This window comes from Perna viridis, chromosome 4 (genome assembly GCF_037379345.1).
Source record: "Perna viridis isolate PV_CMFRI_1.1 ecotype Kerala chromosome 4, ASM3737934v1, whole genome shotgun sequence".
NCBI classification, from domain to species: Eukaryota; Metazoa; Mollusca; class Bivalvia; order Mytilida; family Mytilidae; genus Perna; species Perna viridis.
In genome coordinates, this window is record NC_142448.1 from 16,780,900 (window position 1) to 16,852,988 (window position 72,089).

General features: G+C 32.3%; 1 protein-coding gene and 1 pseudogene across 1 annotated transcript; one reads left to right on the plus strand and one right to left on the minus strand.

The window, feature by feature from the left end:
* Window positions 1-12,448: 12,448 nt before the first annotated feature.
* On the plus strand, window positions 12,449-37,692 carry LOC148619092 (neuropeptide SIFamide receptor-like). Its single transcript, XM_088576918.1, has 3 exons — window positions 12,449-13,085; window positions 33,762-33,861; window positions 36,744-37,692. The coding sequence occupies exons 1-3, from the start codon at window positions 12,749-12,751 to the stop codon at window positions 37,543-37,545; spliced, it is 1,239 nt and encodes a 412-aa protein (XP_088433044.1). The 5' UTR covers window positions 12,449-12,748; the 3' UTR covers window positions 37,546-37,692.
* A 33,979-nt stretch (window positions 37,693-71,671) lies between these two features.
* Window positions 71,672-72,089, minus strand: part of LOC148619093 (complement C1q tumor necrosis factor-related protein 3-like) — a 10,496-nt pseudogene continuing 10,078 nt past the window's right edge.

The following is a 72,089-nucleotide window of genomic DNA, read 5'->3' on the forward strand; positions in this document are numbered from 1 at the left end:
TTCTTTCATAAATCATTTGTGTGATAGTTGGTTTCATGCATGTACCAGAGGTAAATGTATAAAACACACCCTTTCGATTGCAGGAAAAAGTGAATGTTTTTATCGATACTTTATTTCCAAATTCAAATTTCTAACAGTACTAGGGAATATATCTTTTTTCCTTCTAAGAGGATATAGGATATGACTTACATTCTAGTAAACATTTTAGATTTTACGAATCCGGATATAACTGTTTTAAGCAACAGTGATGAAAAGACAATCCAAAGCCATAGACCCTTTAAACTGTTTTGAAACATTCAGATAAAGCAGTCGTAGATGACACAAGCTTTTACCCCAGCTGCTCCAAAACGTAGGAAAACTTTGGATGCTTGCAAAAGCACGGGTCCGTCAGCGATTTCGCAGAAATTAAGTAGATCCAAGCACATCAAATGCCAGATACAAAATATTTCGACCGTGAGTACATCGAGAGATGTTGCACCTGGAGCCATATCCACCTTGCATTCGTCCAACATGTAAATTCAACACACACCACGGCCCATGTACATAAACATCAGCCCAGTCCGGAATTTTGGTAAATCCTGCTTGATCATCCTTAGTACAAGGGGTTCAGGGTAAGGGTAAGTATTTTATTATTAACAGTTCTGATTACGGAAAGCTAGTTATCCAGAGTCATCTCGGGCTATTATTGACATGGAACTTTGTCTTCTATATGTTGCTTTACCTCAGTAGAGTTTAAGTCCCATCAATGTATCTGAAGAAAACAATGAGCAAAGTTATAATTCCGTTAATCATCCGTCAACTTCCTTAAAGAGGTTCACAAATTCTTTGGGGCCTTACTTTGGGATTTTTTGATAGAAAATGTGATGCTGCAAGATAATGCAAATATATACACAAGTGCAAAAATGATTTGGTAAACACCCTGCAGAATTGTGCAGACAAAAATCAATCAAAGCGTCTCTATTCCCTTCGACTCACCCCCATTCGTATCGACTCACCCCCATTCGTATCGAAAATGTTTTAGAATCTTTGAAAAGAAATCAAGCTATTATTGCAATTACAAATATCTGGTCTTTAACTCGATTTTTAAAAACTGAAATAATGCTGAAATAAGTCGAAGTCAAAGTTAATGTTTAGGTTTTTCATTCAGTCTGGATAAGCATATAAATAAGCTTTTTTGAAGTAAGGACAATCGTCGGTAAAAGATGTGCAGCGCAAAACCTGATGTTTGTCTTACAACATCACTTTATCGATCGGCTCACGTTAAGTTTATATTTTAAATTTCGTATTTTCTTTATTTCGCCACATTCAATTCAGCCTTCTGTGGATATGAAATAGCGAACTCCGACAAAGTAGTTCATTTGGAATTAAATTATTTAGGAAGAAGTTTCATGAAAATTATAAAATCTGGAAAAGAAGGGAGCTCTGTCTATGTGACGGTGATAAGATTTGCTAATCGGGTTATGACAACGTTTGTTACGGTCTTCTCTTCTCAGTTCGGATCCTTAGTATTTGAACTTCTTATCGTTTAAAGCAAATATTTCTGTTGAGTATCCGCCGGCGTACTGGGATTTCATATATCCGTTTTTCTCTTGCTTGCGTGTAATATTGAGATGTTTTGAATGAAAAAGAGCACTGACTTCCCATATATACTAAATTGGTGGTTCGCAAGAACATTTTGCTATATCATGTCCACGCAAAATTACTTTTTTGTTGCTGGGGCCATTTACGCCATTTTCGAATTTCAAATTGCTTATATTTCCATTTGCAGCAAATTTGTCGAGGTATTCAGTAGAACGAGGCTTGCTTCATATTGCGTTTCTTTTATAAGAGGAATCTCATTACAACAGAAAAACACCAAAGTTTTGATTAACTTACCAAATGTTATATCGACACAAAGACATCGTTCCTAAATATATATCTGCTTGAAACCATCTTAAATTTTCAGAAATTTTCCATCAGATCTTTTATGTTAATATCCAAGATAAAAATGTAAATGTTAAGACCTATTTTATACAATAAATACACATTTAAAAAAAATAGATTTATTTACAAGAATTGTAGGTGTCATATGCAAACAGTTATCAAGTCATTACTAATTTCATTTTATTTGGTTGGAGATTGATTCTCTCCTTTTGTATCAAAATTAAGCACGATATTTTGAACCTAATTATTTTTATTCAGCTCGAACTGTATATTTCGTAATATCCGTATTTAATTGTGCAGTGAGTGCTAATTAAAACTAGAATAAACACAATGATAATCCCTTTGATATCAGACTTCGATGATCAGACTGACGAAGCCAACACCACGACATTCTGTTGGGTTCTTTAATTGTAGTGCATTGTTGTGACGTGCGACTAGTTATCTTTGGATGGTTCCATTCATCATGAAGTACGATGTCATATTCTAGGTCTGCGCAGGTCACTTCACGCAACAATGCAACGGTCGTACTGAATTTATACAGAGTGTATGCTATTCTTCCACAATGACAATACTTGAATGGGGTAAGCTTTCCATTATGTGGGGAATGGGGATGGTGTATAGGGGATTTTGAATGGGAAGGATGGTGACATTAGTTTTGAATTTTTTAATGATAAGATGTTTGTTTGTTTGTTGGGGTTTAACGTCCGAGCAGCAATATTTCAGCTATATTCAGACAATGAACATGAAATGGATGATAAAATGAACATGAAATGAAAAAAAAGGATGGGTCACAAGGATAATAAGGTCGACAAATTTTGATTGCCACTGGAAAAAGGGGGTGGGTAAGGTCGGGCAATTTAGCCTCCTCTGACGTAGCGCAAAGGTTCCTACTCCTATCGAATACCACAGCAGGGTTCTTTAACGTGCGAGGAACGTGGCATCTTTCCCAACACGTGCACCACTATGGTTTGCGGTCAGGTTTTCCGTATTATAGCCTGACAACCCCAGCATGTAACACACCAGGGGTACCCCATTCCACCACCTGGGGCACACATCCCAGTTGCTCTGTGGGCAGAGCGCCTAGCCCCGGCTAGGTTTCTGAGCACTATTTAGTCGCCTTTTACGACAAGCTTAGCGCTGCTGCAGGCCTATTCTTTTGACACTTAGACACTTAGAGATCGATGGTAAAGAAAATCTATTGACCAAACTTCACGACAAACGTAATGACTTTTCATTTTAAATTGTCAACTTTCCTGTCATCTGTGGCAATATCCCTTCAGCACCTGCGGGTGGAGTGTTCATATCGCAACTCACACATTATGCTAGAGCTTGCTGTAACTACGCAGACATTTTGTATCGCGCTAGATATCTTAAAGTTAGACTTCTGAAACAGGGTTATGCTGCTACAATATAGAAGTCAACACTACAGAACTTTTATTGTCGCCATCCTGAACTCGTGGATCGTTTCGGTATATCCATTTGCACCATGAAAACTGATTTGTTCGATGTGTCATAGTTTTCCTTTCCTCTTTCGTATTGAGTAACTCAGCGGGTGTTTTTAGAAAAGCCGAGGCATTTACCCTACCGGTACACCTGGTCCATGCTCCAAGTTTTTAGTTGAGTCCGAGTTGTTCATTTACTTTGTTACTTTGTATGTATTATTTTATTTACTTTATGTTCTTTGTTGTCTTTGTCGCTGGATTATATTATTTTGATCTCCAGATTACTCGAGATTACTCCCTTGATTACTCATTATAAATCATATAAAAATCTGAAAATGTGAAAATTGAACGATATCATTAAAATTACATTATACAAACGTTCCTATTATAATGTAGCTATCATTGAAAAGTGAAGCAAAAACATATGTGTTAACCAGACGTAAAAGAATGTTTTATGTCCCTTTTGTTGTTTTAATGATCGCATAATATCCGTTTAACTACATCGTATTTTACGAGAACAATGTCAAATGTGCATTAGTTATCTAAATTATTGCTTCTTCCTGGTTGTTTTCTGTAAAAAACATTTGAACAAACTTTTCTATTCAATCGCCAAAACATTTTGTGACTCGAATTACAATTGTAAATTTATTACATCGGTGTCAAATCACTTCTTCTTACAGACTTTACTATTTAGAACAGCCATATTGCTAAATACTGGATACAGTGAAGTATTCAATACTGATGACAATACGATTCTAAATTCGATTCACAGGAACAATTAAAAGGAAAATATACCTCATTTTTCACATACACAATATATTCTGAAAGTAAAACCAACAATATGATGATTTTCTGGTACATATCTTAAAAATAACCTGTCAAATATGCAGTTTTTTTTAATTTGAATAAACAATATTACTGTAGAGGCATATTCGAGAAAAAAATTATACCAAAATTGTTTTTCTTCCTGAACGTCATTTTTTCAGTTTGATTATAATGTTGAGTCCTTCATTCCGTGCTCGCGTATGTAATCAACTGTCTTAATAAATTTCTTGTTTCAACAGCTTTGCTGAGGACTAACTTTCTTGAAATTTAAAATTTATAATATTTGATCTAGAACAACCAGTTTTATTCAACGGTTTTTTTTGTGTTTGGTCAGGACACGTGTCTCACTTATTACTCAGATATTCATTTCTGTTTCTTTTTTTTTTTTGTTTTTTTTTTTTGTTTTTTTTATTTGCATGTTTTTGGGGGGATGTTTTGTTTTGTTTTTGTCGTAAACTTCTACTAATCTTTTGATACGAAATTAATATCGTAGAAGCAAGTTGCAAATTGGTTCACGTAGATGATGCAAAATTTAATTTAATTGCCCAAACAGATGTTTTTGATCTCATCCAAGTCTATATATGACTAAGTTTAAAAAAAAAGAAATGTATATGTATTCTGAAAAAAAAGGAAAATATTTCACATCAAAAACATGCTATAAGTAACGGTGAATTTAATAGTACACTAACATTTGTCTTTTTGTAAATATTTGAAATGTAATTTTCTTTTTTGTGTATTTCTATCTTCCATGTCATATTGTTATTCTTGGATAATGTTCGTTTTAATTACCGTTTGAATCAAGGTATCTTTTATTTTCCTTTCAGTAGATACAGGAGTCGTTATGACATTTAACTTCAAATTTATTGACCAGAAGCATGTTCATTTAAACAACAGTAAATGATAATGGTTTATTGGTTAAGCATCATGTGCGCAGTCATTTAACAGGTGTATGATAGAGGGGGATATATCGTGCGTTCTAGATTTTATTTTAAACTCGTCAATTTTAGAATCTAATTATCCCAAAGGAAATGATTGAGTTCCATGTTTGCAAAACATTGGTGTATTGTTGCGTAATTATTGTATTTTAGATGATAAAAGAGGTCTGCAATGAACAAGCTATCACCTATATTTGTTATATATTGTTCGTCACGCCAGATAAATTAGAAAAGGTAATTGTGATATTTCTTGGTAATAACAGTTAAAAAGAACAAGGCATATAAACCAAATCTGGGGTGAAACCAAAATGGATTTCTCTAAAAGTGCATTTACAATTCTTTAAATTTATGTCTTCGTAGTTTCTGTGAATGTAAAAACTATAAATCGTCGTAACATTTTTTTACTTTAATATATAAAACATTTTTTATCTAGTTTTAATCAGACATATAAACAATACTTATTATTGCATCGTAAAAATAACAATTAAATATGTCCCTTAACAGTCATTTCTACATAGTATAAAATCATAATCATCATTCAACTATCTTCTATTTCGCCCAAAAATTTAATGAAAAAACATTTACGTCACTAGACAGACCATCAGATTAAAACAATCTTCCTTTTCAGTCCGGGAAAGACTGAATAATTATATTAATGTCCTCAAATATTAACTGCTAGCCTCTTTGCAAAAATGGATGAAATCTTTACAATATCCAAAAACAAAAATAAAATACAAATTTGTAAAGACACTCAGTCATTATTTAATAAAACTATACATCAAATTTGAAACAAAACAGTGATAACGATTTCCACATACCCGATATCTCGAATGAAATCTGAAACAACGAATTCTACTATTCATGATTGCGATTTAAATTCCCTATATTGCATTAAACAGCTTGATTGTGTCAGTCCTTACATATGTAAGTAAAACCTGGAAAACAACAGAAGAGAAGAAGCTTTAAGCATTTCAGAACAGACGCCTGACACAGATAGTAAGGATCAGATGGCCAGAAATGATAACAAATGAAGAACTACACCGGCGAACAAGAACATCAAAATATGTGATACAATAGCATACAATAACAATAGCAGATGTTTACAACGCATGATTTTGATTTCAAGTTACACTGACTGCTGGACGAAGTCTAAGTCACACGAGTTACATAAGTAACATCAAAACACAAAAGTTGAAAAATGAATACAAAAACAATCATCCAATAATTTGTTGCTACATCATGAACTCGTGGATCGTTACGGTTATGTTGCTGCCAGATTGAAGTCATCACTACATATGTCTTACTCTCCATCATGAACTCGTCGATCGTTACGGTGTATCCATCTGCACCGTAAAAACTGATTTATTCAACGTGTCATAGTTTTCCTTTCCTCTTTCGTCTACCTCCTACTTGACTATTTATGAAAAACTCGGCGGGTGTTTCTAGAAAAGCAGAGGACGCCAACCCTACCGTGCACCTGGTCCATGCTCCCAGTTTATAGTGGAGTCTGAGTTGCACATTTAGTTTTGTGACTTTGTATGTATTATTTTAGTAACTTTATGTTCTTTGTTGTGCATGTCTGTTTTCTATGTCTGGTTTTTGTCGCTGGATAACATTCTTTCGATTTCTGCTAGAACCTTTGTTCCCTTGATTACTCTCTCATGAATTTGAAACATTTTGGTAACCTCTCATCCTCAGCACAGTATTTAAATATATTGGAAAATAATACATATTCAAAAAAACGTACAAAAACATTAAAAGGAAGCTTATTCCAACACAAAGACATGTTGCCATATGCAATACAAGGAACAAAGCCTTGACGTTTCAAATGTTTCTAAATAAAAAAGGACTTCGTAAAGATTTAAATATTCTTTATTTTTATAATCATTTATCTATCCACTTATAATGTATAATTGTTTATTTCTTGCTCTTGATGTGATAACAACAAAAATATGCCAGTGTAACAAACAAACCAACAAAAAGTAGATCTACTCTGCAGTATTACAAAAATGTCATGTTAGCCTTTTTAAATGTATCAGTTATTTTTAGTTAAAGCCTGAAGAGTATTAAAATGAAGAAAATTCAATTTATCTCTTATATCGTGGGATGAAATGTCTAAGGGAATAACTGTCAGTGTGTGTGTTCTGACACACATTAGCTACAAAATTGTAGACAGAGCAATTTTGTTAAAATGTACTACTAAACAGTAAATGAATAATATATGCACGTGGTTTATTTGAAAGATAAGTTTTCCTGCAGATATAAGTAAAACAATAATGATTTATCGTTCCTGCAATTAAAAGGGTAAGTTATAACGGGGTTTATGCTTTGAAATTAAGACTGATATTTATAACTGTTCAGATTTATAAAACGACCTCACAGTCTATACTCTGTCAGTTCCTGTTTTAGTGACATTGTTATTTATCATTTATATGTAGCTGCACAGCCAAAAGTGTCACATAATAATCACACGACTTGCAACACATGATTATGAGTCGAATGTGATAATTGACATAATGAACACATAATAATCACATGTTTTTTACAAACATATGATAATTACATGTTCGCAAGTAAATCTTTACATACGATAATCATATCGTTACCTTATGGATCCAGGAACATAAGGTCATCATAACTATGTTGTGCAGCATCTTTGGAAAAGTAAATGTATTTTGCAATTGTTTAAAAGGTTTGGAAGGAGGCATTTATAGAAAAACGGTTAAAATATTTTGAACAAAAGATTTTTTAGAAAAGCAATAATTTTTTTTCTTTAGAATTAAGCTGTCAGTCATTTTTAATTGAAAATGGATTACTTCAGCCTTCAACCTTAAATTTCAATAAAGAATCACTGTACGTCGGAACAATTTATAAATTGGTCTGGGCCAGTGAAGTTGGAATAAAATTTTAGATGATTTGTAGTAAACACAATTCGATATACTGTTGAAGTTATTGTTAGAATCTTGATAAATTAAAAAATATCCATAGCAAAAAAATGACTAATATTTATTTCATACTGGTCTTCACCACTAAAAATAAAAATTACTCAATCCTACACTATTGGTTAACATAAAGTGGACGTCATATGTGTTGTAATTTATTTTCTAGTTGATTAATTGTGCATTAATTGTCATCTTTGACTTCTTAGCCATGAAAATATCACTGATTAAGAGTATTGCTTTGACATTGCTGATTGAATATTCGATGTATGTATCTCGGAGAAAAAAAATAAAAATAATAGTGTTTCAGTTAGAAAAAATATTTTATATCTCAGTAGTATCTACTTTCACTCGAATACTTTATTTCAGAATTAATGTGACAATTGTGTGCTTTTTCCGTAATAATTATAAAGAAAAACGATTACAGGTGGCATTCAAAGCAAATTATATTTTTACAGAAAACAGGAGATTGCTCTCTATATAAACTAACAATCCAGTGTTTAAGGGTTAACACAAAGGTTCTTGTAGTCGGTAACGTCAATATCATATTCATTCATTTACGACTTCACGATTTATCTAATAAACTAATCCTTGGATAGTTGACTGGTGCCAACTAGAAATATATGTACTTGCAGTTCTTTATTTGACCGGTCTTGTTCAAAAAAAGTTTTTAGCGAGTTGATAAGATTCCTTTTAGAATTTATCTCATGCCTCTCATAACATCGCGACTTATTCATTCACTGCTATAAAACTGGTTTTATAGATGATCTGATCCAAAAGAAGGAATATTGATTAGTCAGATCCTTTGATCTCTGTTTTTGTTACATAGATAATGTATTGTCTTTAAACCATCTTTGTGTTGGGAATTTATACATTACTTTTAGGATATAAGTATAAATACATCTTTCCTTCATTTATTACAAGTAATTAAAAATATATGATGGATTACATTTCAATTTACCTTTTGACAGTCTGAAAGTCAGACAAAATAAACTGTATTTATGTACCAGAAACATATTTGCTACTTCATTTTTTTGTATTATTATTATTATTATTATTATTATTATTATTATTATTATAAGTCAGAGTTAAAATCTTTATTTTGTCCTCCATCTTGTATTACATGTATAAAAAACTGGTAAGGATAAATAAGATGAAAGTGGTACTTGATATATGCTTCTATATTGTCCCGAGACATTTATCAATTTAAAGAATTCGACCCTGAAATATGATAAATCGTAGTAAAACATGAATAAATCTTAACTTCTCTTAAAAAACATTTGATACAACATTCCATAAACTGTGATACATCTTAAAGAGTTTCCACAATTCTATTAAATTATTTACTATTCTTGGCTTTCATCCTTCATTTTCAAACTTGTACAAATACAAAATCTTTCATTAATGTTATGTACTATTTAAATAACAATTTGAAATAGAAGGAATTTTGTCTTTTGAATAAATGATCAGCATGTATTTCTTCTGGGTGTAATTACTTTCAGTACATAAATTGGGTTCATGTCACAACTGCACGGTACTTTATTTTTTACTTCTTTTATTGGGGTTTATTTCAGACTTTTAATTTTTACGTTTTCATCATGCTGGTTTCAAAGAGTAATCAAGGGAACCAATGTTATAGCGGTAATCAAATGAATGTAATCGAGGGACAAAGACCAGACATGGAAAATAGACATACACAGCAAAGAACATAAATCAACTAAAATCATACATATAAACTAACAAAGCAAATGAGCAACTCGGACTCCACTGGGAGCATGGACCAGGTGCACCGGTAGGGTAAGCGTCCTCTGCTTTTCTAAAAACCATAACGATCCACGAGTTCATGATGACGACCATAAAATGTCTGTAGCGATGACCACAATCTTGTAACAATATAACCCTGTTCCAGAAGCCATACATATTTGAGTAATTGATTTTAGTGGAAGGAAAATTCTTAACAAATATTGTTCTATTCATTCATCTTTTGTAATTATTAAACTTTATTTAGAAGTTGTATTCATGTGTTAGTCATATACATATTCTCAACAGAGACTTGAGACAAACATTTCTAGACAAAACGTTAAAAATTAATTATAATTAAACAAATAATACATTTATAAAGGAAGGTAATCAACCATTAAAAAGTTAAATCAACATTAACGTTTATCAGTACATGTCAATTAAAGTTGTATTAGTGGTTTCCTTTCTATGCAAAGATTTCTACAACTGATCGACCTAAATTAGAAAAGCGGTTAGACCTTTGGGCTGTTCTATTCTTTACAATGTTTGACTTGTTTTTATAATATCCATTAAGTGAAATATTGCGTTTACTGGATATTGTGTCAAAGTTCCAAGTACCTGTATATATATTGCGCCTGACATAGGAAGAAGTGTTTGCAAAGTCTTGGATACTATTATTAGAAAAAAAACATCGTAACACCAAATGGTAAAAGTGGCTACATTAACCCTGGTTTGGCTGATGCAATAGTAAGGAAATATGTAAAATGCATATCATTATACAAAAATATAACCTCTAGAATTAAAAAAGAAAGAATAAGTCAGAACAAAAAATCATAGCTTGTGATGTACAAAAGATACACAACTTTCACAGCATCTCAACAGAAAGATCAGTTTAAGTTTCTAGTCTTGTATTTCTATATAAAGGTGAAATATTGTAAAGTGGGTTTGTTGGTTTATGTGTTTAATTATATTTTCTACCTAGTCCTTCATTTATTCATCGGACAAGTACTAGAAATTCTATGTCATTCCCATCTCTGTCATGTTCACCTCCATGATCCGCCTCAAGATTGTCTTTGGACAACCCTGCTTTCGTTTTCTTTCTTGAGTCAAGCTTAAAGATCTTCTGGTGATGTTGATCGTTGATTTCCAGGGATATGATTTTAGTTTGATACACAATGTTTTAAGAGTTTCTACCATGCATATTGTTTCGAGTAAAGATGAACTGCATGTAGTAATTTTAAATGAGAAAGAGTAGTCAAGGGAACCAAGATTCTAGCGGAATTCAAAAGAGTGTAATCCAGGGACAAAACCCAGACATGGAAAACAGACAAACACAACAAAGAACATAAGGAAACTAAAACAATACATTCAAAGTAACAAAAGTAAATTAGCAACTCAAACTTCATTAAAACTGGAAGCAAGGACCAGGTGTATCGGTAGGGTAGGCGTCCTCTGCTTTTCTATAAACATCCGCCGAGGTGCTCATAAAATGTCAAGTCCGGGGTAGACGAAAGAGGAAAGGAAAACTATGACACGTTGAACAAATTAGTTTTAATTGCGCAGACGGATAAATCGTAACGATCCATGAATTCATGATGACCACCATAAAACATCTGTAGTGTTGACTGTTCCAGAATATAATTGTAAGAAGTCAAGCGCGATGCAAAAGGTCTACGTAGTTACGGTAAGCTCTTGCATAACGTATTAGTTGTGATATAAAAAAAAACTCCATACACAAGTGCTGAAGCGATGTTGCCACAGATGAAAGGAAAGTTGACAATTTTGAATGAAAAATCATCACGTTTGTCGTAATGTTTGGTCAATAGTTTCCTTTGCCATCGATCTCTAAGTGTAGGTCAAGATATGAGGCTGTCTTCACAGTGTCTGTAGTGTCCTTTATCTCAAGTTATTTGGGGTAGATTCGATGTATCAAACCCCGAAACTAGGATTGTTTAACGATAATACATCATCTATAGAGCGGAAGCTGAGATTAAAGAATCTGGGTAAACGATGTGCTTTCTTTCGGATCAGATCGAATATCTCTTTTTCAGACTTTTTTTTATTAAAGTGTTCATTAATGTGCCATAATCCTGTCAATTTTCTTTTGTTATATCTTTTTATTATCATATTTCATTTTGCACAACTTAATTGGTTAACACAAATCCCTGAAGTCAATAATTTAATTTAAATGAAGGAAAACACAAATCATACTTTGTAACCTTACGAGCATGTTTTGCATGCTTGTGAATAACCATCCACGTTAAATATTGGGTGGTCATTCTAGACGTTCTAATGCTTCTAGTTTGTTTTCCTCACATTAATATTCAGTATCAATCAAATGACGTAAACATTTACTTACATACAGAGAAAAAATACATTTTTTTTTAAATTGAATTTGAATCTTTAAAAATGACTTTTAGTCTAAAATAAATAGACATCGAAGAAGTCGTCGATGTGCATACAAAAAAGATATCTCATATACATTTTCCTTTTACGATAAGTTCACGTAAAAAAAGCAATAAAGCTTAGCCACGCATTTCTATCTTATGCTTAATTAAATCGTAAAAAATCATATTTTGTTTTATTATTAGGTCAAACTACATAGGACATTAGTAATGATTATTATCATCAAGCAATAACATCGTAGAAAAGACGTGATTTTCTGCCACAGCAAAGAGAAGACATCCTATTTAAACGACAATCCTTTTGATTGGTTGATGTACGATGATCTTCAGCGATGTAGTTAAGTTATCTGTACTTGTGTGTTAATGACAAGTTTCGTTACGGGCTACGATGCAGTGAAAATGAAACCTTGTTAACGGCTAAATATTGAAATTTATTAATGGTGTTGATTAGGTTCTGGTAACATATCAAGCAACGTAATTGATGGGTCCAACTAATTGACTTACAGAATTACAGAATTTGCATTATCTGAAAACTTGAGATGACGAACTATACTGTATTTAACATTTTGGAGAACATTACTTTACAGACGATAATCATGGCTCTCAATGAATCTATTGGTACTAGTACTAACAACTATGAATCGGAAACATATCCGTTGATGAAACACCAAGAGTTTACCATCGTCTTACTCTGTTTTGTGTTTGGATTTATTTTCATAACAGCATTAATTGGAAACATTCTCGTAATATGTGTTGTACTCCGAAACCCGGGTATGAGAAATGTAACTAACGTTTTCATTGTTAATTTGGCAGTGGCAGATATTTTAGTAACAATATTTTGTATGCCAATGACCCTACTGGACAATATATTTAGTGGTAAGTTTACTTTTAAATAATTGTTATTTGATATAGTTACATAATACCATTTGTCAAATAAGTAAAATAACTCATGATTTGATTTGACTGTCTAGTTTGATATTTTGGTTGCCGTTGCGATTTCGTATACTTATATGAGAGCACAATAAAAACAAACCAGTACATCTGGTTACTCTGCCATCAAACTTATCAGGTTTATTTGTAAAAAAAACTTTTGAGACTCATTTGAACATTCCGAGTTTCTATTGATATAGCCATTCGTTTTACGAACTTTCTTGTTAAAGTATCCTTTTTGACTAAAGTTTAGTAATTGTGGTATTTCAAAAATAGGCATGTAAAAGTTAAGAATGTACGTTATTTCAAAGTTGTAGACATACCCTAACGTGAGGGTCTATAGACAAATCGGCATACCTTCTGTGAATGATTAACTGACAATAAAATCGCAACAGGACTGAACAGAGACACTAACCATCAAAGTGTGGTCGACTACGGAATTACTGGACGAATAAACGATATCGGATTGTTCTTAAGCACTTTTTCGCTTCACTGGTGGCAAATTAATAGTAGCGTCTATCCAATCGTGATTTAAGAAGATTCAAATATCAAGATCGCCATCACAAACCACATGTAACTACCTTCCGTATTTTATGTAGTAAAAGTCATGAACTGGTACCATGGAAGTTAAAATCAAGCAGCTTCCAGTGTAAATGACCCATAACAAATAAACTAATTCCCATTTTTAAGTTGCAAGATATTTCCTGATATATGAATGAAGGTTAACTGATGCAAACTATGACCCATTTCTTCTGACGAAATGCCGATGCCAAATATTGTGACAAAAGTACCGTAAGTATTTATCTGCTGAAAAAAACCAAATAAGTTGTTCAGTAAATTCGTGCACATACGATAAAATGGCTAATTATAATTTTCTGCAAATATCGGCAAAACAGCGACGAATCGACACAGTCATAAATATTCAGGACCTAAAAGACATGAAACAAAGACTATTCACATACACAATATGTAGATAACAAAATAAAACAAAATTATTTTTTTATTATGTGAAACTGAAAAGTAAGAAAAAAGGACAAAATACCCAAAAAAATCAAAGCACTTGCAATATTTACTCCCAGAGAATACCCGGGGAATCAAGTGCTGCTCCAGAGGGGAAAGTATATCATACTCCGACAGCGGTTTCCATTACATTGCTTTTACAGTAAGCATTTTGTCAATGCCAACTTCATTTGAAATATGAAGGGATGGGCTAGTTTGATAAATTGGACTGCCGTACAAATGCCGAAGCAATTTAGTCTGTTCCTTGTCGGCAGATACTTGTACTTTCAAATTTTTGAGAACTAAGAGATCGTCTACCTGGTAAAATCGCAAAAAAGGAAAAAAAAACACTAACTTTGGATTTTTTAATCAAACTTCAAAAACAAATGCTTTCCTTTTTTCAAAAGGATATATAAGTTCTATGTGATGATAACAAAATTAATCAAAACACCGGTTGCTAGTATTGGGGGCGTAATAGGTCCGAACACCACTTGACATGCATCTCTAGCTGGATTTGGTGGTATGAATTTGTTTCCAGGCATCGCTTAGCATATATATATTAATCTAGGGCTGTATAGATAGATAGATAGATAGATAGATAGATAGATAGATAGATAGATAGATAGATAGATAGATAATGCAATTGTTTATAAGGAAACTGTAATTAACTTTTTGGAGTTATGGGTGAGATTTTAGAAATAATATTCTTGTGATGATGTTATACATCATATCTTTACATGTAAATAATGAACTATTACTTATAAGAATGGTGTTAACAGTCATAATAAGTGATTATCTCTAGGTGACTTACACACCTATATGAATGGAAAATGTATATAGATAGTAACTTGTCATACAATATTTAGGCGGAATTCACTAAGATGGAAACATGATCAAAATTTAGGTATCAATATCGTTCGCAATACTACACCGAATAATATAATATAATATGCAATGATTTTATTAACTGTATTGAGAACAAAAAGGGAGAGATACTTACTCCGAGAAAAAAATCATGAAAAAGTTATCAAGGGAATCAAGATTCTAGCGGAAATCAAAAGAATGTAATCCAAGGACTAGAAAAAACTAGATGTGGAAAACAGACAAACACAACAAAACATATAAAATATCCAAAATTATACATACAAAGCAACAAAAGTAAATGAGCTCCATTAAAAACTGGAAGCATGGACCAGGTACACCGTAGGGTAAACGTCCTCTGCTTTTCTAGAAACATCCGCAGAGTTGCTCATAAAATGCCAAGTCAAGTGTATACGAAAAAAGATAAGGAAAGCTATGACATGTTGAACAAATCAGTTTCCATAGTGCAAATGGATACACCGTTACGGTTTACGAGTTCATGATGACGAACATTAAACTTCTGTAGCAACATAACCATGTTAAAGAAGACAAGCCGTAATAGGTCTAGCGCAATACAACTTTTCAGGGTAGAATATATTGAGTACGTTTTAAGTAAATAGCTTCTTATGAAACATGACACTGTTTAGCATTTTGCTGCCAGTTAGACGTGAAAAAAAATTCAAAACAACCTAGAAGAAAATTAATCAAAGGAAACAATATTCAAGCAGAAAACAAAAGAATATATCTCAAGAATAAATTCGAGACAGAGAAAACAGACACACACAACAAACAAAATGAAATAACCAAAAAAATATAAGGTACAGAGATACAGAGAAACAAAAGAAAAAACGCAAATCGGACTACACCAAAACCTTTTTTTTTATCGCGTTTGTCTTACGTCAATTTCCCAAAAATAGGACTGTTTAAAGATAATACGTCATCTTTCTAGGAGAAACTGAGATTACCATTGAACAAAATATTGATTTCTGTTTTGGTGTTTTTATTTTAAATCATAATGGAAAGTTTTTTACATCTTTTGGGAAGGTTTTATTCATAAAAAACATGTTAATATTTCTGTACGCATTGTTGTCGTTCTCTTTTACATGACAATATATGGAACTCAGTTCATTTTTTTTCATTTGCTAAGCTTCATTGTTTTTCGAAAATATGTTAGATCTACGTATGTTGAACTTTGGTTTTCATTTTGTTTCCAGGACGCTTACCAAAGTGGTGCTTCACACTATATATTTTCTTATTTACAATGTATTTGTCTTGGCTTGAATTTTAAAGATAGTTTTACTGTGGTTATTACTTTCGTCAAACTTTCAAAATTTATTTTCTATCCGACAATTCATTTGCAAAACGCCCGTTCTTTTTCTTATTAATAGTCATACATCAATCTTCACAACGTCTTAACCTCTTCATTATTTCATACCAAAGTAGACATCTAATTACCTTTTAATCAATTCTAACAAAAACTATATGCAATAATCATTCTCATGTTTTGTTTCTTCACAGTCATGACTTTCCAGGATATAATATGATTATCCCCAGATTACTTTTACTCCTAGGGATACTGCTAAGATTAAACTTCACGTTTGTGTACAACAATTATATATTTCTCGTTCACTATTAGATTAAAATAAACATGGTATAGCACCGAAATTCCTCCTATATGATATAATAATATTATTTATCCTCATTGCATTGCTTTTATATTATCGTTTTTAAAAGTACTTTGAATTTGCATATATTCTTCCACTGAACAATATCTGGCCGATAAAAAAATTAGAATTAGAATCGTTAGAGTTCGTCTTCTGAATAAAGATATCTATATATGGTTAACCATGTTTAAAATGATAGTTCAACGAAATTAGACTTCTGGAATTGTGATAAGCAATGTATAATAACTTGAAAAGCGTGGGCAAAATAAATATATTAGTTAAATGTTTTCAAGTCAATCAGGACTATTCATGTAAACTGAAGCAGCTATATATTCGTAATTGGTTTTTTGTATTCAGTTCTTTTCAATACATGAATTCATTACTGGCAAATAAAATGAATTTCATGCATATCCTTTTCTTACTCAGTAAAGTTTGAAGTGTTTTATTGTACCCCCCGATCCAAAGGAGAGTGGATATACTGTTTTACCTTTGTCCATGTGTCCGTCCATAGCATTTTTTCCGTTGCACATTACTCAGCAACTACTTGTCCCAGCGGCATGAACTGGTGGATCGTTATGGTGTATCCATCTGCACCATGAAAACTGATTTATTACACGGGACATAGTTTTCTTTTTCTCGTTTGTCTACCCCGGACTTTACTTTTTATGAGCAACTCGGCTGGTGTTTCTAGAAAAGCAGAGGACGCTTACCCTACCGGTGCACCTGGTCCATGCTCCCAGTTTTTAGTGGAGTCTGAGTTGCTCATTTGCTTTTGTTTTTTTGTATGTATGATTTTAGTTACTTTATGTTCTTTGTTGTGTATGTTTGTTTTCCATGTCTGGTCTTTTGTCCCTTGATTTCATTCTTTTGATTACCGCTATAACCTTGATTCCCTTGATTACTCTTCCTGTAGTCTGTAGTAAAAATTCAATAACAACATTCTATTTATCGTTCACAGATTTGTCTTTGGCAATGCAAAATATTAATATTTAATGACTCTGGTCATTTGGCTTCATCAATTCAAACGTTTTTAAGATAATAAATTATTTCTATTTCAAATAGTGATAATCCGTTACAAAATATAAAGATAATTGAAAAACAAAGTATTGATAATGATTCCTTACTGCTTGTGAACTCTATTTCCTAAGCCTTGGAATTAAATCCGAATGAAAGATCGAATCAGACATCTACACATTTGCAAACTTTGTATTACAAATACCAATCTGAAACGAAAGTGTATGATTTACATGTATCTCCCTTTTAAAGCGATTAACTAAGAATTAAGTAATTGGTTAATAACATCATTTGTTTTGAATGAACAAAAGTAGAACAAGTGCAGGACTTTTTGCCTAGCGAGAAACTGAAACGTTTTCCAATGGCAAAACTTTATATTAACATTGGGGAGCTCACTGTTCAACGAGGATTAACCTTGCGTGTTTATATATATATATATATATATATATATATATATATATATATATATATATATATATATATATATATATATATATATATATATATAACAAGCAATTTTATCCATTGGAATCCTATTAGAGTTTAAATTCACGCAATATAGTAGATAACAAAGTATTCAACTTGTGTTATCTTATCTTCCAAGATATTTTACAGCATTTTGTTGTACGATTCATGTTTAATGATTGATTTTGTAATTTCCTTGACCATAACATATTAATAAAATTCAATTTTCGATTTGACGTGTTTGTCCTGCTACCATAATGAGATTTTAAACGGGTGCTGAAAAACATATTTCCTACGTAAAAAGACACTTATAAAGTTTTTAGTGAAAAGAAAATTTCCTAAATAAATTTCGTCATCTTAGTGATTGATTTGTTAAATGATAGTTCTAAAGGAATTAAATCTATATTTATGCCAGAACGGCTCTTAAATTCCGTTTCTAAACTATGGTTCAAACGAATGGAATTTAATGAGTGTAATTAACATACGGAACTGAGTTATTGAAGTTAGTCATACAAACTTAACAATAAAACGTTTGATATAGGAATAACTTCCTTGTTAGTTTTTATTGTTACTATAGTCATACAAACTTAACAATAAAACGTTTGATATAGGAATAACTTCCTTGTCAGTTTTTATTGTTATTAAATTTGAAATAACCCACATTTTTACCACTTGATACGATTGGTTAGTTGTTAGTTTTTAAGAAAATGAAATTGTATACGTTGTGCATGAAATCATCATATTGCGTTACATTGCCCTCAAACTAGTCCATTGTCTTCATTCTACGCAGGGAATGTGAAATTTAGCAATGCGAGAATACATGTCGGTAGCTTTATCAAAGAACGTCTGAATATGTCTTACACTTTGTCTGCAACGTCGGGTTTGTCTGTCAAGAAATTTTGACAACCTGTCAAAATATTAATTGAACAGATATTTCATTATGTCAAACCATCCATTGTGATCAAACTATTCTGAATGACAAGAAGGTGTTGGTTATTGGTCTACCTAACATCGTTTAAAATGACGATACGTGTATGGTATGGCTTGAATAATATTTATAATTAAAATTTGTTTGGTTCTGTTTTTCAAGAAAATTTAATTTCATCTATTTCTCGGACGGCTGGATATTCGCGATAAAATGGATGATTTTTATCAAAAATTTTATTGTGATTGTGATTGTGTAGCATTGTATGAAGGGTAATCATTGGAACAAAAATTCTAGCGGAAATTTTAAAAAATGTAATCCAGGGACAAAGACAAGACATGGAAAACAGACAAACACAACAAAGAACATAAAGAAGTTAAGAACATAAACTAAAACGTAAATGATCAACTTGGATTCCATTAAACAGGGAGCATGGTCCAGGTGCACCGGTAGGGTAACCGTCCTCTGCTTTTCTAGAAACATCCGCCGAGTTGCTAATAAAAAGTCCTGGGCAGAAGAAAGAGGGAAGGAAAACCACAATATACCGAACAAACCAACCCCACGGTGCAGACTGACACACTGCAATGACCCACGAGCCCACGACGATTACAAAACTCCTGCAGCGACGACCCCAATCCTGTAGCAACACAACCCAACGCTAGATGCCCAATTGCAAGACGTCAAGCGCGATACAAAATAATGCACGGTTTTTGTGATTTTGGCATGTACGTTAGACCATTTTCGAAAAATAAGATACATTTAATAGACACAATGTTTAATATTTGATATTTACAAAGATAAGGATTAAAAAAGTTTTAGGCTATAATTCAAACCAAACCTACAAACCCCATAAAATTGCACAATTGAGCACCCAAAATAACACTTCTATGCACCTTAGTCTGGTTAGAACCGCTTAAACACAGAATAATGTTGTTATGGTTCAAATATATACAATTTTAAGACATAAGTAAAATTTTAAAAAATGCGGAGTAACTTTATTCTTTCCGTTTTGTATTTTGTGATAATTCATATATGCACAAATCTAACAAAAACATAACATGTATTTAACAGATGAACTCCAGTTAACATGAACATAAAAGTAATTACGTAAATGCAAAAAAGTGTATTGTCACTCAGGTGTTGGAAATTCAATTCTGCAGTATCTAACTAAGATAAAGCCTTGCTAAAAAAGCTCATTCTGCATTATTAATTGTATTGTTTTGTACCCGACAGATTTTAACCAAAATATAATTACAAACGTGGCGGCTCATTAAAGTTATAAACAAGACAATATCATTGATGTAGAGAAAAGACTCGCTTTATACACGCGCGTGTTTTAATATGATATACATTTTACTACAATTCGTAAATTAAAATAATTGGATTTGTTCTATGTATGTAAATGGAAATGTGGCATGTAAATGATTTATCATATACATTTGCTGACGTTAGAAATCACATCTGTGTTCTAATGAGATGCTTTCATGATCATTATTTTTTTTTCCGAAGATGGACTAATTCAGATGTAAGATGACAGATATTGTTGATAGGAGTAAGTCATAAATAGGGCGAAATGTGCTTATGGCATTTAGCAAATAACTCAAACGCATATTATAGTACTAGAAGCCATAAATCGGGGAAAAAAATTTCAACGGGGAATTCCCGAAAATATGGTCAAGTAAGTCAGTTTTTACTGTCAAATATTCAAAGAAGTTGTCTGTTCATTTCGATGTCATTGCAATCTCATTAATAACAAGTGATTATGTGTTTGCAAGCAAAACACAAAAGTCGCCAAAACCGACAAATAGTCGAAGTTAGTCAAAATTCTGAAGCCGATTTTGAACTTAAAATACAATGTTTACCCTAGATAAAAAAAAATCATTAAAATCAAACTATGTTGAAATTCTGCCGATTTTGGTGGCCACTGTGAAAAAAATACATGCTTTTAGACAAAATCTGAAACCGCTATTGAATTCAAAATGTCAAGTTTAAGCTATATATCCATTTTCATTTAAATCGAACAATGTTGAAATTTTGCCTATTTTGGCGGCCATTTGAAAAAAATGGCGGCTTTAAAACCATATTATTACGCCTGTGATGTCATCCAGTCAAGAACAGCGTTCTGATTTAGTTTCACACAACTAATGAGTTCCATTAATTTTATCATAGCGTTTGGAGTTCACCATTATCAAGTTTTGTTTTTGGCTACCATTTTGAAATTCAGGAAGTAGCTTGCACATTCCCTGATCATGCTGGATTTTTAACCAAGTTTGGTATGAATCGAATAAACCGACTGCGAGAAATCGCCAGGACACCTTTGCATTCAGAAGAAAAAAAGTATAATAATAATAATAAGACGAAGAAACGGGACAAAAACGATAAGTTGCAAAACTTCGTTTTGGCGACTTAATTAGAGTATCGAATGTAAGATGACAAGAACTTAGTAATCGAGCAGAAAGATATCAAAGATATGATTCAAACATATAGGATCATTCAGTCACCAGAGTTATAAGTGAATACTACATGCAGGATTACAAGTAAAATATTTAGATGTTATTACTTTAATACTGAAATGATCACGTTACCAATAACACTTTATTAATTTCGATTCTAAAGGCAGAATTCGAAACGATATTATGCTCTATTGTAGAAAATGTAAAATATGAGTTGTAATGAAACATAAGATAAAATATAGGTAAACAGAAAAAGCATATAAATATGAGTTATGAAAAGTAACATTTTTTTAGAACACTAGCAGTTTTATATTTGGAAAAATAAAGGGTGATAATAATCCAATATGATCTGTGTATCCACACAGAAAAAAAACTGTCAGTCATTCATTGTAGGTTCACATCATTTTTAAGTGGAAGCATTATAATCAGTAGATGGCAGGATATCATTTATATTCTAAAATTGGGTAGGGCAGCTTACCAGAATTTACCTTGTTTATTTCAGGATGACAAGGCCCCAGTAGAACATTATCGTGGACTTGTACTTTAAATATTAAAGATGTTGACTACATTGTTAATGGGAATTGATATTTAAGCATGAGTGCACGATCTTAAAATCCCTCTATTTATTACTACCTTAAGAGTTATTGTTTAATATACGCTTCCAATAGAGAATATATAAACACGTGAATTAATATAACCAACTGTATCGGCATTATATTCTTATAAAAACCTGACCTGAGCCTCATGCCCGCGCATATTCCATCATATCGTATTTGTTGCATTTCCTTGCACTTTCCGCTTGATGAATCAATACTTCGTTTTTATATAACGGTGGTAAAAATAAATTTAAAACGATTGCGATTGCAGAGGGAATTTCTTGTCAAATATTCACTAGGCTGCTATATCCGGAAAAGCGATTGGACTGTCACCATGGGAGATAATAGAATTGTCAAGATTATAAAGGTTAATTCCTGATACGTTACAACCGTCTATTTCACGATCTGTGACTCGATTGAATTAAAATGATATATGACAAATCTGATGATATGCCCCTCATGAATAGAAATCATTATACCATTCACATGAACGAACTCATTACTTAGCGAATTATATCATGAATAAATATTCATACTTCTAGATCTCAGGTATAGGATATTATCATAGAATTTGCTTCGGTTTATGGTAATTTTATTTTAACGCGTCAGAATATATTCCTTCGAAATCATTATTGTTCGTCGTTCTCAGTTAGATTGAAAAAAATAAACAGTTATAAAATTTATTTTACCGGAACTTTTGTTTATTCCTTTTCGTGTAAAATGATAACGAGTGTTAGGGCCTTGATACATGCGTACCAATGTTAAACGATATTCCCATAATTGTATGGAGGCGTTTGATTATCATCATTCAAGAATGAAAAAATACAATGAAAACAACATAAATACAATGACATATAATATGACAATATATAAACAATATAAAAAGGTACAATGAAAATAACATAAATACAATGACATTTAATATGACAATATAAACAATATGTAAATGTAAAACAATAAATATTATGTATTAGATGACACTATTCTCCATGATACTGTTACATAAAGATATTTATATTGGATTTTTACATCTCTATAATATATGCAACAATGCGTTTATTCGAACACTGAAGATTTACTTTGGTTTAAATGATAAATTAAACATCACTTAAAAGAAGAAAACTCGTTTCACTTGTGGGAAATTTCCAAATAATAGTTTGCTTAAGTACTATTGTATATAATTTTTACATCAATTTTTATCCTGTAATTTTAAATAGTTTATACCTACTTGATTCTGGCTAATTCAAATTAAAACTCAAAGAGTTGAAACAACAATATACTTATGTCAATATACTCTAAATAATTGTGTGAAAGAGGTCATAAAATTTACGTGAGATTAGTTTTCGTCTTTAAAATATTTTTTAAAACATTGAATGATGACTTTTCATAAGGCCAAGAGATTTTATCACTACATTTTACGAATTTAAGTTCCTATGACAAAGTTTCTCAAACGAATACATTAAACATGCTTGTGAAAGAACAGTACATAATTAGAACAAGCTTGACAGAGTTATTAATTGTACGGATAATGGTGAACTCCAAACGCTATAATAAAATTGGGATTTACGTCTTATAATTTATTTTTGGATACAAAATTTGAAAAGCAAGTATTAAATTTTTGTCTATTCAAATGTAGTTCGACTGAAAAAATCAAGATATTTGATAAAATGCTGTTATGTTTTTTTTCTCTCACAAATCCTTATGTATCTCCAAAATTAACAATATTCGTAAAACTAAAAAAAACGATTTGTGAGTGTTTTACAATTGGTCACGAGTATGAACGATCACTACATTTTACTAAGAATGAATGCAATGCGTTTCCGATAAAGTTTTACCAATAATTGCGATTAAATACAAACAATTTACGAATGAAGACGATATTGTGGGTGCAAAGCGAATTGTAACGATTTGGTCAAAGCTTTTTACGAATAATTAACGAATGGCTTACGATAATCTAACGAGTTTTTTATGAATACTTTGGTACGAATGTTTTAACAAAGGTACTGAAATTTCAATGGAGTAACATTTTGTCATATAAATTAAAGCCATACGCACGCCTTCCTTAATTGAACTGTGACATGTCTTACGAGTGTAGTAAGTCAATAGAATACCGAAAAGTTTCGACGTCTTCGTCCACTGGCACGACAACCTAACCCTCTTCCGGTAGATTGTGAGCTGTTTACGAGGAAAGAGTAATCACGAGAACCCAGGTTATAGCGGTAATCAAAAGAATGTAATCCTTGGAGAAAGACCAGACATGGAAAACAGACATACACAACAAAGAACATATAGTAACTAAAATCATACATACAAAGTAACAAAAGTAAATGAGCAACTCAGACTCCACTAAAAACTGGGAGCATGGACCAGGTGCACCGTGGGGTAAGCGTCCTCTGCTTTTCTAGAAACACCCGCCGAGTTGCTCATAAAAAGTCAAGTCCGGGGTAGACAAACGAGGGAAGGAAAACTATGACCCGTTGAATAAATCAGTTCTCATGGTGCAGATGGATACACCATAACGATCCACGAGTTCATGATAATGACCATAAAACTTCTGTAGTGATGACTTCAATCTTGTAGCAACATAACCTTGTTCCAGAAGCCTATTTATTAGAGTTCTAGCGCGATACAAAAGGTCTGCGTAGTTTCGGCAGGCTCTTGCATATCGTATTAGTTGTGATATGAAAAAAAACTCCATACACAAGTGCTGAAGCGATGTTGCCACAGATGAAAGGAAAGTTGACAATTCTGAATGAAAAGTCATCACGTTTGTCGTAAAGTTTGGTCAATAGTTTCCTGTACCATCGATTTCTACGTGTAGGTCAAGATATGAGACTGACTTCACAGTGTCTGTAGTATCCTTTTTCTCAAGTTCTTTTGGGTAGATGCGATGTATCAAATCCCCGAAATTAGGATTGTTTAAAGATAATACGTCATCTATATAGCGGAAACTGAGATTGAAGGATCTAGCCAAACGATATTCATTCTTTCTGATCAGATCAGTTATAAAGTCAGCCTCATAAGAGTGAAGGAATAGGTCAGCAAGTAACGGAGCACAATTTGTTCCTATTGGAATGCCGACCGTTTGTTGAAAAACATGTCCACCACACTGGACAAATATGTTGTCGATTAAAAATTCCAGCATTTTGTAAACATCTTCCTCTGTATATTTGGAAGATGATTTGGAATTATTTCTTACAAAGTATGAGAAATCTCTACCAAGAATTATATATATGTATCTAGGTGTACCATCTTTTTGGGAAAAACAACGATGTATAATGTTTTTAAGTCGGGATTTTAACTGAGTAAGGGGAATAGTAGTATACAGTGTTGAAAAAATCATAGGTTTAAAAACTCGAAAAAGATTCGTGGACATTCGTGTAAATTTCATCTCCTTTTCCAAATCGATTCGAATGCCTGCAACTGTCTTGAGTTCTTGAAATGTTTTTACGAATGCTGACGAATTAAATACGAATGCTTTCGAATGACAAGGAGTTTATTAATGGTATTGATTCGTAAGAAAGCTTCGTGTATATGAAGTGGGTAATAGTGGCACACGACGTAAAAAAATATCTGATCTGCTAATTTTGTTTGTTCAGCAACATTAACGTCATTGGACTAGTGCGGATGCACAGTGGTTGTTAAAACTGTACGAACACATATCCAACGTGATGAAAGAGTGACCAAGGGAAACAAGGTTATAGCGACAATCAAAAGAATTTAATCCAGGGACAAAGACCAGACATGGAAAACAGACATACACAACAAATATCATAAAGTAACTAAAATCACACATACAAAGTAAGAAAAGCAAATGAGCAACTCGGAGCATGGACCAGGTGCACCAGTAGGGTAAGCGTCCTCTGCTTTTCTAGAAACACCCGCCGAGTTGCTCATAAAAAGTCAAGTCCGGAGTGGACAAACAAAGGAAAACTATGACCCGTTGAATAAATCAGTTCTCATGGTGCAGGTGGATACACCATAACGATCCACGAGTTTATGATGACGACCATAAAACTTCTGTAGTGATGACTTCAATCTTGTAGCAACATAAACCTGTTCAAGAAGAAGCCTATTTGTTAGAGTTCTAGTGCGATACGAAAAGTCTGCTTAGTTTTGGCGAGCTCTGGCCAATTTCATATTGTAACTACACTAACCAGACTTTGCGATGACCGAGCGAAACCATTTTAAAGGGTAAGTTTTCTCGGTTGACTTGAAACTTCGATACTGCTTAAACAAACATACTTTCGCACACAACAGCAAAATTGCACTTTCATGCGTATGAACAAATGGCATTTTTATACGCTTGTATTGATGTTTGATGTCTTGAAACGTTGATTGGTTCCAGTAAAGTTGAAAGCGAATTAAGATTCAAAAATAATATGAAATATTATCCTTGTACTTAACATGCAATACGTTTTGGTTTTTGATAACAAAAATTTTGATGTTAAGTACAAATAGAGATTGCTATCAAAACCAATGCGTATATAAAGGAGTAAGAATGAACACCTTCAATAATGAAAAAGTTTACAAACGACTTGAGTATGCCAGTATCTTTCCTTACAACCGCTTATGAATGACTTATAATGATACATTGCTTCCTTGTGTTGTTTGTGGGTTCATTCACACGTTTAACATTACATCAAAATCTTATAAGCAATATTTCTAACATTTCTTTTTCATTAAAGGCAAAAAGGTCATATTCCATAATATTGACAAAATAAAACGAAGCTCTATAACAGAAGGACATCATACATAAGACATGGCCAAAACGTGAAAACAGGAAAAAGAATTTTAAATAATTACAGTTATGACATTTGCCGAACCAAATACTTCTGTTATTGTTATGTCTACACATCCAAATCAACTCCTCCACGTCAAAGTTAAAGCCTTATAAGTATTGTTTGACGTAAAAATTACCAATCTAATAAAGTTTTTGAAATTTATTTAAGATAGTAAGTTAATTTAAATTTATTTTCTGTATAAATTAAACATATGACTGACAAGGCTCTCTTGAATCTCTTTGATTCAGCATGCTATGTCCAAAGAGAATTTGTTATAAAAAAAAATACATGACGTACGGGGTCAGAATGAACACCTTTCTTCTAGGTCTTTTTTAATTGGCCAAACGTATCACATACATACGATTTGATATTCGAAACATATAATTAAGTGTTACTATGCACCAAAGACCTTCCAAATAATGGCTATTGTTACCTTGATGAGTAAAATAATTCTATAAATGTGATGATTTCTTTCATGGACTTTACATACCTTAACTCTTAATTTTCTCGGGAAATAAATTGTAACATTATGTTTGAAATTCACCTTATCAAAACTAGCATTATATGTAATGTTAACTATTGTTATTTGTAGACTGATTTAGATATTAAAAGAAACTGAAGTTTTCTAGTGATATTTAATATCAGTACTATGTATGAAGGTAATTTAAGATAATCTATATGAAATCTGGAAATATTTCTATGTCTTTTGTGAAAATTCTACCATTAGTAAGCTGATATTCTTGAAACGACGTCATTTGATAAAAGTCGCGAAATATTCATTGAAAAAAACGTCCTTATTTCAAAATTCTGTAGTCGTGTTTTGTTTGAATACGTATTACATTGGGCAACACTCATTACATCATTTAAACATTTAAAGACTTTATTTTTGTACGATTTAATTTGTATCAACCTGGTCACCTAATTACATGTTTCATGTATGTCATGCTTGCTTCCGATTGGTATTGAAAGAACACCAAGAGATGATTTAACGAAAAGAAACATGATATAAATACCCTAGGAAGTAAAATTAAATCAGATACCTGAAAGTTAGAAAAATTAGAAGCAAAGATTTGTGGGTTTTATTTGCTGTTTAGAGACGACAAATATTATTGAATTGGTTTGTAATACTATGATTTGATAAACTATTGATGACGTTCACGTTTCAAGTTGATTCTTCATCAAATTTGTTTCTTTCTTCGATCAGTTTTGTAAATCCCTTAGTCGTCTTTCACTTCCATTAGATGCATCATTTATTTGCTTTATCATTCACAATAAGATTCATTACTTTAACAAATATGATATTAAACACATAAAAAATTATGAGTGGTACAAATATTAAGACAATTCGTTCTGGGTTCATCGACTATACCAAGATAATGTAATTCCATCATGTGAAGGGAACTAATTGGATTGTGATTATCATGGACATTGGTTTCATAATAATTACGTCTACGGGAAATTGTAAATAGTAGTTCCAGACCACATATATGGTTGTTTGATGATTGCTGCCCATAAATATTGAATAGCATTGCATTCTTATGTTTACAACAAATTGTGCTCTGGCATTGATACTGTTTTTTTTTCAGTATTCCCAAGCGCAATGTTTCTCTGTTTTGATGCGACAATACGTTTTTATAAAGGCCTAAATAACGGGTAAATACAAATTACCAACCTGATATGCAAAATCTCTATGCAATAGTCAATCTTGAGAATCAAAAGAAGGATAGTCCATAAAACCAATGACAATATCAAAGTAAAACCCGGGATTTGGAACAGGCATTTTCGATGGGAACGGTATGTTAAACCAGATGTTGTAGCGTTCTAATTATCCCGCTTATATATCGGTTAATTGTGTCCGGTAAATTGCAATACTATTGGACTTATGCATTTGTCTACTAACAAAACTCGCATCTAAATTCTAATTTTTTTCTTCACCACAAAGACAGATTGATCATATGTATTATAGTTCAATGTTTCCATAGACTTTGAAAATTAGACATGAGCAAGACGATAGTAGTTTCTTCAACAGAAAACGTTTTCACCAACATAATGGAATCTTAAATTACTGATTTTCTTTTATTCAACTATTTCCTCTTGTATCTGTGGTTTTCAGTTTCTGTCTATGCCTATATGTTTTATTCCAATATTCTAAGCATTGTTTTACTGTGGTCATTGGTCTTTCTCTGTTTAATACATTGAATCATTGACCTTGGTTTAGAGTCCTACAGATGTTCCCAGTTTTTAGTGGAGTCCGAGATGATCATTTACGTTTTTTACTTTGTATGTATTATTTCTGTTGCTTTGCTTTTATTGTGTTTATCTGTTTTCCATGTCTGGTTTTTGTCCCTGGATAACATCTTTTTGATTTCCGATAGAATCTTTGTTCTTTTGATTACTTCTTAAGGAGGTAGACCTTAGGTAAGGGACATAACTCTTGAAATTAGTAATATGTTTGTGTCATATTCAATTTCTTTGAAACAAATGAAATCAGACCAAGTTAATAGTTATATTCCTTACCCTGGGTTTACCTCCTTAATACAATTTTCGATCCCCTTCTTTACGGAATCATATCATAATTGTTTGGGGTTTTATTGATTTTGAATTTCTACAAGAAAACACTACTTGAATCTGAATAAGGATCGTTTGTTATTTTTATCCATGATATAACATTCATTTTCCTTGTGTTAATTATAAGCACTTGAGTCTATATGGTCGTATTAAAATAGTAGATTTGGTATTTGATTAATTGAAGCAATATCTCATAGAGTTGGTATATAAACCTTATAAGAACTTTTTTTAAGATTGTTTCTTCTGTGTTTTTGAGAATACAGCTGCATGTCATTTAGTAATGTCTTCTTTGTTAGGAAATTTTTTTTTTTCAATCGTTGAACAAATATAAGATCTTGTGATATCATAGACATAATATTTATTATTCAAAGTTGTCGTTGTATTCCTTCTTTTATTTTGATTGTTTTCATTCTATTTTGTTATTGTCTTGTTGATTGTCGCCTTATTTCCTTTGGCCATGTTTTGTTTTGTTTGTAGTAAGTGTTTCTCTTTCTTTTCGTTGTTATGATTTGTTATTAATTTTCTTTTGTTGTTGTTGTTGTTTATTTAGTTGTTGTTTTGTTTTGTTTTGTTTTTTCGTGCTGGGGGCTAAATAATAGCTTATATCCTTGCACTTTCTTTATAGAAACTACTAAAGATGAAATAACATGAACGATAATTAGAAAATAAAGAAAAAATTGATTTCAAAATAAGTCAAATAGCGATCTAAAATCAGTGGGTATTAAAGAATCAATCTTCAGAAATAGACATTATTACATGGTAAAAGACAGATTATATCTTAATCTATACTTCGAGTAATGTACAGAGTACCGAAGCATGGACCTTTTAGATAAGGATTTATATTACAGAATAAATCGGTCTCAGCCTGTGTAATTGACTAGATTGCATTATCAGACTGACAGACAATTAATCGGTCAACAATAATCACTTCCATTTCCAGGACTGTTTATTTTTCGATCATAACCAACGAAGTGCTCTCTAACATATGATTAGCTTCCGGAAGACATCTTGTAGATGATGCTATATCTAATGGTAGCCATGGAAATGGTACTAACTATACGCAATTCATTACTTTTTTTTCATTTTTAGCTCTATGTTTATTTATCCATTCAAGATGTTGTCTTTGAATCTAGGTAAATTCATATTATTCTGTACTATAATTTCCCAATAGGTTTTGCAAGTCTCATCACGTGACCCTGTGAATTCACAAATATGGGCAAAGGTTGTGGTTCTTCATATAGTAAAGACTACAATTTTATCATCAAAAACCTATTATGCGTTAATACGATAACATTCATATGACACTTAACTATATGTTTTCAATAATAAGTTTGTTTGTTAATAACCAAAAAATTGAAAATTCTGACAAGAAACATCTTATTAATGAACCCGGAAGTAGCAACGAAATACAAATCAGCATTTGTTTTGAATGCTTACCACAGACGAAATGTAAAAAACCGACAACGTGGCTTACCATCTCAATATAACATATTTACAAAGAGGAACGCCCCTGACAAAAAAGTTGCTTTACATCAAAAAGCTTCAACAAATATCAACATGAATATCTTTAAATCAGTCAAAAGTAGATTTTAATCTACGTCAAATTTTATTTTATTTTATTTATTGTTTTTGTTTTTGTTTGTGTTCGATTATGTGACCTGTTACCTGATACAAACATTCAACGATTTCTTTCATTACTAAGGACGAAAAACGTGCAATACATATATATATATAAATCAATACATAGCCTTTTTAATAGTTCCCCTGTAATTAGTCTGAGATCTTGATATCGGCTCGAGGCCTTTAGCCCGACAGATGATATCAATCGAGGGCTGGTAACAAATTTAACTAGTCAGTGAGATATTATAACTTAATGACACAGTGAGTTCTACGAATGTTAAGCGATTGTTGACATATTCACTACATACAGCTCTGTTACATAGTTAATATTTTTATATTCATATGCCACGGGCATCTTGTGACGACAGTCTATATTGCAAAAAATAGTAACTAAAACTAAAAGCCATCAATAATATATTATTTTTTAAATCAAAAGTTCTGCTTGAACACGGTATTAGCTAGTTGCAAACTAGTCGTTTATCAAGATTTAATGTCTAATGAGAAAATTCTGTACCTGTAAAGTACATGTTTTGGTATAAATTTCGTTCAAGACGCTCAAACTCCTACTTTAAAAGCAGTATAGATATAAATTTAACGTTGTATTTTCAGTCTCGTCGTACTATACTTTTCGTGAATATTTCAACAAAGAGTTTATGCATCATGTTGCTGTCATTTTCATATCATAAACAAACTTTTGAGGAATAACACCAGTATATGTATCTCAATTTATATTTCAAATTGAAACAAATTTATCCTAGAACAACACGTAATTGTCTATCCGCAGTCAATACTACACAAACTAATTTCCATAGTATGTCTATACTAAATCCGTTTTATATATTGAGATGGAAACTAATATTGACATTAACACAAATTGTTGTTCATAAAAGCCAGCTTTTATTGCATTAGGCAACCATGGCATTTGCAGAATTCAGCCTTCAATGCAAATCATCAATTAAGTTACGTTTCAGTACGTTTAAGTAACTTGTTGAAAGAAATTATCATGACAAACTCCCACAGCCGTCAGATATTGAAGCGAATTATGAAAACTGATTTGATTTCTTACGATTTTAATCTTCTTTGTCCCACCGATTACGTGGAGAGCGTTACTATCCTTTATTTATTCGTTATAACATGTGCTGTCTCTGGCCTATGTTCTGAATGTTTCTCCCCACAATGAACAATGTATTTGTTATGTAAATCTGTTAAAAACTCAAATATATCGCCATGCAGTTCAAGATTATGATATATAATTAATTTAAATAGTAATTTTATATAACTTTGGTTTCAATGGAACATAAAGTTATTATAAACCATGTGTTTTACAGTAGATAGCAGTTTTCTGTCTGCTGATATCTAGGATCTTTATTGAAATTTAATATCAATACGTATGTCGTTACTTGATATCCTTTTGCTCCTAACAGCCGGGTCAGATACAAGCTTTTTTTAAAGTAACAACTAAAAATGTTATACTTAAACACTGATTTTTAGAACTTACCGATGTGTAAAATCCGACCATTCAATCATTTTAAAGTGTTGTTAAAAGGTCCAATTTTACACATCCAAAAATTCTGAAAAACAGTGTTTAATACTTATACATGTTATTCAAGTAAATTTCAATACTAAAGTATCTGAAATATATTTGTGGTTTAGTCTTGTAGACTCCTATTCGGTGCATATGACACCAAAATTTACATTGCAAATGTTGGCTTTCAACTGACAGGGTGACATGGTTATCAATTTCAACATTAAAAGTAAATATGAGGTTACTGATAACCATATTCTTGTTTTTTAATAAACGATGCCGAAAATGAATAGAAAAAGAGAAAATACCGTTTCACGTCTTAAATCTCTTAAATCGACTATATCTTTTATTAAAGTAATTGAAGCAAGGTTTGTTTATGGTATGTACATGGTGTTTACCCTGTTGTTAAAAACGGGCATCATCGAGGTCGTAAAAAGTATACAACCAATCATAATACATGAAAAAGGAATATGCTAATTAGCTTGGAATCATATCAAAATAGCTGTTTATGATAGCATACGGGTAAAAAAATGATCGTTAAATAACTTTTAAAACTTTGCTAAATAGCATTGACCTGAAAAATGTTCTTTCTACCTAAGAGTGATTTTAATTACATTTACAATCAATTGTAAGTGCTTAAAATATATATTCCTACTAACATGCATTTCTCATTGCAGTTTGGACTTCAATTCGTCATATGTTCTGAGTTCCAGTTGTTATACAAATGAGATATTGAATCAGGAAACTCTTTCTTTTTAAGATTGAATTATATTTAGAAAAAAAAATATTTGGTATTAAGGTTTCCACCTCAAACGTGTAGGTGATGAGTCCACAAAAGTATGTTGAAAGTATTTTAACATCTTAATTGAAATCCCACATTATTTCAGAACATTATAGGAATCAATACTAATAACTATTGTGACCATATATACTTCCTTTTGTTTGTTCTGTTTTGTTTTGTTTTTTGGAGGGTATTTTTGTCTCGGCGAATGCTGAGGACATATTTTCTCAAATGGAATTATATTGAGTCTCATTTATGCTACTCTTGGAACATACTATGTAACATTTTTAAGATGTGAATATTGGTCATCGATTTATCGAATATGCATATTTTTGAAGTGATTGATTTGTGTTATTATTTTTTTCAGGATGGCGATTTGGAGCCTTCACATGTAAAACTGCTCCATATGTACACTACGTTTCAGTCTGTGCGTCTGTTAACACACTAGCAGCTATAGCGATTGACAGGTGAGCACAATTAGTATTATTTTCACGTTATTTGCTTTCGTGAGTTTGATAAGTTCAATAAATCGATTTTTCATAATTCTTCCGAACAATTAAGTATTCATATTGAAAAAAGCAAGTGTTAATCGCAAACAATAAAGTTTAAGTAGGTCTTAATTTGTAAAGAATTGAGCGAAAATCATGAACTTCCTAACTATTTGTTTCTTATGTTGTTGATAAGAGAAACAGTTATACAGTATACTAAAATTCGAAATATCCATTTGAAATATCGCATCTGCCTAACATAACTTGACATTGTGACGTCAGCCTCATATCTTGACCTACACTAAGAGATCGATTTTTTGGTAATGAAAACTATTAACTTTAAGACCAACGTGATGACTTTTTATTCAGGATTGTTAACTTTCTTTTCATTTCCGGCAGCATCCCATCAGCACCTGCGTATGTAGTTTTCATATCACAACTCATACGTTATACCAGAGCTTGCCGTAACAACGCAGACTTTTTTGTATCGCGCTAGAACTCTAACAAATAGGCTTCTGGAATAGGGCTATGTTAATACATTTACAAGATTGAAGTCCTCACTACAGAAGTTTTATGGTCGTCATCCTGAACTCGTGGATCGTTACGGTGTATCAATTTGCACGATGAAAAATTATTTGTTCGACATGTCATAGTTTTCCTTTCCTCTTTCGTCTACCTCCTACTGGATTACATTCTTTTGATTTCTGTTAGAATCTTGGTTTCCTTGATTACTATTTGATAAATATTTCGTATTTCAAAATGTATTATTTTATCCTTCAATGCTTTTCGACAACCAGTATCATATATTGTCTGCACATACGTTAATAGACGTAGTGTCTATTTCTAGACATTAGCAATGTGTAAAAAAATTGCACTATATTACCTGGCATCTTTGTGGTTATTAGGGTTATATGATTATATGACGTATGCAGGAGGAATAGCGTGATTATAATTGTCCTTATTAACTGAGATGTTGAAAGTCAAAATGCTATTATCTTTATTATGAAACTGACATTCACAATGCTATCTATAAATACAAGGAGTTTTCTTACTGATTCATACCACTGGTTCATATAGATCTTTACAACTGACCCACTATTAAAAGTAATTTAACAATTAAGAGAGATTACGAGTAATTGCAAACCATTAACTGTAACGGTTAATTACGAGTTATTGTGCCGTACTTACGACAAAAATCTTAAGTTGCTTCGAGTTAATGGATATGTATACTAGCAAGATTCAACTCATTACGAAATGTTGATGAATTTTTACGAGAATATTACGAAAAGTTACGATTCATCTAAACTTTTACGTGTTCATTGTGCTATGTAATCGAGTTTTTGCGAATACTTGTGAGTTTGTTACGAATCCTTATGTTTTATGCCAAAATGACAATTCGTCATTTGACAACAGACATGAAAATATTGTAAACAAGATATGAAGAAATCTGACTGCTCTAGCGTCTTAAAAGGAAATGTTTAAAGTTACGCATTGAATGAATATCTTAAATCGTAAACTATTTATGTATGCAGATCCATAAAGAAGGTGAAATAATCGAACCCAATCGTAAATTCATCGTTATTTCCAAATATTTACGAAGTCTTGCAAGAAATCTAGTTTTTTGCGACCGGTTATCAATAATTACGGAATATGCAGTTATTTACGAGTTATGCACGGAAATGTTATTCGTTGACAATTGCAGAAATTTTTTCGATATGTAAAAAATGTTGTATCCACTTTCACGAGTGTCTGTGAGTTGTAACGAGTTATTAACGCAAATAGATGTAAAATATGTATATTTAAAGCTGCTTGTGATTGACTAAAATTTAGCGATCCGCGAGAATCTATAAAACAAGTGTGTGAAGGCAAGATTTAAGTTAAGATTACAGTGTTTCTACTCTGCACATCTATACAAGTTTACTTATACCAATGATGATACAGAATAATCAATAAACTTAAACATTTTAAATATGTACGTTGAAAGATGTGGATCGTATCATAAGTTACATTATATCAAAAACGTATCATTTATTGAGTATGATCACATATTAGTGATAATAATAACAAAATCAATAATAGCGAAACAATCTAAAAAATTAACAAAACACTACATTTAAAAGCAGTTTTAACATGACATGAGTTGTGTTCTTATTGTATGACTTATGATGTACCGTGATTTTATAATCCCGCATGGGAAGAATTGGGATTAATTCTACATACGATGGGGATATAACTTCAGTTAAAAAGGGTCTGTAGCTGGTATGTCAGTTAACTGCGAACAGTCCTTAGTTTGTCCATTCTTGAAATGTATATTCAATTACTTTATTTCCGTGTAACAAGATACTCAGACCTTTTTGAAATGAATTTTAGTGTATTTAATTGTGTAATATTTTTCCACAGTGCCTAGATTTGAAAAGGGGAGGGTTGTGATTATGCCAAAATACTTTGACACCACCGCATTTTTTTATTTTGCGTCAATCCCAAGTCAGGAATTTCTGGCCTCTATATCTTATATCATTTTCACTTTAAGTTTATTTTATGTTACTTAAGTATATAGGACAAATCTTTTGCTGTTCCTGTGTATAATAATGTTTTGGGGCTAGCTACAGCCTACCCTTTGATATGAGGGTTTTCCCGTCGTTCATTGAAGACCAATGGGTGGACTTGGTCCGCAATTTTCATCCCGATTCGGTTGTTGTCTCTTAACATATACACACTACATCTTCTCGTTGTATCAATCAAGATTAAATAAATATCAATTCATTAAGGAATTGTTACCAAATAGCTATTATGCAAACCTATTTTAACTATATTCTTTCCACATTATATTTACATATGTTCTATACACATTATATTTTCAGATATACAGCAATCTGTAATACATGGAGGTCTAAGATTAATACATGTGCTTCAAGAGTAATGATAGCGTTCATATGGTTGATGGCATTATTTTTGGCGTTACCCCTACTGATCTTCTATGAGAGATATGACCAAACTTATGGTAACAACATTTATCCCATGTGTCACCAAATTTGGCCAACTTACGACCTACAGCGTGGATATTTTGTATTAGGACTTTTTGTTATGTGTTATGCTCTCCCATTAACATTTATTATTGTGTGTTATTTTTCTATTGTTTATAGAGTTTGGACAAGGCGTGCTCCAGGTATTGCTAGTAATTTTGCAACTATAAACAAATCTAAAGTCAAAGTCATCAAAATGTTTGCGATCATTGTTTGTCTCTTTGCATTTTCCCGCCTCCCTCTGTTTGCCGTTTATTTCGAAATGTATTTTAATCCACCCACTAACGATTCATATATTGAATTTGTTTTTGCGTATATTGTTCCAATCTGTCAATGGTTAGGTTTATCAAATAGTTGTGTTAATCCTATAATTTACTGTTTCTTTAGTCGTAAATACAGAAATGGATTTAAAAAACTGATACAATGTCGGCATTGTAAAGGAGGCTCACTTGGAAGAATGAAATATCATACAGCAACATCAAGGTGTCTAACAAACTTTTCGTCAGCTTCAAATGATGATCCTAAACGTTTAAGAAGACAATATATGCCAGCTAGATTTATGTCAGTGCAGTTTGAGAATGGACAAATGACTTTGACTTTCCGTAAAGAGGAAAGAGAAGACACCTTTTCTTCTTTTTAGAAACATTTATCAAGTATGTTTACAATTTTGTTACTCGAAAAATTCGTATTGCTTTTATTGTGTGTGTATATAAACCACATATCCGGTTTGTAGTCGAACATTTGTTTAATGTACTACCACAATACAAATAAAACCTTATTACTTGTGTCTGATTTTATTACGACATTGCACTTTGCATGAAACTCGATAAAAAATCTGTCGTGAACCAACTTACCTTCAACTCTACAACAATTCATTACAAAATACATATATATTATACTTTAAAATAATAACCAGTTACTACACTATTTTTCATTTAAATTGTTCTTCTTGTAATCATGACTTGCTTGTTAGTTATAGAATCTTAGTATACTTGTCTACTAATTCTTTGAAACTATCAATTTTATTTGTAATTGATTACTGAAGACATAAATTACAGTAAACACGATATTACCAACATCAATGCTCAATAATTCTATTCTATGCGCAAAATTTTATTATTTGTTTTCAAATATTAGTCTTTGGGAGAAACGACTTTTCAATTGTTTCAGACGTGGATCATTTTATACACATGCACGTTCTCCAACTAATCGACAAAAAGGGAAAAACGATTTGTTCGCCAATTGAACTTGAAGTAAACCAACTGGTCTTACCTGGTCTTACAACCAAGTTGACATGGATGCGAAAAAAAAGCTCTTTTCGTATCGTTTTCGGTTTTCTCACGTGATATACAGAAATACAATGTAATTATACAGGGTTTTTTTTCATACTACAGAATATTTTCCTCCTACAAGTATAAAAAAATGTCCCGGACGATTACTACTGCACCGAAAATTGTAGTAAATCAGATAATTCTCATGACAAAAAACAAATCCTCATACATACATGTTACAATCTATGAATAGTTTACGATAAAGGGTGGATTCCCTATTGTCAACTATCCGTTTTAAGATGGCGACTTCCTCTTGTCATCATCATATGACGTTTGTAAATCACAATTGGTTCGTTTTGCTCTTATTTGTAAGAATGTTTCGGATTTTAATTAAAGAAATCTTTATAGCGAGCACAAAATTAGCTCAACAGCAACGTGTGTGTTCGTGAAAATAATATTCTTGAGATGGTCCCTTGTGATAGCTTTCAGCCAAAGCTGAACACGTTCAGTAGTCAGCAGAAGATGCTGTGAAATAGAAGTAACACAGCAAGAAAATCAAAAAAATTACACTCATTTGGATCAATAAAAAACAGATAACAATTAATTGTTATCAAATAAAATACACAGTCGTTTTTAATGTATTCCTTTAATTTTTTTCCGGCTTCACGGAATATTTATGGAAAGGTCGCATGCCCTGACAAGTGTACTTACGCGTCTCTCTCCGCTGTTCCACTTGCTGTAAAAGAACCTAACCCCCCTTGGAAAAACTATAAAGATGTAAAGATGTCAATTGCTTTCACGTCACAGGTTATGTGTAAAATAATCCCACCACCCGCTGAGGACTGTTTTTATTCCGGACTTTATATAGCTCCCGTATTTGTTAAAGGTGGGGGTTAAAAATGTTGAATCTTTTGGTGTTCGCTTCTATAGGCGACTTATATGCCTACACCATATTATAACTGAGAAATCACTACATCAAGGTTTTCGATATCCCAAGCTAGTGAAAACATTCACAATACTTTCAATCGATATAAGGAAATTACATATATACTGCGTGCGGGAATCTTGTGGTAACACGGAAAGCTCAGTACTCGCCCAATAATCTGATTAAACAGTTAAATAGGCAAATTCGTAAGGGATATATTAATGGTATTGTTGTCAAATCGCTAAAGATAGCAATTTGTTTGTTTAAACATCGACTCGCTCATAGGTTCTTTACATAGAAACTAACACACTATATTTAAAGGGAATAGGAACCCTATTCAACATGTGGGGTATATTGACAGTCTTTACATACTACAAGAAGAATCTGAAGTGCATTTTCCTATATTATACTTAATTACTTAATTAGAGAGGATAATTGCTCTAAATCTATGGTTATAGGGGGCAGCCATCTTTGCTATAAGATAATCTCCCTTACTGCAAAATTACCAAATGGCAGCACTAATTATGATGTAAATGTGGCACTTTATCTGATGTAGAATTAAGTAAACCCTAGAACTGTGAAGAATGTACAGTTTGTCACAAGTAGAAAATCATGAAAATGGTTGTGAAAATATATTTTACTTGTGCGTGAAGTTTACATTTCTATTAAATGGAATATACACATGATAATAATTGAACAAAAAGGACATTTTTTTTTATTTAAGTCATTGACACTGCTGATGTATTATATTTTTTCTATACATTACTCAATCATGCAAAACGTATATATTTTTGTTTCTCTTAATTTTAGAGATCATTCAATTGAATTGAAAACAAATTCAAAGTTATTTAAAGAAAGAGATTTTGAAATGTCATGCAATGCAAACAAAGAAAAATTAAACTCTTTTATTTTATTATTTTTTTTCTCATTCCATTCTTGTTTTTGTTTAAACATACTATAAAAGTATAAAATCTAATTTTTATACTGTGCTGTCTCAAATTATGATGTTGAGTTTTTAAAAACCGTTGTCAATTCTCAGGTTTTTTTTATATTTTAACACCTAATGTTGATTAAAAAAAAAACAATTTCAAGTTTTGATATTTTTTCTTATACAATTGTTTTGAATTATATTTTCTACCTCACACACATTTTGTTTCTAGTGTGACCACATGATAAGAAAGTATTACTTGATCAGATTAGTGTCACAGATACGTCATAATCATGATGCATGCTGGGAAAAAATGTCAGCCTCCTGTGTTAGTGTTTATCAGTTAATTAAGGCTAATAAGTGAGGCTTTGAAATTAAAGGAACACATTTTTTGCATGTTTACATAGATACTATTAAACTAGAGTAAAACTCTTTTGGTGTTCCTATTCCCTTTAAAAGCAGTTTTAGGCATGACATGGGATGTGTCCTTATTGTATGACTTATTATTTAGTTCTCAAACCCGCATGGGAAAAATTTGGATTGATGTTCCATACAATGAGGACAAATCTTTTCGTCGGTTTAATCTGGTCTGGAGCTGGTAACTGCTAGTAGCATTTTGCTTGTTCATTTGTGTGATATATAATCAGTTTCTTTATTTCTGTTTTAACAAGGGACTCAGACCTTTTTGAACTGATTTTTAGGGTGCGTTTATGTGTGTATTTTTCCCCATAGCAGCCAAATTTAAAAGGAACAGAATTGTGATCACGCCAAAGTACTTTATCCACACCGATTTTTTGTGCCTGCCCCAAGTCATGAATTTCTGGCCTCTGTATGGACTGTTTCGTTTTCAATTTCAGTTTACTTTTATTTTGCTAATGTATATAGAGGCAACTCTTTCGCTGTATCTGTATATATATGTTTTTGTGTATGAGAGCAGCTGCAGCCTGCCCTATGGTCTATGGTGTGAGGTTATCCTCGTCCTAATGGGTACCTTTGAACTGTTATTTTTCGTCATATGAGTGGCACGTGCTGAAATGGCCGTGGTTTATGTCTGCGAAAATCCCTTCCTCTTAAAGACGGGTATCATACTGATGTGTATTAGCTATCAATACATTTTCATTTATTCCGGAAGAGTGACTGAACATCAAAGTTTGTATTCATATTAAATAAAACATAAGAAAAGGTGACATTTTCCATAAGAAATAAGGGCATTGCAGTTAATAATTAAAAAAAAAAACTTTGTTTTATATCACGTGCATGTCGCCTAAACAATTATTCAGTACACACGTTGTAATATGTGAACTTCGACTTTAAAAATGCATTAATTGTGTCACATGGCGTGTGTTTATTTAATGAAAGAACCGAATATGGAGAAAATTTACTATTACCTTAGGTCACAAAAATATGGAAAAAACACCATAACTGTCCTTAAAGAATCGAAATAAGTCACGAACATTCCATTTAATCTTGCTTGTGGTAAAATAATGCGACATGAATGGCTAGTCCGTGGTAAAAAAAATAAAGCTAAAATGGGGTTTCAGAAATTGATTTCTTTAATTATTCCTCACAGGATGTAACACTGCACTCGCATGCTCCTACAGTATGATATCTGACAATATTCAGAAACTTAAATACAATAACATTATATAATTTAATGATACGAGTCCATTAGTCCATTCGATATTTAAGTGGTGCTCTTTTCAACTCTTTTGTTTTAGTGTCTACTGCTTAGTTCTTCATACAAAAATTCCTTTGGGAACGAAAGTAATATTTTTTCCAAAACCCTTTATGAAATCAAAACTTTCATAAATGACACTGAATAAATACCCGAATTTGTCCCGTTTTATTTTACTTGAGTTCTAGAATTATGCCCATCTCTAATGAGATTAGAGGTTCTTATCCAGGTAAAAACTTTTTACAAAGTGAAACTTTATGCCAAACCAAATCAGATTGATCTTTACTGTATCAATCTGCGTCGAGAACCGGGAAGTCTTGCATGCTAATGGAACCAATTTTACAATGCCATCGAATAACACATATCAATTCATTTTAGAAAAGGCAAAACTAAAATAACCGTCTCAACCATGTAAGCAAACGTGTTGAAATTTTCATTATTGTATATACGGTTTAAACCTATTTGCAATGGATGAAAATGATGATATTTTCGTCTGTCAGTTTATTATTGTATTTACCGTAATTTGTAACTAGCTTTTTTTTTAATTCAGCTTTAGAGTAGGTAAAGCATTGTTTGAGATAGTAATAATCCAACTTTTTGTCACAAATTTCTTGATTGGTTATTTCTTTCTGAAAAGCGAGTTGCCTTTAACTTTAACTGTCTAGATCGGAACTAAAATGTGGTCTATGTTGTCAAAATGTTCACATTTCGTGATTCCAAGAGATCCAAAACAAAACAATCCCTTATTGAGACGGTTGAGACGGCTGTTATATAATTAATCCACTCACATTCAATTATTTGTAGATATATTTTTTTAATTTTTGTACTAGTTTTACTGGCTTGCATAACTCACCACTTTGAGATTCGTGAAGCGTATCTGTCAATAAGTTTGGTCGACAGTTGAAAAAAATCATAATTTTATGTCATTGCTAAAACGCATTTTCAATTAAATACCGGTATTGAGTAGCTGTGTTTTATCCTTGGTTACTAATGGAATAATTATTTTCTATTAAAGTCTCAATTAGGATTACAATAAAAGTTTTTCTTTATCACCTGTCATGTAAATGAAAGTGTGGCATTTTTCTCTAAAAGAATTCAAGAAAGTTTCTTGTTTGTTATATAATGCTTCTTCCGAATTACTTTTTTTTCTTTAAAATTGTGGTAGTGGCAGTATACAAATCACTCCTCGTAGACAAGTACATTTTATGTATGTGATATGATATGACTTCGTGGAACAAGAGATCTCGAGTTTATTCACTTCATAAATTTACCCGGAGTGTGCCTTCGACTGACACTGGAAGAGACAATTATACCAGTTTAGCAAAATAAACATCTTTTAAATATATGATTTATCAAACATTCAAAATCACACTACCAAACATGCAACATGCTTCTAGATTTAGCGGGTTAAACAACTGCATTATTTTCAAAAGGCGTAACTAGTGTCCATTTAGATTCCGCGAAGCTCATTCCAATGTACTTTACTCATTTGCTCGATGAGGCTGGGTTTAGTACTGGATATGGCGTAACGGAATTGAAATAGCAAATAGATACAGCAGTTTGATCTTAACGACCACTACAGAATGTGACCTTTATCTTTGACATGCGTGCTACGTAGCTCCGAATTCGTGGGAGCAGCGGATTTTATTTAACGTACTGTCTTATTTCATAACAGTGATACACAGGCAAAACAATTCATGGATAGTCAGATTTAGAATTCTCATATGACCTTGCACATAAGTATAATTGTCTCAAAGTACCTTTACCGGTTTAATGCTGCGTGCAACAAGTATTTAATATTAATCACATATTTTGCATTTATTGAATCTTTATATCCCCGATGACAAGTTGGTGGGTTTCTGTGAATACAAAAATTAAAACTTTAGGAAAGAGAATAGCTTTTCGTGTAATAATACTTGATAAAGATTTTCTTGTAAAATTTACCTGACCTATATAGACAATTTATGTTTAGAATGTTTGCTTAATATCCAAATTATGATGTTATTTGAAACGACATTCAGAAAAGTTGAGCCTAAGGGCAAGCAGAAATTATGTTGTAAGAACACTAATCACGAAGTTTGGAGTAGAGACAAGGAGACCATGATTAAAATGAAGAACTTCACTAAAAATAATACATAACGACAAAACAAATACAATTATATTATTTTGGGAATACCGAAAAAGACTTGATATTATTTCTTTTACAATAATTAGTTCAATTATGGTAATTTAACTCTTTGTAATGAACGATGGAGACATAAGGTTATGACATATTTCATGCAAAAATCGTGTGCCCTATTATTAGACAACATATTACAAAATGTTTATTTAATAAATCACTTAATACTTTGATAAGTGGTATTAAAGTATTTAATGACAAATTATTTGATTGTTATGAAATTCTGTCTATCAAAACGAGATTGGGGGACTTTATCTAAATATATTTCCATTTCTTCGAAGTTAAAAACATTGAATACTTCTATCACGGGACGATGGTACCAACATGCCAGCGAAAGAAAAAAAACTGCTGCTTTACACCTCTTTAGTGACATAACTGACAACAAGCGAAATTAAGGGAACCAGTATTTGAACTTTATTGATCCAAAGATAACGACTATAAACAACTGTACATGGAAAATAGACACACAAATGGACGAACTTTGAATGGCTAAATAATACGAATAAAGAAACAAAGAAACAAAGAAACAAAAGTAAATGAAATTGCTGACTCTACTAAAAAATAGCTATGGGAGCATAGATCATGTGCAATAGTAAGGTAAGCGTCATTGCATTCAACAAAGCATTTACAAAGAAATCCTATATCAAGGCATTCATGCTTATTTCGTGTCCATTTCTATATTCTTCAAACGTGTCTGTTATATAATGTGTAGTTACATGAAATGACATTATAACAATGACATGCGACTTAGAACTATTCATTAACAAACAAATCCCATTTTACCAAATTGACTTACTTATTTTCTTGACAATTGCTAGACAGGACTCAAAACAGTGTGAACATTTAAATGGACATTAAACGCAAAGGTTAAAAAAACATATGAAGAAAAATGTACTTTATCGTTGTATGATGTATTCTGTTGCTCATTCAATAGCTCTTAGAAGGAAGATTTCAGAAAGATAATATACAGTACATAGAAGTTTATAAAGTGTAACTTCATTACAAATGCCCCACGGCCTGTTTGAAGTGTCACTTAATTGTATCGACGAATAAAGTGCACATTGCGTTGTTATTTGTCATTACCAAGAGGAATGAAAGGGTTATGATAAAAGGTGGTAATACTAGTTTTTCATCTTAAACATGATCAGGATTGATTTTCATTTGTCCAAATATTCTGCAAGTGTTAATATGCTCCTAATATTTCATGGTGCGATATTAATTATCTGTCGTATCATTTATAGATATATTAATCCTAAGAGAAGAAAATTGAATAGGATTTTAATTTAAAAAACTTTTTCATGGGATTATTCTTTCTACTCTACCAGAAAATGTCAGCAATTTTTTTTTCATTTTCAACAATGCTATTATATTTTATTTGTTTCCGTGCGGTCCATTGTTATGTCATGATAATATGTACACTTATGACTGATTTTGTATCCAAATTCTTATTATGATCTGACTAAATAATAACATAAAGGTGTAGTAATAAGTAGATGTGCTTCAGTATACTGTAGAAATACACTACCCTCTGACACCGATTACATATGTAAGCCAAAACCATGCATCTGTCTTTATTTTCAGGCTTGTTACACAATATATATATATATAAGTTACAGCCCTAGATTAATCCTACGAGGAGGAATGACCCGGCCAGCAAAAGCTATATTTTTATATAGCCTAGCTGGCCGAGTGGTCTAGGGTGCTGGCGGTGTCGCCATAGATGTCACAGCGGTACGAGTTCGAGTCCCGCGGAGGGAACGACCAAAAATTTGCATCGCAAATTTGACAGTTCTAACATCGTTGGGAATTTTTCAGACCTTTCTATACGTTTACATATCTTCCCTGTATCAATTTGATCCGATGGAGCAGTGTAGCGAATAGAATCGTCGCATTCTGAGACGTTATATATATATATATATATATATCTGCTTGTGAGGGCTGAACTATCTAAGCCCAACTTGATTCCAGGCAAGAGTCGCTTCTGTGATGACAAAAGGTGTAAATGTTGCAACCAAATGCACCACTCGTCATCATTCACCAGTACAGTCATAGGGAAATGCTACAAAATATTTTGTAACGTGCACTGCAAGAGTGCTAATGTAATATGGAGCGATCTACAGAGAGTGAAGCAGGAGTGATTTTGAAAAAAAGAACTCCGTGTTTTACATTCCCGTGAAATTGATAAAACATTAAGTTCTTCCTATTTTGTATAGTTTCTAATTACAGTGTTTCTAAATAGTTTTAGTTTTATAGTTTTACACAATGTTAACGACCAGCACACAACGTGTGTCTATAAGACAATGTTCAAGATCTTCGTTAACTGTCAATAAAATTTGATGCGTCACAGGTATTCACTTGATTAGGTAGTGAGTTGTGTTCATAGACCATTTACTTTCATACACACTCAGTTTATTTAAGGCACTGAAGACTGTCATTAGTTGACCGAAAATTTTGCTCATTATATGTTTTATTATAGTGTATTAACATCTTTATCGAAATCGTTGTACAATCCTTTAGACTATACACACTTCCGATGGTGATCATGAGGTGAAAATTGACTAAATTAAATTTAACGCTAGAGTAAAGATTTTCCATTTCTAGATCACGTATGCTATTTTGCTGTTCGAGATTTTGTTATATATGTAAATATGAAAACTCCATACCAAGTGCTGAAGGGATGTTGCCGGAGATGAAAGGAAAGTTGACAATTCTGAATAAAAAGTCATCACGTTTGTCTGAAAGTTAATAGTTTTCCTTTACCATCAATTTCTAAGTGTAGGTCAAGATATGAGGCTGACTTCACAGTGTCTGTAGTATCCTTTATCTCAAGTTATTTGGGGTACATGCGATGTATCAAGTCCCCGAAAACTAGGATTGTTTAACGATAATGTACGTCATATATATAGGTGAAACTGGATTAAAGGATCTAGCTAAACGACGTTCTTTCTTTCGAATCAGATCAGCTATAAAGTCAGCCTCATAAGATGTCACGTTCCTCGCACGTTAAAGAGCCCTACTGTGGTATTCTCCCGGAGTAGGAACCGTAGGGCTCCGCCACAGGAGGCTAAATTGCCCGACCCTACCCACCTCTCCCTATTTCCAGTGGTAATCAAAATTTGTCGACCCCAATATCCTTTTGTCCCATCCCATTTTCATTTCATCATCATTTCATGTTCATTTTATCATCAATTTCATGTTCATTGTCTGAATATAGCTGAAATATTGCTGCTCGGACTTTAAACCCCAACAAACAAACATACAAACATAAGATTGAAGGAATAGGTCAGCAAGTAGAGGAGCACAATTTGTTCCCATTGGAATGCCGACTGTAAAAAAACGCGTCCACCACACTGGACAAATATTTTATCGATCAAAAATCATTTTCTCTTGTGTATTTGAAAGATAATTTGAAATAGTTTTTTACAGAGTAAGAGGAATCTCTACCAAGAACTATACATTTGTATCTTGGTGTACCATCTGTTTTGGGGAAACAACGATGTATAATTTTTTTTAAGTCGGGATTTGAATTGAGTATGGGCAATAGAAGTATACAGTGTAGAAAAATCATAGGTTTTAATGCTATTATATTCTGAGTATAATCTTGAACTGATTGTCTCCACAAGAGCTTTCCAATTTTGCAGGATCCACATTGAATTAATACCACTACGGGAGTAACAGGTAAACTGGAGACCATCTTTTACAGCTGTAAGAATAGATGTTAAAAGTTTTGAAAAAAGGTTTGGTGGAAGAAATATGTAATCTAATGGAGAACAAAATGAGTATGTCTTCACTATGTAATTACCGAACATACAGGCAATAGTCAAAAGGAACAATAAAAAGTCCGTACAACAGTTTTATAATTGTGTCCATACACATTTGGTAAAGGTTATTTGTCATTTTAAGCAACTTAACATCGTTGACAAAAAATGATAAGTAAGAATAAACAGAGTATGAAATAGTGTTTTTCACTTCAGTTTGATTACATGTTTCGATATATGGAATATAATCAGTTGATGTGAACCGTGCGTTACGCCATATCACAAAGTCAAAATCAATGAAACAGGAAGCAACATTCAAATCACTAATACCAACCCGAACGACACGGTAAAACTCAGAAAATAGAGAAGATACTTAGAACTTGTTAAAGTTCATGCGGTATTGCCATAGATGTCATATAGATGTACGAGTTCGATTCCGGTGGAGGGAACGACCAAAGTTGAATCGCAACCGAGCATATTTTGCTGTTTTGACTTTTGTGCAAACTCTAAACTCAAATTAACCAATATAATTTTATCACAATATAAAATGTTTTGAGTGGCGTTAAGTTGAAAGATAAAAACTCAATGCAAATGAATGGATAGACTGTTCAAACTATGTATAGAAATTAATGATACATCAAAAGGATTTGATTATTTCACAGTGTTTATTCATGATTTGTTTTCTTTTGTTGACATCTAAGAGAAGTTTAAGATCTGACGTAGATAGGACAAAGTCGGGATCCTTGGATTGGTTCGATAAAAATCATTACCGAACAGGAAATTATTTTATGCCGATACATTATCTACATATCATCTATGCTTTCAACAGTGCTGACTACTATGCCAGAACCTCACAAGAGAGGGAGAAGAGGACAGGTTATCCATTGGAATCGGGACTATTTTTATATAATGTCAACCAATTAAAACATATACGTTGTAATAAAAAAAAGTATTTTGCAAAATTCATCATCAGCTATTTTTGAAAGAAGGTTATTGGAAAAAAGCACGATTCAAAGAAAAATTACGAGAGTGAAAGTACTCCTGGTGTAGCATTTAGATATGCATTTTCCGTTTTTAAAGAGTATGTTTGATAATTAAAGTGTTCTTTCTTTTGGATTCCGTGATAAATAAGGAATGTCTATCACACCGATTATTCGATAATAAAATATACGAAGCAAGATGTTAAACATATTCACGCCGACATGCCTGTGGTCCGGGTAAACAGAAATGGCTGGATGGGCCACAATTTTTTTTTCATTTTTTAATCAGTCAAACGCTTCATCCATATAAATATTGTTTATAGAGAACTCAGCTGCAAAATCAAATATCGAAATATTTTTGTACTAATTAACCGTCTTAAAATTTTACCAACATAGTTTTTTTTTTATCAAATATACAAATTTTCGATCGGGCACGTTTCGTTATGCGTAGTGGTATCATCTTGACAGTTTATATGTCTTCATGCGGAAAGAAACCATTATTGTCTTGAAAGATCAAACATTATCTATATCAATTATATACTGTTCATGTAAGTTGTATTTCCAGTATTGTAGTTGTTTTTTTATTTATTTTTATCAAACTGTATATTTTGTTCGTACATGAAAACATTCATTTTAATTTTGTGAGGTCATTTCGTTTTTATATGAAAATAGTTTGTATTGTTGTCTATCAATGTATCCAAATATGGTACTTTAAATCTCTCAGTGTGTGCGTGTGTGGCTCTAAGTTACTGACAAGAAGCATTTGCGTAACCATTGTTTACAACTATTACAAAATCATGTTTGTCTCGATTAGATCAAAATTTGCTCAAGCCATAACGATATACCACTTCAAAGTAACAGTTGAACAAAATGACATGTTTACCCATATAAAGTATGGACGATTATTTATCATGAATGAAAAGTGAAGGTGATCTTTCTTTCAGAAACAGTGAGTAATAGTATGTCCTAAAGTTGCAAAATTTCTTCTTTTTACATTCATAACTATTTTTTCTATACTCATTTTTCTATTTAGACACACTTAGTTGTGAAACATTTCAATTAAGTCAACATCAATATTTGCGTCTAAAGGAATCAAGATAACTAGTTTTCCTAATGACGTCAGCATTGATTAATAAAAAGAGAAATACAGCTTCTATTGTCTATGAATGCTAATTGAAAATGGAATTAGTATTCTAGAAACAATATTTTTGGAATATTTAATGTTAACTGAAAATGAAATAACCAGAATGTTATAGTTTCTGTGTCATTTGTCAAAAAAACTCTGTAAGAAGAAGCCTTTATAAAAATCAGTGAACTAGAAGCTCTACAAGCTTACGAACTAAGTAGTGACTAAAATAAAATAAAAGTTCTATTTTTGCTAGAATATTTTACAAGTAAATCTTTATGGGGTCAAGAATCCTGTAAAAAGTGTTTTACGTGTACTTATAAATAATACCTCTCTATTTACTGCACTGACACTGCACTTTAACTTCCACCAAAGTCAAAGTCTAAAATGTCGCCTTTACTACACAGATAAAAGCGACAAGCAAGAAAACCACATATAATCGATCATGCTTTAATTTTCAAATGCTTCATTTAACTTGAGAAAAGTGCGTAATAATCATGTATAATATGTTTTTCAAAACAAAAACATAAAAAAATATATTTTTTTTGTTTGTTGGGGTTTAACGTCCGAGCAGCAATATATCAGCTATATTCAGACAATGAACATGAAATGGATGATAAAATGAACATGAAATGAAAAAAAAGGATGGGTCAACAAATTTTGATTGCCACTGGAAAAAGGGGGATGGGTATGGTCGGGCAATTTAGCCTCCTGTGGCGGAGCGCAAAGGATCCTACTCCTATCGAATACCACAGCAGGGTTCTTTAACGTGCGAGGAACGTAGCATCTTTCCCAACACGGTGCACCACTATGGTTTGCGGTCAGGTTTTCCGTATTAAGCACACATCGGCAAATAGGAAAATAATATAAACATCTATAAATCTTATTTTGGTTTGCTTGTAAAACCACTTTCATCAAGCTGCGCGTTGGGTATCGTGCAAAATACAGGAACTAATAACATTTCCAATGTTTTGTCTTTCATGTATTTCCATTGTATGTGTTTTCGACCATATTTTGTTTTTGTCCTATAATTTCCCATAGGAAGAAAACTGCTATGGAATCTAAATGGCGAATGGGTTTTGCTAGGGGGAATGGAGAAGAAAGCAATAGGGAATGAGGAAGTAAAGTAAATGGTGTAAATAATATGTTTATACAATTAAAATAAAATCTGTAGTTTGTATCCTTAGACTCCTACCCTGAGACTGTGTCGTTTACACGGTTTAATTTTATGGTCTCATATTCAGGTATTAATAGACATTTTAAATTTTTAAATACATAAATACATTCTACATAATTAAAACAAGATGAGAGGTACATTTTATAGCGAGTAAAAACCATATAATAAAGATATACTGCGGAGATTGAAACTATATTATTCAGACAGGTTTTCATTTAAAATCATTATTTAACAATGAAAATGATACAGTTTTGCACTACCGAAGTCACAAACAAGAGGGAAATATGTAAACAGAACAAAAACAGAATAACAGACAACAGACGTGCATAACGTTTAACACCACGAACCATTCAAGAGACCGGGGTGAACTCATGTGCACAAGAGTTGGTTAATAGCATTTGCTTCTCGTTACACACCCGTTATTCCGCTGGTTGAAAGTCGAGTAACGTTAAAAGGAATGAATTCTATGACCTAAAGAGGTCATATGCAATATTGGTAATAGTCATTCTACATTGATAAAACACCATCAACTCACATCTAGTTGAAACAAACTAAACAAACGAGAATTTTAGTAATTCCAAGGCTCAAGATTCAATACTTATGTACATATAACAGATTGTGTTACATTAACTATTGATGGCAATTAAAACAAAATACTAAGGTTTTTGTTAAGCATAACTCTCTAGAGATGAGCCCAGCTTATTAATCAAATGTTAATGCTAATGCATTGCATACACAGGGGAGTGACATTGGCTTCCCAATCCTTACATTTTGTTTATGGTTTACTTAAAAAACAAATCTAATCGTTGAGAGATTAAGCATCTACCACATTATCATTAACCTCATTTAGCAATAGTTTTATAGATGCAGTAAGGAGAAGAACGTCCTGCAAGACATTTAAAATAAATATACTTCCAGAAATAACGCTGGAACATTTACCGTTATTTAACAAATTATTTATATTTGGCTTTTAAATTTCTTCTGACTTCTTTTCTTATTTGACGAAGTAAAATAGGCTAAACGATCCTCAAACAATTAAGAATGAAAATAAACTTCACTTATAAACAGAAAACTGGTAATATTATCTGTTAAAGTCCTATACTTTATCTTAACATTTCTAATGATCCTTCTAAACAAAGAATTAGCAAAACTACGCTTACAGCTGAATAAAATAATCAATAATATATATGAATGTAATTATATACGTAGTACAATTTTCAGGTGAACGAACTAAAGCATCCGTGTTATATATGCATATGACATCAGATCATGTGGTAACTGTTGACTCTCTTGGCGCTCTTGTTTTTCTATTTCCCTTCCAAAGGAACAGCCGGATCTTCGATGTGTTCCAACGACAACGTCAACCAACAAAATTGAACGAATCGTTTCGCTCGTTAGGCTGGTATATAGCTGATTTTGCTCTGCTAAATTCCTTGATAATCTGACTCTTAGTTATCTAATATACATTTTGCTTAAATAATTTGTTCTACTTATTGACATATCCGTTATAACTTCGAATTTTATTTAATTTATTATTTATTTCTCCTTTTTAATTTGGTCCTTTTATCTTTTCCCGGACGGCTAGATATTATTGATTAAAAATATGATTTGTCGAAAGCGACGTTGTGACATATTTCACCTTGATCTCCGTACGAAATTATGGCGACGTAGTCATTGAATTTTCCGCCATGGCAGATGTAAAATATCAAGCTGCCAAATTTTCCTAAAAAATCATACAGAAAACGGTTTTATTACTCGTGAAATTTTAATGTTGCAAATTATAAAGTCGGGTGATTTAATTTCAACATCATAACAAGCATGACTTGAGTTGATATTTTTTTCATTCATTATGAAACCAATACCTTTCTACATATCTTTTATTTACATGTAATAAAACAAAGCATTAATTATTTTATTTTTCAAGAAAGCAATTGTTGGTTAAAGGCAATGAGAAGTCTGAGAATAGTTATGTTCCTTTTGATGTTCTTGAAATGCAATACCAAACCTGATACTGACTCTAAGGATTCGAGTATTCATTGTGATGCAATACATTCCTCAAAATAATGTTCTAATAACGAGGGAAGTGATATTCATATTTAAAACCAACCTTATGAACTTTGGAAATTATCAGTAAAAATATGTTTATTGACAAGTATAGAATAGGAGATTCGGTATGATTGCCAATGAGACAGTCATCCACCAAATGGCAATTAAATTTCTACGGGTCACCACACGGTCTTCAAAGGTAGACGAAGACTCATACCATAAAGCAAGCTGTAAAATATACCCAAAATAAATGCAGTAAAGTATTCATAAAAGACGAAAATCGAACTTATCAATAGAAAAAAAACGTAAAACGAATAACAATGCACATGAATAAACAACGACAACCAAAATATTCCTAGCAAAGGACGAGCACATTAAATATGTGTCAGGGTTAAACATGCTGGTATGCCCTCAATCCTCCCCTAACATGGGACAATGGTGGTACAATACAATAATAACACCAACTCTATTAAACCGCCCCTAACCTGGGACAGTGGTGGGACAACACAACAATAACACGAACTTTAATTTTCTGTTGAATTCGGATTTAACTCTTTAGATAGGTACTGAATACAAATGATTTAACAAATAGGATAAAGGACCAGTGTATTTACCTCGAAATAGTACTCGCTTTGTCTGTAAGCTAGTTCAAAATCCAAAAGCAATTGATAAGCACACCTTGTTTAATCAAACAAAAACAATGAAAACACGTTCAATGGGATTTATTAAGGGATTTAGTCTTCATTTGTTTTATTTTCTCTGAATATTTCAGTTTCAATTTCATTTTATTTTCTTCTATTGCAAGAAATATATGTAAAGTGCATATTATTTAAAATACCAATGAAAACTATATTTTACCTCTCTTTATGTATATAAGACACATTTTATAATATTTTAATTTACGATACGCCAACATACGAAAAAAGCATGCATACGCAGTTAGAGTCAAATTTTCCAAAAAAGAAATCTAGGATCAACAAAAATACTACTAACGTAAATAATTCAAGGAATTCAAGCTAGATACAATTTGTTTTGTTTCAATCCAACTTTACTGCTATCCAACTGCTTTCTTTATTGAATTAGGCAGGGGAATACTGTTTTTTTACAATCATCACATATTTGTTTTTTATTGTATTCCACCTACATGTAGGATTAATAATTGGCGTGATATGAAGGGTCGGTACATATAACACAGTAGATATATAATAATGTTGTGATTTGGTGTTTATAACTTATACAGTTCTTTGAATTACCAGTTAGATAAATGCGAAAGTAATATAAGAATCAAATTCGACATAAAGACAACTTCTACACATTTTGTATTTGTTGGTACGCATTTGTTACACCAGGTCCTCCATATTTAAACACGCCTGAAAGTGTTATCAACAAAACGTATTGTTATAACGAAGTAGGTGTAACAAAAGCATAAGCTAAAGGCGCCTTATCGCTAGATGTGTCACTAGTATTATGTTTTGTGTCCTAAACGACTTGACTGTGGGTCGAGTTGTCCCATATTTTAGCCATTAGACGTAAAGCTATTTAAACTAAGCCCGAAAAGTTCAGCAGCATGCCACTTCTTGTCAGACTGAAATCAGACTTTCTGTGGTTCAAATTAGTTTGTGTTTAAGTATATTTGCTTTTTATAAAAATAGACTGAATAAATTTGTTCTTCTTAAGTAGAGATTTATTATGTCTATATACCAGACATGACATGAGCAATGCTTGGATATTTTTGAAATAGCAGAAGACTTCCTACATGAACTTGGGTTCCAGTTCTATGCTAAACATGCTATCTTTACGATTTCTGAGTCTGGGTCTTGTCTGTAATTTGTAGTTATTTTTATTTCATTTTGTTTCTATTAGGTTTTTGTCCTTTAACTTTCGAATCTTGATTTTACTTTTACGCTATTGATAACACTAGCAAATATATTTCTTGTCAAAAGTGCAACTTCCAACACTGTATAGTCTAAACTATGATGCTATCAATCGACATATCGACAATACCGAAGCGCAAGCAGTGGGGTGATTCAAAAAGACAAAATTCAGAAACATGGCCTAAACGTGAACACAGGAAACAAAGACAATCTTCATACACAATGGAGAGTGATGCAGTAAGAGAGTACGGAGAGAGAAGGGGTGTGCACGTGACTTTCACTAAATTGTTGAAAAGGAACGAAAGTAGAGGAAGAGCGACTTATATCATGCATGTAAATTTGAATGAGGAGGATTTTATACGTAAGGTTGTGAGTGATGACTATTTTTGGCCTCAGGGCGTATACTGAAGGTAACAACAACCAAATCATATCACAATTGAATCTTCAATTGTAAAAATCATGCTTGTTTACCAATTAATATTATCCATGCTAAGGTTTTGTACATGAAATATGAGAAGTGCTATGTACGGCAAGTACTATTTTTAACCATTGTTACAAAACTCTAATGTGTGTTTAATAGCAGAGCATGAGTTGACTGAAAGTAATATTAAATTTTTGACAGTTGCAGCAAGTGATTTGTCTATTGTTCATACAGTAACATTAGCGCTCACATTGTAAAAATCTTAACAAATACTCAGGGGGAACTGCTATTCTAGTCCGAAAATTAATAGGCTTCAAATGTTTTGATCTCGAGATTGACAATGACAGATTATGTGGTGTAAAATTGATATCAAGTAAACTTGAAGAAATTGGTATTTTATGCTTATTGCCACAAATTACAGAACTGGTGTTTATTTGTTGTACCAAGATGAGCAATTTTCATTCAATGGTATGATGTTTTGAAGATTGCGTTACTATAATAGGTTGCGACTTTAATGTTGACATGTGCAATACAAATGTAAAAAGCAAATGTAATTCTTTTCATACATTAATTTCTGAAAGAAACTTACGTCCAGCACCACTGTTGCAAATTAGAAAAGGTCCATTAAATACTTTCAGATGAAAAGATTGTATTAGAAAAAAAACATTAGTTGATTATATATATGTATACCAGAGTAATTATCAAACAAAAGTTTGTAACAGGTAAAATCTAATTGCCTATATCATTTTCCAATTTTTGCTTATATCAATATTGATCTGCTTTAAAGTGCATCGGGTATTTCTTTTGTCCAACAAAAAAAACCCTGAAAAGGACAAAAGCAGATTGTTTTGAAATTATTACGTACAAGACTGATGTTTTTTTTTTTTTTTTGTTTGTTGGGGTTTAACGTCAGAGTAGCACTATTTCAGCTATATTCAGACGATGAACATGAAATTGATGATAGAATGAACATGAAATGATGATGAAATGAAAAAGGGATCGGACACAAGGACAATGGGGTCGACAAATTTTGATTGCCACTGGAAATAGGGAGAGGTGAGTAGGGTCGGGCAATTTAGCCTCCTATGGTTCCTACTCCGGGAGAATACCACAGTAGGGTTCTTTAAAGTGCGAGGAACGTGGCATCTTTCCCAACACGGTGCACCACTATGGTTTGCGGTCAGGTTTTCCGTATTATAGCCTGACAACCCCAGCATGTAACACACCAGGGGTACCCCATTCCACCACCTGGGGCACACATCCCAGTTGCTCTGTGGGCAGAGCGCCCTAGCCCCCGGCTAAGGTTCTGAGCACTATTTAGTCGCCTTTTACGACAAGCGTAGCGCCGCTGCAGGCCTATTCTTTTAACACCCGGACCTGCACGGGGCGTACAAGACTGAGATAGACCGTTTGTTTAGATTTGAACTGAATATAAATAAATGAATCATTAAGGAGAAAAAGAGCGATTTGCTTGTATTCTCACGAACGGACTTCACATAACTGAGAATTTCCGTCAGTCAGTGGCAACAGTAGAGGAAAACACGTGGAAATCATCGATTGAACAACGTTCAGAACTTAAATCATACTTTACAATTCATAACACTTTTACCTCACATAGACTTGAGGCAAATGATTTTTTGCATTCGAAAACAAATGCTTGTCTTAGTTTCTCTAGGAACTGAAGCAATTAAACCAGGTTTATGCACTCTGTGTGAATCTGACACATCCGATATTGTCAAACACTTGATATGTAACTGTTACAAACTTCTAGAGATTCAAAACAACCTGTATTACCGCATTGTGGACATTCTACCCGTTCAGGAATCAGTGCTATTCTTTGAACAAGATGATGATGATATTTTGGTCCCCTATCTGGCGGAATTACAAACTTCAGATACTCGGTCGACTCGTTGACATGGCGATACCTGATGTACTGCTCAGCAGAACATATTCATTCAATTCATAGTAAGATTAAAAATGTTAAATCATGGGTATAATTTAGGTCGTTATACTTGTGAAATGAGTGTATATTTGTTTTTGTAATGTTGATATGACTTAACCATCTATAAATATGTGTGTACACATGTTATGATTTGATATACGTATCATATATGTATCATGTTATGATGATCTTCAGCCATACTAGTTCAGATGACATTTAAAAATTATTTCGGTAAGAACCATCGGTGCGTCATATTTTTAGTGAAACATTTTTTTTACTGATTATTTATTAATTAAAAGTCTTTGTAAAATGTTGAATTCTAGATTATGCTGTTTTGCCTATATTATTTCCCTAGTGTTTCAGTACCAAAAACATGTTGTTGTTGTTGTTGTTGTTTTTTTTTTTTTTTTTTTTTTTTTTTGACAGGAGATGGACACTTGTTTACTTAAGCCTAATTAGGTTATGAAGTACATATGTCGTCTTCTGTAGTAGCCGAGTAATAAGCATCAGTTTTTTTAATCAATTATCATCTAAATATAATATCAGTCGACAAAGAAGGAAATGTTTGTTAACAGATATATGTTTTTTATCCTTTTTTCTGCCCTGAGCGGACACGATAAAGTACACGTGTTATGTCTAAATATTTTATTCGATATATTGATGTATAAATATTGAACCAACCACACTGGGAATGCGAAGAACAAAAATCGTTTCATGGACTAAGTCTTCCAGCACATGGCTTGTACATTTAGTTGAAAAATTAGTCAATTTATGAAAAACTTGCACATTCATTGCCATACCTTGCTGTAACTACGAAAACTTTTTGTACCCCGGGCTTGACTTTTTATGCGCAATTCGGCGAGTGTTTCTAGAAAAAGCAGAGGATGCTTACCCTACCGGTGCACCTGGTCCATGCCTCCAGTTTTTAGTGGATTCAGGGTTGAACATTTACTGATTTTCTGTTTTCCATATCTGGTCTTTGTCCCTGGATTACATTCTTTTGATTTCTGCTAGAACCTTGGTTCCCTTGATTAATCTTATATTACCGTATTATTATATGAATAAGACAATGCTTATCTTTGTTTTTAAGTGTGTGTGTGTGTGGGTGAGTGGGTGTGTCTTTATCACACAGCATGCTGAAAGTATATGTAGTTCATACTAAGTGTATGCTTCTACTAGAACTTTTACTACAAAGGTTTTTGTAACCTTAAACCAGGATTACTAAAACTGGTGTATATTATATGTAAGAAGCATCGATCATAGACTAACCATAGCCATACTATCACAATATTCTGGAGTGGTTTGTGTTGGTCAATTCTATGATGTTTTTTGGTTTATAGATAATGATTTGGTAAAGAATGGTTATCATGCGATACATAATTAATTATTTAAAAAAAGTTACTGAAAAAAAAGTTCCATGGATTGTGGTTTTTGTGACTTCTTCACTTTGTCACTTAAAGTTTGAGTAAAATTGTTTATGTCACGAAAGAGTGCACTTACAAAAGTAATGAACAAAAACGATGTACTTTATATTCTGTTTTTCTTCTCGTTGAATTCACAGCAAGCTGTCTACTCATAAACATGGTTTTACGTCCCACAAAGCAATCAGGAAAACAATTTGATAAAATTAATAGATTTCAGAAATGAAATTAGATTGTTCATAATTCAACGAGAAAATACTCCCAGACTGGGAAAACAGGCGGAAAACACGAAAAAGAAATAAACATTATTCTTAGCTGCATTCAATACTGCGTTATCCTTGATGACATTTTCTATGTCTGATGGTATTGTTGTGTTTACAGTTCTCATTAAGATAATGTCACTCCTTGTCAGGAATATTCGTCACATAAAATGGTCATATCAGGTCGCATAACCTGATTAAGACATTTTTAGTACCACTTTGTTTTGTTTTGTAAGAGGATATGTTGTCTTAAAATGGTAAAATGTATGACATGTTTTATCCTTATAAACAATTTGTTACATGGTAAGTGCTCGAACGATTAAATAGGCAGAATAAATGGTTATAAAAGAAAACAAAAGACAAGAAACAGTAATGTTTTTTTTTTTTAGAATTATCATTGTCTAATCTTATTTAATATTGTAGTAAGATGTATTTTCCCGTGACTGGAAGTAAGGTTGGAGGTTGAAAATAGAGATTAGCATAAAATTCATGAGATCTGCAGGTACCTCCCTTTTTAAAGACTTGAACATATTGTCAAGGTTTGTATTACATTCATTAAACAACGATGTAACGAACCTGTTTTTAACCTTGTAAAAATCAAATAATACTTGAGCAGTGTCGATATTGGTCGTTGATCATTTGAAACTAGAAGCAAATAAGGTAAAAAGTAAATTATGAATGCAACTTTCATTAAAAATTTGAAATTGACAATAAAAATGAAAAGCCATTTTCTGTCGTAAGTCTATTAGGAACTGCCAAGATGTAAATGGGATACAATATAGGATTGAACAGCTATTTTTGGTCGTTCATACATGCATGAACGACCGAAAATAGCTGTTCAATCCTTATAATTCTATCCGACAGTCAAAGTTATCCTCGGAGAGCCTAAGTCGGTTATATTGATACACTGTGTTTATGTTTACGCTTCAATACACACATATTCCTATGCACACGTATGAGAGCGCGGACGAAATGTACACATAATCGGCTGCTCGAAGACAGTAAAGGCAGCATGGACGAAGTGATAGTTGGCATTGAAAAATACGAGTTGTAAACAATTCAACAGGAATATAATTATTAAAGAAAATACAACAAGGAAAAAGGAACATTACAACAAGGTGTTTTCAAGGGTTCAGTCAGACTCAGTTGTAAGTTTCTTTCCCCGAGCTCAAAATTACTCTCTGTAAACAAACTTGACCGGTAAAATCAATGTGCATGTAATAAACTATTCTTACGGCTACATTATGCCGTGCAGTTTTACCAAGAAAAAACTTCACGCATAAAGAAATAAACGTTTTCAGCAACTTGGACTCCACTTAAAACGGAAACATGAGTATTGGTAAGGTAAGCGACCTCTGTATTTCTGGAAACATCTGCCGACTTGCTCATAAAATGTCACGTCCGGGGAATACGAAAGAGGAAAACTATGACACGGAAGAACAAATTAATAAGAGTGGAAAGATTTATCTATTTATATCAGAACTCGCAACAGCTTTTGATTCTATATCCAATATCTTAAAGACTATATTGTTTTAAATCAGTAAAAACAATGTAAATTGTTTATTATAACTTATTGATTATAACGGTAATTATTAATATTAAATTATAAATCCATGGAAATTGAATGATGAAACTTCTTCAAAATAAAACTAAAAAACAAAACAACGACAAAAATATTGATGTCGAACGTCTCCTGACATAGGACACATGATTGTGACAATTCAATCATTTTCATAATCATTTTATTTCATTTTATTTTATTCATTGATTCAACGAAAAATAAAACGCCTTTCATAGGTTGTGGAAGTGTAATCCTCATGATGAAATATCCGATTACTAATGATCTTTTAAAGCGGAGATTGCAAATGAAATGTTCCAATTATAATTTCCAGTGTCATATCTGACAATTTTTCACAAGACTACTTGAAGGATGGTCAAGAGAATTTTGTTTATTTCCGGTGTCAAACATGATATTTGTTTCAAATAAGCCAAGCTCTTTGAGTACTTAACTTATAAAGTGAGTCCTCAAATTAAACTGTATTTTATTTCTGACAAATAACTTGTTAACCAAAAATACATTTTATGGGGTAATATGATTAGACGACCAGAAACCCAAACCGTCTCAGAATCGATGTTTTATGGTTAGTCATAATCAAATCGGCGTTTCTCTTTCAAAGTACACACCGAACATAGATAAAAAAAAAAAACCGACAGTATTTGATATACCAACCGAGTCTACTAGTCACAAATATGAGACTAGACTCCTGTCAAAAACACCATTTTGAAACATGCATATTCTTCAATGCAATCTGACCGGGAATAACAGTAACACGCCAGTAACCACAAAAAGCTGAGAATTCAAGTCGATCCAGTCGTTAACTGACCATTAATACGATTGCTTATGTCGTACGTATGCCAGAAGTATGAAGATGATTTGAGATTATCCTTTAAGTTGTAGATAAGTGATTCTTACATTCATACTTTTTAAAATATTTCCACTCATTGCCTTTATACTTTTTGTACTGGATTCCAGTAGAACCCCACAAGAATCCATACAAACAACGTTACATAGCTGGATCTGCAAAATGTACTACCAAACCTCTTTCATAACTTTAAACTTCTATACTCACAGCAGTCAAAGCGGGTCTCTTGTCCTACGACAACACTTGTTACTCCCGTAGTGGTACTAATTCAATGTGGATCCCTCAATGCAAGATTATTATCAGAATATAATAACATTAAAAGCTATTATTTTTCAACACTGTATACTTTTATTCCCCAAACTCAGTTACAATCCCAACTTAAAAATATTATACATCGTTGTTTCTTCAAAAATGATGGTACACCAAGACACAAATTTATAGTCATGGTAGAGATTCCTCTTAGTTTGTAAAAATACATTCCAAATTATCTTCCATAAATACAGAAGATGTATTCAAAATGCTGGAATTTTTAATCGGCAACATATTTGTCCAGTGTGGTGGACAAGTTTTTCAACAAACTGTCGACATTCCAATGGGAACAAATTGTGCTCCTCTACGTACTGACCTATTCCTTCACTCTTATGAGGCTGACTTCATAGCTGATCTGATCCGAAAGAAAGAACATCGTTTAGCTAAATCTTTTTTACAGTTTCTGCTGTAAAGATGACGTATTATCTTTAAACAATCCCAGTTTCGGGGATTTGATACATCACATCTACCCCACAGGACCTGAGATGATAAAGGATATTACAGACACTATGAAGTCAGCTTAATATCGACCTACACTTACAGATCGATGATGAAAGAAAACTATTGAACAACATATACGACAAACGTGATGACTTTTCATTAAGAATTGTCAACTTTCCTTTTATCTGTGGAAACATCCCTTCAGCATCTTGATATGGAGTTTTCATATTACAACTCGTACATAATGCCAGAGCTTGCGTAACTACGCAGACTTTTTGTAGCGAACTAGACGTCTTACAATTAGGCTTCTGGAACAGGGTTATGTTGCTACAAGATTGAAGTCATCACTACGGAAGTCCAATGGTCGTCATCATGAACTCGTGGATCGTTACGGTGTATTCATCTGCACCATGAAAACTGATTTGTTAAACGTTTTCCTGTCTTCTTTTGCTCTCAGTTTTTAATGGAGTCCGAGTTGCTCATTTACTTTTGTTACCTTGTATGTATTATTTTAGTTACTTAATGTTCTTTGTTGTGTCTGTTTTCCATTTCTGGTCTTTGTCTCTGGATAACATTCTTTTGATTTCCGATATAATCATGGTTCACTTTATTACCCTTTCAATGATGTGTAGGTTTTGCAAATATTTTACAAATAAATAATAATTTACATTTTACAATATCAAAATTTATTGGTATTATCATAAAATATACGAAATATTGAAAAACAGTAAATAAAGTTAAAAATAAATAATGGGCGACAATTAACAATTAAAACTTTCCTCCCCTTTCATAATTCAAGCGATACGCATTTCTTTGTAACTGAACGAAAGGTACGTATGAAAAAAAAAACTAAATAATGAAAGTCCTAGTTTGCAAAGACATTATGTTTACTTTGATTTTATGTGATAACAGTTTAACCTTAGTTTGAGCTTTACTTCTACTGTAACTGTCGTCTTTACCACCATCGGTAAGTCCGTTTGTTTGTCAGTTTAGTTGAAATCTCTAGTAAAACGGTTTTATAAATCATTGATACTCCTCGAAGACCAAAGACGACAATAAAACGTGACATCTGGTCTTTTCTGGTCTATCACACTCCCATTCCAATGGGCGAAGTCTCATGCTTTTAACCAATCAGTTCTGTACATTGTACATCGTTGATGCTCCGTCCATATTATCATCTCAACAATATTATGGTTATCAATGATGACATGTCCAGCAGTTCCATAGGTGTAGGCTATGAGAAACAGACACAGTCAGGTTAGGATCTCACTTGATTATTAATAAAGTATAACTGGTAGATAACTACTACAAGGGTCAGAATGACGGGATTCATGCAGGTTTTCTTTAAAATTTAAATTTGATTTAATTTGGTTTAAGATAACATACAATCATAGTATTCAAGAAAATCAGACTGTTTTAATGAAGGAGAAATCTTGGATTTAAAATGCTTTTTAACAAAAGTTCACTTTTACATCAAAGTGCATTTGTCATCAAGGCGATTATAAACTAAAACAGCACTCTCCTGGTTCTTGTCAATAACAGTATGAAAACTGAAGCGAAAACGTAAGTCCTGAGGCAGCATACCTTTTGCATTCGATCAATTGTTGATAAATTTTACATGAATTGTGTAATTTCTTCCTGGTAATTAAATAGACCTTCCAAAATGAAAGGAATGACGCTTTAATGAACTGAAAATCATCATACCCAATTATGGAATATCAAGCCGTTAGCAGCTGCAATGGAATTTCTGGAAAACTATATTATATCCTTATTTGTGTCTCAATCATAGCATGTTAGTGGTAATTTTGAATTTAATACTTTAATTTGTTTTAACTGCACCATGGAAACGTTAGGAAATGTAAAATGGATCTTGAATTATATAATGTATTTAAAGAGTCCTGTACAATAACAATTTCAAAATGCATTTGTATATAAAATGTATTTGTGCCCGTTATTCTAATTTCAAACAAGTTATGATTGGTATTAACGGAACAATATTCTATGTGACATTCAACTCTATCATTATGAATTTTGAGTAAACATGCACTATGAGAACCGAATTATTCACCGTTTCATATATTTTTCCTTTTTTTGTCTTGTCATCATCCCTGGATTCTGTTTCTTTTTTTTTTTTTTTTTTTTTTTTTTTTTTTTTTTTTTTTTCATTTGAATCCTGATTCCCTTGATTTTCCTTTTAAAAATCTTTTTTTTTTTTTACAAAAAAACGTTCTCATCCAAATACAAATAGATGATCATATTTTAAGTATCTCACTCCAAATAGACTGGTGCAATAAATAGCACGTAAATATGATACCCTATATTCTACCACACTACCTTCTTGTCGTTTTGGGCATTTACGTCCCTTTATTCTAATATAAAATCGTAACAAGAAAATGAAAAACAGAAAATAGGAAGTTTCCTTCCATAAAGAAAACACACTCTAACAAAATCAATTTAATTTACGTCAGTTGCTTATCATACGACATGTGCACGTGTTAGTCACGTGTTAGTCATCCGTATACAGTAATATTTTCAACGGAGGGCGTATATGTCCATGTAAATACCGTTTCGAATTGAATATGTATAATTAAGTTTGCTTTGCTCTGTTTAATCTTAAACGTTGAATGACATGTGTAAATGACATGAAAATTAAAATAGCATTAAGTTTCTTTTTTTTTCTTTTTATTTTTTTTATAAAAACAAAACGCCTCTTAGAAATAGAATGTACTTTCAAAGGAATTTTCTTTTAATTAATCTTTATAATGTCACTGCTTTATGTGGTTTAAAGTTATGTTCGCCATGCTCTTTGTAATGTCATGAGATTCCTAGTTGTCATATTTAATGTTGGAAATTTGACGAATTGCGGTGATTTCCAGTTTTTATTAAAGATTTTACAGAACGTGTCATCAAAATTATACATACAAGTGTTTAAAAGGGTTAGCCATAACAGCCGTAAAATAATGACAGTCTTGAATACATAAATTGGTGATATCATTAAATATTACTTTCAAATATATGTAAGTAGTTCAAAAACATTCTTAGATAAGAGTAAATTATTTTACCTCAAAAAAATTAGTACCAGAATTGATACAAGTGGCTCTGTAGTATTGTATTGGTTGCAAAATAAAAAATTGAACATAATGGAATATTTGAGTCGACCCTTTGTGATAAAACTTTCAGTAAAATTTTCGAGTTTTACAAATGTTCCTCTAAATTATATTCTATATCACCAAATATAAAATAAACCTTTCTTTTGGATTATATAAACGGGATTTGATCGGGGTGTTTAATCTTTAAAAAAACTCAAGATCCAAGTGGATATTCCGATGTTTTCGAAATCAGTACCCTTCCAGTTACCATTGTGAGTTTCACAAATACTTCTAAACACAAAATTTGATATCATCTGAAAGTGAGTTTAAATATCTTTCAGAACTTATAAATATATATTGTTATTGGCCAAGGTTTCCGGATGTTATGAAAATTGAGATAAAAGTAAAAATGTTATCGACTTAATAACCTTTCCAGCCAAGCTTATCGATTTCACCAACATTTATGAGGACGAAGTCCTCATAACGGCATTTAGTGTGAAATAAAGCCATAGCTTTGAAGCACCGAGAGCCTGATTTCTGTCTGAAAGGAAGTCACGTCTTTCGAAATCTCCCATACAAAATTCGGCATATTCGTATCTTCATCACTATGGGTGTTCAATAACGATTTAAATTCAGATCCTTTGTTTTCGTTTCAGAGACTGAAGACCGAAGTACGAACGATAGGTAATATCGATCTTTCTTATTGGCGACAAGAAGTGTCAAGAAGCGACAAGAATCATCAAAATATCTAGAAAAGCCGACAAGAATGACTAGGACAAGAAGATTTTTAGACATATCTATATATACAACTACGTCCTCTTTCAGGTTACACTTGCGTCATATTATCATTAAAGAATGTAGTTTTCTTTCAAAATATATCGCAGATGCGAATGCGTTGCAAACCCTTCCGGTTAACTGTTTTGTACCCGATTTTTTTTTAATAAGCAATTAAATTAACATTTTTGTCAGAATCCCTTTAGATTTTGATTCTACGTAAAGACGATTATTGTGATCTACTGTTTATGTACCTGATTCCTAAATGCCACAAGAATCCATACAAACAACGCTACTGGATCTGCAAAATGTACCACCAAACCTCTTTCAAAACATAACTTCTATACTAATAGCTGTCAAAGAGGGTCTCTAATCCTACAACGACACGTGTTACTCCCGTGGCGGTATTTATTCAATGTGGATCCTAATAAAAATGGAAAGATATTCTTGAAACCCTCAATTCAAGATTATTATCAGAATACAGTAGCATTAAAACTTTAAATTTTCAACTCTCTACTTAATACTTCTTTTCCCCATACTCTGTTAAAATCCCGCGTCAAAAATATTATAAATCGTTGTTACTTCAAAATGTAAGTATACCTAGATACAGATAAGGAGTACTTGATAGATGTTCTTCAGACTTTGTAAAACAACGATTCCTAATAATCTTCCAAAGATACCGAAGAAGATGTTTTCAAATTCCTGGATTTTTTTATCGGTAGCAAAGTTGTCCAGTTAGCGTACTTAGATTCTTTTTTCATTGAAGACCCGCATGTCCATTTTGTTTAGTGTAAAGTTGAGTATTAAGTACAATATAAACACATAACACGCTAAATATCTAAGGACTATAATCCACCATTGGTTATAATTGTTTAAGCTGACTTTCTCTTTCTTCGTAACACAGGAGGACACGTATTTCCTTCTACTAAGCTTATCAAAGAAAGATAACCGAAACTTAATCGAAGTCTTCGAATGAACGTTATTGGTTATTGTAACAATTGCACTTGGAAGAGTCTGAATATCCAGATAATGAAAATAAATGTCCAAATTGTTGCTAAAATGGCACATTTATGTAATCATGTTGACAGATTAGTTCGGAATTAAATATGATGAATAATTATCACTGAAATAAAAATTCTAGCAAGAGAATATAACATTTACATGCTACAAACGCGTGAGAAAATTAATTACAGAGTAAGATTACCCAAAATAAGCTGCCTAATTTGATTGTCTCTTTCCATAATACTGTTAAAGAAGGTGTTTGTAAGGTTAATGGCATCATTTGTTTCTTTAACGCCATGTGTGTTTATAAATCTGATGCTTGAAATTCTGCTTTCCGAAAGTTATTTAACCATGCATATTTTTTTATCTTTATTTTATTTTTTTTTTTTGGGGGGGGTGGGATTTTGTGATTTCGTTTAAAACAGGAATGTGACAGTACGGGATACCTACCAAAAATGATTTCAGAATAAAGAAATGTTATTGTTGATCAAATCCGTGATGAATTTGGGTAGATAAGTTATGACTATATATTTATTTTATCGTAAATTTGTTGTTATCTTCTGACTTTTATACATTAAACCAGTTCTTTCAAGGTTTCACGTGTTGTGCTTAAACATGTGAAAACCATATGAAATTAAATAATATATATCGCTATATTTCCTGAATAATCATGCTCCAGGGGTTAGTGATTTCTCTGTGTTTCCAGAAACAAATAATGCTTAAAAAGCATAATATATGAAACATTTGATTTAAAGCAGCATACACGTAGGCATATATATCTTATAATTGTTGGCAACATTAGTTCAGTCTAACAAATGTGCACCGGTAGGGTAAGCGTCCTTTGCTTTTCTAGACACACCCGCAGAGTTGCTCATAAAAAGTCGAGTCCAGGGTAACGAAAGGAGAAAGGAAAACTATAACACGTTGAAAAAAAGGTTGACATGGTGCAGATGGATACACCGTAACGATCCACGAGTTCATTATGACGACGATAAAATTTCTGTCTTGATAATTTCAATCTTGTTCCAAAAGCCTAATTGTTATAAGTTTAGCGCGATACAATACGTCTGTGTAGTTATGTCAAACTCTAGAATAACGTAAGAGTTGTGATATGAAAAGTCACTACGCAGGTGCTGGAGGGATGTTGCCACAGACGGAAGCAAATATAATAAAACGAAACAAAAGGTCAACGCGTTTGTCGTAAAGTTTGGTCAGTAGTTTTCCTTTACTATGGATCTCTAAGTGTAGGTCAAGCTGACTCCACAGTGTATGTAGTATCCTTCATCTCAAGTTTCTTAAGGTAGATGCGATCTCTAAAATCCCCAAAAATAGGATTGTTTAACGATAATATATCATCGATATAGCGGAAACTGAGATTTAAGTATCAATGTTCCTTCTTTTGTATCAGATCAGCTATAAAGTCAGCCTCACAAGAGTAAAGGAACATGTTAACAAGTAGAACGGAACAATTTGTTCCCATTGGAATGCCGACCGTTTGTTGAACGACGCGTTCACCACACTGGACGAATATGTTGTCGATAAAAGATAAAAAAAAACATTCCAGCACTTTAGTCGGGTTTATTTTATCGGGAGGTAAAAACTATATTGATTGTGTATTAATTGGCACTTTGCAAGAGTTACCGTTCTCGATTCGGTTTAAATTAGTTGATTTTAGTGACCTCAAAAATACAAACCTGCTTACAGAAAGGACAATTGTAATTCAAAAGAATTGTATATGTAGACCTAAATAGCATCATAAGTTCAGTGGGTTTTTCTTCACCATGGATCAGCTCTAAATTTTACAGTGTCAGAATTCAATATGGACTGATTCTTGATCTACAATTAGATCTATAGCGGAAACAAGGATAGGGAAAAGGTTTATCCAGTACTGAAATGTAACTATGAAGTCTGGTATAAGGATGTAATGCACCAATACAAAAAGGATTGTCTAAATGCACCAATGTGAAATTAGCTTCGACAATTATAGAATGTCTCTTTCCGTTTGTTGCGTTATTACTGGGTGAATGCATCAATCTATACAGAAGTTAATGAAAGCAAACCTGTCAACAATGTAATCACTGAATGATTTCAGTCCACGACTCTTGAGTGACATATAGCTATTAAAGTTTTGTAATGATTTTCAGTTAAGATATTTCCTTTTAACATAAACGACAAAACTAAGGGCTAACTGCGCGTGTGATTGCATGACAACATGTTACAGTGCAAGATGTAAGTCATTCCAGACTTCCTCCGACCGCCGAACAAATTCAAATACAAGTCAAGAGCACAGAAGTGTAAGAATGTTTCAGAAATGCTTGATTATGAGCTTAATTGTGAGTTAGCCGGTTTCGTCGATTTCCAAAAGTAGTTCAAAAACTCTGCGTCATTTATCTTAATGGAGGTGATAACCTAATGTACTATATCAGAAAGTAAGGTTGGCTGTCTTATGATCAATTTTAGGTATAAAATCAATCTCATTAAAATAAACTAACAGTTCTACAGTTGCAAGTACAGGGGACAGTTTTTGCCCTCTGGAATTTTAATTCATTACTCATAAGTTTGACTATTGTACTGGATTATATCGATAATGGATTATGTCAAAGAGACAACTTTCCCACCAGAATGACAAATGTCTCAAGACCTCTCATTTGTCTTTAATAAATGACGATTAAACCCTCATACTACAGGACAGACTGCATCTGGCATAATACATGGGTACACCGAAACAGTCGCCCTAATATACTCAAGCAACATATAAGTAGACTGAAAGTGAAAACGAAATTATACATACAAAGCAGGAAAGTCCTGACTTTGGACAGATGCAAAAATGTACGTTTGTATGATCACAACCATCTCTTTTTTAAGGCTGCTACTGTGGAAAAAAATATATTACACAACTGAATACACCTAAAATCAGTTCAAAAAGGTCTAGGTCCCTTGTTAAAACAGAAATAAAGAAACTGATTATACGTTACACAAATGCACAATCACCAGACTACTATCAGTTAACTGACACTCCAACTCCAGACCAGTTTAAATATACAAACAATTACGATTTCACCATATGTATTATCAATCCCATTTCGTTTTTATAGAAGTTGAGGACCACGGTACATTATACAATAAAGATACAACCCTTGTTATGTCTAAAACTGCTTGCAAATAAAGTGTGTTAGTTTCTATGTAAAAACCCAATGATCGAATTAATGATGCTATCTTCAACGATTTGACAACAATATCATTACAATATCCCTTACGAATTAGACTGTTTAATGGTATAGTTAATTTATTGGGTAATTATTGAGCTACCCGTACTTTGTGAAAAATATAAACATCAAATATAGATATCCTGTAGGATATAGCAAGTATTGATTGTTTACAAGTACATCTGTATTTAGGAATGACTTCCTTGTATCGGTTGAAAAAAATTGTGAATGTTTTTACGAGCTTGTGATATCGGAAACCTTGATGTAGTAATTTTTTGGTTATCTAAAGATTTCTTTGGTTAAGAAGGTAGACCTGGAGTAAGGGACTTAACACTTCAAATCAGTGATATGTTTGTATCATATGTAATTTCATCAAAGTCTTTCAAGCTTCGATTTGAAACAGAATGATATCAGTCCAGGTTACTTTGATGCTTACATGATGTTGGTATAAAATGGTGAATACAAACGTTCCGATGATTTGTAAGAGTTGTGTCCCTTACCCTAGGTCTACTACCTTAAAATTCGAAATATTGTTACAAAAACGAACTAATTGTACCAGTTGTGTTGTTTATAAACACCATATGATGGTGACAAGGTGACGCCACCATCTAAAGACGGATAGTTAACAGCAGCGAATGAAAAATCATCCCTTTTAGCGTAAATGTTAGTATCAAGTGAATGTTCTCCATTTAACGCTTTATATATAACTTGATCATTTTGAAAATAACTTTGAAAGACGGATCTTTGGAGGAGCTGTAAAATTGGTCCAAAATACCCAATAAAATAAACAAGTAATCTGAATGTCAGGGTTCTTTATTTCATCATATGTGGATATGTTTTACAAACGAAAAAGACCCTGAAATAACAATTACAATAATTAAGTAACAAGCTACACGATTAAAATTGCGTTACATACATATTATGCATAGGAAAGACATATTATTTCCTATCGTCACCATTAAAATTACGAAACTCTATATCTTTACTATATCTAGTTATCAAAATGAGTTTAATGCATTCTGATCAATATAAGCACATCAATACTATATTTTAATATGCACATCTTCGAGAATACATCTTTATAATAATCTGCACATATATATTTATATATAACAGCAAAACGGCGGAATTTGCTGTACGATTTACTCGAAAAATATGAAACATAAAATAAGTCGAAATAATTAAGCAGGACATATAGCTTATTTAGACACGACAATACAAAGAAAATACAATGACATTACATTTGATACAAAATGTGAACAATACACATAAACATACCTCGCATGAGGTGCAAGAGCTCTCGTTTTCCAGGAACAGTACAATTATTACATAAGCTGTTCATTCCACCTGAAGGAATAATATTAAAATAATAACTAATGTGCTAAAATATGAAAACGTAGTTATTTCCCTTGATTTAGAATATTTAATAAATAATGTATCTTTTACGTATTTTTAAGTTTATAAATAGTTATACTGTTGTCAATTAGTAACACCTCAATTTTACATATACGTTTAAGTACACAAGTTTGGATTTTAACCATTTTATTATTTTATTTACAAAAATATAATATTATCATTACCTCAATATTACTGTCATCGATTATTTGTTATTCATACTTTATCTATATCTGTTTATAAGGTTTTAGCATTCATTCACAGGATCACACATATTTTACACACCAATCAATCAATCAAATATTGTAAATTAATAAACAATATTATTTCCACAAAACAGATGATTAAAATAACTATTAAGGTAATTGTTATTGTAAAGAAAGAAACTGACTTTCATTGCATTATCAAATCTTCCACAGACTTTAGATTTAGTCAAATTATGTTGAAGTTCAAAGAAAATAAATTATGGCTTCCTTCTTCAATAGATTTCAATAGAGTGTCCAGAACAAAAGAAATATTCCCGCTCAAAACCAATGACCCATAAACTTACCTATAGATATAG

What these genes read in the sequence shown, in the direction of transcription:
- LOC148619092 (XM_088576918.1), top strand. Translation starts at nt 12,749, where the DNA reads ATGACGAACTATACTGTATTTAACATTTTGGAGAACATTACTTTACAG. An exon ending in ACTGGACAATATATTTAGTG is followed by an intron (nt 13,086 to 33,761) that starts GTAAGTTTACTT and finishes TATTTTTTTCAG; the next exon opens with GATGGCGATTTGGAGCCTTC. An exon ending in GCAGCTATAGCGATTGACAG is followed by an intron (nt 33,862 to 36,743) that starts GTGAGCACAATT and finishes TTATATTTTCAG; the next exon opens with ATATACAGCAATCTGTAATA.